The sequence below is a fragment of the Schistocerca cancellata genome, chromosome 1 (genome assembly GCF_023864275.1).
Source record: "Schistocerca cancellata isolate TAMUIC-IGC-003103 chromosome 1, iqSchCanc2.1, whole genome shotgun sequence".
Classification (NCBI taxonomy): domain Eukaryota; kingdom Metazoa; phylum Arthropoda; class Insecta; order Orthoptera; family Acrididae; genus Schistocerca; species Schistocerca cancellata.
In genome coordinates, this window is record NC_064626.1 from 332,097,660 (window position 1) to 332,169,748 (window position 72,089).

At 39.9% G+C, this 72,089-nt stretch overlaps 3 protein-coding genes and 1 long non-coding RNA gene across 4 annotated transcripts; 3 read left to right on the forward strand and 1 right to left on the reverse strand.

Moving 5' to 3' along the window:
- The first annotated feature begins 13,979 nt into the window (after positions 1 to 13,979).
- On the forward strand, positions 13,980 to 34,765 carry LOC126173305 (uncharacterized). The gene is made up of 3 exons (XM_049920946.1): positions 13,980 to 14,174; positions 34,159 to 34,253; positions 34,554 to 34,765. The coding sequence occupies exons 1-3, from the start codon at positions 14,130 to 14,132 to the stop codon at positions 34,723 to 34,725; spliced, it is 312 nt and encodes a 103-aa protein (XP_049776903.1). The 5' UTR covers positions 13,980 to 14,129; the 3' UTR covers positions 34,726 to 34,765.
- Positions 34,766 to 43,628: 8,863 nt separating this feature from the next.
- Positions 43,629 to 44,711, forward strand: LOC126161318 (uncharacterized). The gene is made up of 2 exons (XM_049917073.1): positions 43,629 to 43,990; positions 44,099 to 44,711. The coding sequence occupies exons 1-2, from the start codon at positions 43,693 to 43,695 to the stop codon at positions 44,440 to 44,442; spliced, it is 642 nt and encodes a 213-aa protein (XP_049773030.1). The 5' UTR covers positions 43,629 to 43,692; the 3' UTR covers positions 44,443 to 44,711.
- A 6,788-nt stretch (positions 44,712 to 51,499) lies between these two features.
- Positions 51,500 to 57,037, reverse strand: LOC126161326 (small nuclear ribonucleoprotein Sm D1). The gene is made up of 4 exons (XM_049917084.1): positions 56,782 to 57,037; positions 56,386 to 56,462; positions 51,922 to 52,119; positions 51,500 to 51,808 (listed from the first exon to the last, which is right to left on the reverse strand). Exons 1-4 carry the CDS (start codon positions 56,793 to 56,795, stop codon positions 51,738 to 51,740), a joined length of 360 nt encoding a protein of 119 aa, XP_049773041.1. The 5' UTR covers positions 56,796 to 57,037; the 3' UTR covers positions 51,500 to 51,737.
- Positions 55,968 to 56,444, forward strand: LOC126161332 (uncharacterized). Its single transcript, XR_007534897.1, has 2 exons — positions 55,968 to 56,132; positions 56,165 to 56,444. It is a non-coding gene; the product is annotated as an uncharacterized LOC126161332 (long non-coding RNA).
- Positions 57,038 to 72,089: the final 15,052 nt, after the last annotated feature.

Genomic DNA, 72,089 nt, shown 5'->3' on the forward strand with positions numbered 1-72,089 from the left:
ACATTTTTCGCCCATTATGCTTGTGTTTTGTAAGGCAGTCAAGCAACACAATTGCAGTGCACGTGAGTTCTACATCCTCGAGCGTCGACATTTTTCGATGAAGGTACAGTTCTGACGCTTTCCAGATAGAAATATGGCATACTATTACTGTGTCGTTCTTGTCCTTGCACTTCTGCCTCAGGAGGCCTTGCACTTACACAACAGAGATACCAGATTAACTTCGAACCAATCATAATTATTAGCACATGCATCCTTATCCAGATCGTTGTATTCCTTGTACTTTACTTTCAGCAAACGTGAGTGACTCCTAAATTTAAGAATGAACTGACACATACTAACCATTTTAGAGTTCGGTGTGCACATACAGATAAAGCCCGGTTCACACACACAACAAAAGTCTCGCCACAGCTGGTGGCGTACTGCAGTTGCATTGCAGTTACATTTGTGAAGTCACAGTTTTTAGTGGTGCAACTTAAGAGACACAAACTTTTGTTATGACACAAGAAGTTCAGCTTGGCTGTACTTAGTTGCGCATTTGCCTACCACCACTGCCGTCTGGCGGCAGCAATTCGAAACATGAGCATTCTGTCGCAGTTATCGTGAAGTAATTGCTGCTGTACTGCATTCGATTTCAGTGTTTTTTTAAAGTTATTTCTGAAAAAAAAGTGAAAACAATGTTCGGCGGTTACACTTTCGCAGCTTTTAGAACTACAATAACAGCAAAATGTGTTTGATTTTCTGCAGCAGTGTGTTGTGTGTGTGTTGTGAGTGTGTGTGTGTGGGGGGGGGGAGGGGGGTGCACACAATATTTACAAATCAACGACATAATTCACTGTCTTAAAAGATTTTTGAGTGAATAAAGAAACTTAAGATATGTAATTAGAAAAGCGAATTCTGTAAAATTTGTAATTTGTGAGACTAAGCATCATATAAACTGTGCATTATATACAGGAAATAGCTCCAAACTGTGATGTGGCAGCTGTTAAACTATAGATTAGTTATTCAATATGCCTATATCAGCGAATACAATAAGATTCTGAAATCTTGGAAGAGTGACTATCCTGCCAATGATATTTACATGCCGGCCGGAGTGGCCGAGCGGTTAAAGGCGCTGCAGTCTGGAACCGCACGACCACTACGGTCGCAGGTTCGAATCCTGCCTCAGGCATGGATGTGTGTGATGTCCTTAGGTTAGTTAGGTTTAAGTAGTTCTAAGTTCTAGGGGACTTATGACCACAGCAGTTGAGTCCCATAGTGCTCAGAGCCATTTGAACCATTTGATATTTACATGCCAACTGTTAGTTAGCTTGCCATTTCAAACAGCATTTTCCCCTCCTAGTGTTATTTCTTTTATAAATGTGTTTATTTCCCCTAATTTATCCCTGTGCAATATCTATTTTTGGATGCAACATTTGGGTTTCATCTTCCTTTATTTAAGAAGTCAGAAGACTTAAGCCAGTTTCACACAAGCAACAAAAATGTTACTACACCTAGTGGCATACTATCGTTGCATTGTAGTTGCATGTATGAACTCCCAGTTTTTAGTGGCGCAACTTAAGAGAAGCAACTTTTGTTACCACACATAAAGTTAAGTTTGCTTGTACTTTTCTTTGTTGCACCACTTTCCTATCATAACAGCTCCCTTGTGGCAGTATTTCTAAACAAGAGCATTCCATCACAGTTATCGTGATGCAACTGCTGCTTTACACCATTCGATTTCAGTGTCTTTTTTATTTTATTTCTAAAAAAGTGAAAACAGTGGTCGGCAGCTACATTTTTGCAGCTTCTACACAGGCTCATCCAAGAATTGCGCCCGGCGGACGCAGCGCGCAAGGCAGTGTAGCTCAGCATCCCTTCCGTGACCATGTGTTGCTAGTGTCGGTAAAGGAGCAAGAGAGACTGCTGCAGAGCGAGTGAGATCGCAACAGCACTGCTCTGCGTTGGACTGTACTGAGGTCAGATCCAATGTAAACAAAATAACAGAGCAAGTGCACCTCTGTAAAAGAGGTCATTGAGTGGTAAAAAAAGCAAACCATTTACTGTTTAGGCAACAACTGGTGTTCATTTGGCAGAATTACAACACAAAGCTTTAGAAAACAATATCCAAAACAAGAATCGAAGAACAACTTAGTAGTTTTCTGACCCACAGGTTGATTCTATTAGTACTGCACATGCACACTCGTCATATGTACAATAGGCGTTCTCTGAAAAATATATCAGTTTCTTAAATGAGCTATAGATAAATATTCTATTTTAGAAATAATTTTGTGTAAGGGATATAGAGTGTCATTCTTACTGTTAGCAGTTACAAGTAAATATTTTTTGCTATACTTCATGCTACAGCTTTTTGTATCCCTTTTCAGAGTTTAGAAGTTGGATCCTCAGCTTGCTGTTTTGTACATAATAATTTTAACTGACCAACGTTGAAAACTTATTAAAAATAGATTTAAGGTTATAATTCTTACAGTCAACATTGTTAAAGAAGACAATTAACATTTTACACTTTTTCCTTTTTCGAGGAAACGATTTTGTCTAGGTTTGGTACATTATTCCGTGAGCCTGATAACCTTAAAGAATCAGCCAAATTTTTATTGACAAGTAATAAACGGTTCTTAGTTTTAGCAAGCTTTAAAAGAGAGAAAAAGCGCTCACAAATATACATGGAACCAAACATTGAGAGAACTTCAGCCACGTGCTTATGCAAAAGAGGACATTTCTCTCATGGAAGACAGCTGTAAAAGTCATCCAAAGTTTTACACATAAGCAAGCGGTTCTCCAGGCGGACATCACACTGCAGGTTAATCAGCTCTAGTTGAAGCACTTGTGAGACGTCCGCTGCCCAAAGGGAAAACGGGCGAAGAAATATATATAATGCCATATGAAGCTCACTTATCTCCAAAAATCTGTTTTCATACTGTTTTTGTAATTTGCAAATGATTTGAACATAATCTGAAAAATCCACATCTTCTTTAATGCTGTCTAGTGCAGGAAACTGTCCACAATTCTTCTCACGCAACTGTTTTTCCAACAAAACAAGTTTTTTTTTAAATGCTTGAATCGTCTGCACTAAATCAACAACAGAGTGATTTTCGCCTTGGAGTGAAATGTTCAAAGTATTTAAATGACCAGTAAAGTCACTCAAAAAAGCCAAATTCGCCATCCACTTAGGATCACAGAGTAATTCTTCTGGACATCCTTTCATTTCCAAAAAGGTGTTTATTCCGCCCGTCAAGGACAAAAACTGATGAAGCACCTTTCCTCTGCTCAGCCATATTACTTTAGAGTTGTAGGGGATGTACTGGTATTCTGCTTCGATATCAGCCAGAAATTCTTTAAATTGGCGATGTGTGAGTACATGTGAGTGAAGATAATTAACCATTTGAAGAACTGTGTCCTTAACATTTTTTTATGTTGCCAATCTTCGCACAAACTGCCTCCTGGTGTATCAGACAATGGAGTGCCGTGAATAAGAATCAGCCGACTTCAGCCATTTCTGACCTGACGTAACCCAGGAATCCAGTGTGTATCACTCATAGCTAAGGGCCTCCATCCATTGTTATGCTGGTCAGGCGTTCCCATTTTAAACCAATTGACTTTAACACATTTCCCACGGCTAGAAAAATATCCAAACCCGTGGTTGTGTCTTTTAATGGTATAAGGTCGAGAAATTCTTCGGTGACACGCAGACTGTCGTCGACACCTCGAATGAATATGACGAGCTGAGATATGGCCACAACGTCAGCGGACTCGTCAAGACCGATAGGAAATGAAATTAAGTTTGCAGCTCTCTACATTAATTCCTGCTCCATACCTGAGGCCATATCTTCGACTCAGTGAGCAACAGTTTGATGTGAAAGAGCTATTTTTTCAAATTTTTCCGTGAGGTCTGCTGGACAAATACGAGTCGACCAGGCATTCCTTGATGAGATTCCCAGCCACAAAGGGTTTGCCTGCTTTCGCAACTCTCAGCGAGCATTTGTAACTTGCGCGCAAACTTTGCCCACCTGTTTCCTGCTGCTAACACAGCAAAAAAAGAACATACAATTAATTTTGTACAATCCTGTTTTTAAAACACTTTTATCACTTTAACAGTTAATTGTTCCATTCACTGAAACTCAAATAAAACACTAACAAAAAAAGATTGGTTTTAGGTTTGTTTTCCCCCCGTTCCTCTGGAAAGGACAGCGAAATGTGGTCGCAAAATAAATTTTTATCTGTTGGAATATTTGCGTTTTAATTAATTGAAAACATAGATCAAACTACAACATATGTTTTTCCATCCATAAAAACACAAAAACAAAGAATGACTCTTAACGACACTTTGCTGGCTGAGATAGTGTTTGTGACGGCTTTTCAGAAAGTGGCAAAAAATAAGGCACCTGAAACTTTTTATGTCTGTGCATCGTGATTTAATGCAACCCAAATATAAAAATTAACATAAAAGAAATGTTCCTTGTTGCTGACAAACTGATATTCGATAACTGGCACATTACTAAGTATATACTAAGATTGTATCTGTTCTTTGGACATGTCCGAAAGAACAGATACCATCTTAGTGTATACAGGGTGAGTCGCCTAACGTTACCGCTGAATATATTTCGTAAACCACATCAAATACTGACGAATCGATTCCACAGACCGAACGTGAGGAGAGGGGCTAGTGTAATTGTTTAATACAAACCATAAAAAAATGCACAGAAGTATGTTTTTTAACACAAATCTTGTTTTTTTTTTTAAATGGAACCATGTTAGTTTTGTTATCACATCTGAACATATAAACAAATACGTAATCAGTGCCGTTTGTTGCATTGTAAAAGGTTAATTACATCCGGAGATATTGTAACCTAAAGTTGGCACTTGAAACCTCCGACGTTCAGTTGCGTGTTGTAACAAACACGGACCACGGTCAGCGAGCAGCATCTGCAGGGACATGTTTACGATGACGACCGTGTTTACGAGCGTGGCTGTAGTGCACTGTTGTGGTTTGGTCTAGCTGTCACAGTGTCCGCATGTAGCGCTTGCTGCTATTGTTATTCTGCATTCGTCTCCGCACGCAGACCAACTGTAGTACACCGTGTTACCAGACGTCTGTGATAGTGTAGTGTTGTAGGAACTGTGACCATGGTGTATTCGAACTATGAAAAGGCGGAGATGATACTCATCTATGGCGAGTGTCGACGAAATGCAGCTGAAGCCTGCAGGGTGTATGCAGAACGGTACCCGGACAGAGAGCATCCAATGTGCCGCACATTGCAAAACATCTACCGCCAACTGTATGCAACAGGTATGGCCGTAGCACGCAAACGGGTCCGCAACAGGCCCGTCACAGGAGAAGCGGGTGCAGTTGGTGTGTTAGCTGCTGTTGCCATGAACCCACACATGAGTACACGAAACATTGCGAGAGCCGGTGGACTGAGTCGAGGTAGTGTCTCATGCGCATACTGCATCGTCACCGCTTTCACCCGTTTCATGTGTCGCTACATCAGCAATTACATGGTGATTACTTTAATCATCGAGTGCAATTCTGTCAATGGGCATTAACAGAGAATGCGTTGCAGTTCTACCTGTTTACCGATGAAGCGGGTTTCACAAACCACGGGGCAGTGAATCTACGGAACATGCATTACTGGTCCGTGGACCATCCTCGCTGGCACAGACAGGTAGAGCGACAGCGACCGTGGACTGTAAATGTATGGTGCGGAATCATTGGCGACCACCTCACTGGTCCTCACTTCATTGCAGGGGCCCAAACAGCTGCAACATACATCGCGTTTCTACAGAATGATCTGCCAACGTTGCTCGAAAATGTCCCACCGGAAACGCGTCGACGTATGTGGTATCAGCATGATGGTGTACCTGCACATTCCGCAATTAACACTAGGCTGACCCTTGACAGGATGTTCGACGGGCGTTTCATAGGACGTGGAGGACGCATAAATTGGCCAGCCCGTTCTCCTGATCTTACACCTCTGGACTTCTTTCTGTGGGGTACGTTAAAGGAGAATGTGTACCGTGATGTGCCTACAACCCCAGAGGATATGAAATAACGTATTGTGGCAGCCTGCGGCGACATTACACCAGATGTACTGCGGCGTGTACGACATTCATTACGCCAGAGATTGCAATTGTGTGCAGCAAATGATGGCCACCACATTGAACATCTATTGGCCTGACATGTCGGGACACACTCTATTCCACTCCGTAATTGAAAACGGAAACCACGTGTGTACGTGTACCTCACCCCTCATGGTAATGTACATGTGCGTCAGTGAAAAAGACCAATAAAAAGGTGTTAGCATGTAGACGTAATGTGCTGTTCCAGTCTCTTCTGTACCTAGGGTCCATCACCGTTCCCTTTGGATCCCTACGTAATTCGGTGCTCTCCGATACACACGATCGAACAGCGAAGGAGTGGTACTCAAGCGTCAACTTTAGGTTACAATATCTCCGGATGTAATTAACATTTTACAATGCAACAAACGGCACTGATTACGTATTTGTTTATATGTTCAGATGTGCTAACAAAACTAGCGGGGTTCCATTTAAAAAAACGTAGGTTTGTGTTAAAAAACATACTTCCGTGCATTTTTGTATGGTTTGTATTAACCAATTCACTAGCCCCTCTCCTCACGTTCGGTCTGTGGAATCGATTCGTCAGTATTTGATGTGGTTTACTAAATATATCCAGCGGTAATGTTAGGTGACTCGCCCTGTATATAGTTAACGCTCACCGGCCAGTTGACCATCTTCTTCTTCTGTGCGAGTGCACAAACAGAGCCCGAACTCTTACGGGAATCGGCAAAGCGCCGCGAGTAATGAGTATAATGGGTGGGGGCACTACGAATGTAGTGAGGGACAATACCTTGAGAATGTGGGTTTCGCGGGAGGCGTGCCAGAGATAAATCCCTGCAGTCGCGCTATCCTCTGTGTCTTCAGTGGCTCAGATGGATACAGCATCTGCCATGTAAGAAGGAGATACTGGGTTCGAGTCCCAGTCAGGGCACACATTTTCATCTGTCCCTGTTGACGTATGTCACGCTAAGGGTGTTCATTTCATTGTATTTACATTGCTAAGTAACATTATTAAGTAACAAGATTATAAAATATAGTTTTATTTATCATCTTTATAAATAATTAAGAGTCAAACGTTAGGAAACACTTACTTCACTGTAATACTGCTTGAAATTTTCTTTCAGTTCTTCAAGCTTTGACTGGCGTTCCTCTTGCAACAAATTTTCGAACTGATCTTTGTGGTAGGTATTAAAGTGCCATTCAGTCGAGAACCTTTTTAAATACATGAGGTTCCGATAACATACTAAACATTTGGCATGATTTTCGACAGCAGTACAAAGGACATTAATTTCCCAGTCGGGTTTAACTAGTGCGGACGCGCCGCTCCTCTTTCTTTTTGTCTGCTGCTGTTGAACATTCATCTCGATCCACTGTAGCCTTGTATCTGTTGACTAACAGCTTTGTGTCACTTTTGACCGCTGCTGGCGTGGCAGTCTGTCGTCTGTACGAAGCGCGCGTACAGCAGCATGGCGAGGCTTGGCCGGCGGTCCGCATGGCCATCTAAGCGACACTGCGGCAACATACGAATTCGCCGGGGGTGCTAGCCTCAGGCGCTCGCGGGCGCTAGCGCCCCAGGGGCACAGTTTGGACGAGCAACAGCAAACTGTGTTTGATTTTCTACAGCAGAGTGTGTGTGTATGTGTGTTTGTGTGTGTATGTGTGTGTGTGTGTGTGTGTGTGTGTGTATGTGTGTTTGTGTGTGTGTGTATGTGTGTGTGTGTGTATGTCCACGCCCACACAATATTTGCAAACCAGCGACATATTCCACAGTCTTAAAAGATTTTTGGATGAATAAAGAAACTTATTCCACAGTCTTAAAAGATTTTTGGATGAACAAAGAAACTTAATATATTTAACCAAAAAAGCGAGTCATAAAAACTTCATAATTTGTGAGATGAAGCATTGTATAAACTGTGTATTATACGCCAGAAAAAGTTCCCGAGTGTGATGTGGTAGCTATTAAACTAAAGCCCATTTTACAGGGGACATACAACATGAACAAGAAAGTCGTCATCTACTGCAGTGCTCCACACTACAGATGGTCCAACTAGGAAAAAACGTTTACACAGTGCTTGCCTATCTAGACGTCTGATCTATATGTGTACTGTTTTTGTTGTCGACTTCCAGCAAGAAAACCGATGGCTTAAATTTACTTTCCGTGAGTATCAAGTATTTTATGTCTTTTTGTAATGATTACTATATTTAATTGCATTTTAGAAGGACACTGTGCCGCTGTATTTAGTTGTTTAGGTGCAGTTTATGTGAAACTAAGTCTCTTACATGTATAAACGACCTCATTGTAAAAGCTGGACAAACCAATAGAAATGTTGCTTTTGTGTTGCCAATATTATTTTACTATATTAACTCACGTTTTTCCTTTCGTGAGAAGACACATTAAGGCTCATGTGTGAGTCAACAAGAATATATTTTTAAGAGCAGTTCCAGATAGATCCAGATCACTGATTTACATCCAGTTCCTCATACAAGCGTCTTATTGTTTACATTCCAGAGAATGCTAATAACGGATGTTCCATTCGTTAACTGTTTATGAGATGAACGAACCACAACATCTCATTGAGCAGGAGACACAATTCAAAATTAACTTCACTCTGTTTGTCAGTTGCGCTACCCCCTCTGTTGTCTGTGCATGTGTGAAGCAGTTTCATACATGTGAGAACAGAATCCATCCTATTCCATCTAAAGCCCGTTTTACATTAGACGTTCGACTCTCACAATAAAGACTTTGTCTGTGGCAGTGCTCTGTGCAGTAGAATGCCCAACTACAAAAAAGCGTTTATATGGCATCTGTCTGTCATGTCGTCTGCTTTACATGTTTGCTGTGTTTGTTGACAGCTTCCTGAACATGAATCGACGGCTTTGGTTCACTTTCGAGACTTTCGGTATTTTATGTCTTTTTCCAATGGCATTGGCCTACATTTATTTGTACTTTAAATGGTCAATATTATGCTGCATTTAATTGTTTTCACACAGTTTATATAAAACTGCAAGTCGCTCAAATGTGTAAACACCCTTGTTATAAAAGACGTTTAAATACTTTTAGACGCCAAGGCTCAGAAGGATGGAAAGAAAAAAATCGGAAGAAATACGCGGCAAAAATAGAAGCTGCTGGGTTCAGCCATGGCTTCAAAGCAGGGGCCAGGAAAAGGACTGTTATCCCTTATCAGTGTAAGAGTTGAGGCTGGAGGATCCACTACAGTTTAAAATTTTGTGAGAATGGATGCTGCTTGTTTCGAAAAGCTGTCATCCTTAAGGCAGTTCCTATTGCAAGGATCATTTTATACATTAGAAGAGTTCCTGAACTACAGTGTTTAACATCTCTTGTATTGTAAATTGCAAATGTATGCCCAAATTTGTATTTGTAATACCGAATATTTTTATTGTGAACATATATTTTGCAATATTTATTTCTTTGTAACACTTATTATTTTGTAATCTTTATCTCTCTCTAAAATGTATTTTTGAAGTGGGACCTAAGTTACTGTTCACTGTTTTTTGTTTTGTAATCTCTATCTATATCTAAAATGTATTTTTTTTGTAGTGGGACCTAAGTTACTGTTTACTGTTTTTGTTTTGTTTCATGTATTACCATAAATTCTGGCCAAAAGCTTGTAAAATTGACACGTTCCATATCCTGTGATACTGTCACAACATGGATCACCGGAACAAGAGATAAATACATAAATAAATAAATAAAATTTATTTTTTATTTTTTTTTAAATAAAAAATAAATGAGCCCAATATTCGCCTGAGAGAAGCAATTTTACAAAGCAGAAAGCACGACTTTAATTTTGTGTGTATATTCTTTCATGTGATTGTTTGTTCAATTATAATAGCTGAAAACTGTCATATTTTATTCCTATGGAGGTTAACAGTTACATAGCGATTTCTGGCGACTGACGAACCTTACAAAAGCTTGTCGTTTGCACATCGTGTTTCGTTTTGAGTCTGCCAAAACCGATAACAGATGTACCGTGTGAAATCCGGAACTCTTGGAGGGATAAGTATTTGAAAGTACTTGTTTCCTGTATTACTGAATAACAAAAGAAGTGAGAACTTTCACTTCTCTTCTACTTTCTTATGGGCTCCAACAACTGAACAGGAATAATGGCTTAGAATAACAGCAGATTTTGATAAATTCTATAACCGAGATAAAGCTTCAAATAATACTCACCGAAAATTGCAGATATTTCATGTGTTAACTTTTGTGAGATGAACAACCTGCTGTATTACGTTTCGCTCAGCAGGAGTAAGGTACGTAATTCACAAAGCACTTCGCCCCATTTGTCAGCTATGCTTCACACTCTGTCGTCTGCACATGCGTGAAGCACCTACATATGCGTGAGAATAGGATCCATCCTGTTCCGCCTCTAGCATTCGTAGGCATGAACGTGCATTGGGTTATCTTCCAAGCTCATACATCCTGTGCAAGGAACATAGAATAAGAAAGGTATGCCAGATTAGCTTAGTGCGCTCTCATTCGTCAGCGACTTGCTACGTCACCCAGCAGCAGCCTCCATTTGTAGAGTATGGGAGATTGCAAAATAATTGTTTTCACGTCTCTTCTCATATAACTTAAGTTTCGAGTTCACAGGGTTGAACACACTTCATGTTAATATTATATACAAGGTTTTCGAAAGAAGTGCGTTAAATATTAGTAGCAATGATGATATATCGCCACACAAAACTAGTGGCCGATGTTTGCATCCACATTCATGCTCGTGTTTTAGGCATCTGACTACGGTAGATGTTTTACAAATGGGTACTGCCTATTTTACACTTTTTTTTTGTAAATAAAAGATAATAATCTCCAAACTTACCTTACAAAGCTGATGCAGAAGCTACATCGAAGATGCTGAAGGCGACGCAGACCAGAGCTGATTCTTCCTTGCCAAATCTCGTTTCATTGGATCAATTTTGGCACTTTTGTTTAAATGCCTAATCCATATAAAAGTTCTTGTTCTGACATATAATTGAACTATTTTGCTATTAAGTTCAGGAAATTTCTGCTGATCTGCTTAGGTTGCCATCACTCTGCTACAATGAGAAATATTTGATCCATGAAAAGCAGCAAATATAATTTCTAACTCACGTATTTTAGTAAACCAGTCAGTAGAGGCAGAAAAGAGGCTCTCTTTTGAAATAATAGTAACCCAGTCTTGCTTCAGACTGAATTCTGTATCAACAACACACTGCTCTGCTGTATTTCCCAAAGAACTGTCAACGTTTTTGCTCTTGAATACTATGTATCCTGCTAGATATTTTAAAGCATCATCATTCACATCTTCACGGGTACACACTGAACCACTGAGCTCGAAATCTAAGAGCAAGTTTTCGTCATCTGTAGCGATGTCAAATGATTTATCAGTTACTCTGATACATAAACCACTCGAGAGAAAACGTGCAAAATCTCCCTCAGTTTCAACAGCAGGTGTCGGGTAGTTTTCAGAAGCAGAATTCTCATTTCTGTCATCTGAAGTCGAAGCACCAGAAGACAAAGGTATTTACTTGCACTACCAGTGAGTATCAATAAACGAATTCTGTTTTTCACCTCAAAAGGTGTGGGATTGTTGTAGAAAACACAAAGCCCACGAATTCTGAAAAAGAAATTTTCCAGACAATCTTGATTAAGTCTGGCTGTCAATATATAAGTAGCTCCAGAATTTTTCATATCATTGTAAAGTCCAAAAAGTGAATTTATTGATATAATGAATCCGTTCTGAAATGGGAGAAGACTGTTTCTTTTTCCTACTCGCATATTAGAACACATTTCAAGAAATCTTTTTAGAGAGTTTTCCTGACTTCTGATATTAAACCTCTAAGCACTTCTAAGGGGAGCTTTCTCATCTTGAGGGTATCTCGAGTTCAGCGCATTGGAAACATCGTTCACCAGCTCAATGAAGCTCCCTTCGCGATCTTTATGCAGAACATGTCTCACAGCTTCTGCGGTGCGACTTGGAAATAGCTGTGCAGTCCTTCAGACATTCTGACGATCACGTCCACTAACGTTAAGATGAACCTCCGATATGTGATAATTGTTCGAAAGATCGCCTTTCTGATGTCGAAGAAGATCATTTATAAACATTTTTGTAATCACAGTACCGCCAGGCAAAGTGATTCTGTCATCAAGAAAATGATGTCTTAATAATTTGAAGCAAATGTGGAACATGAAAAAAAACAGACTTTTCTGCTATGATCAACAGGGTTTGAAAAAAATGTCTTGGATGTAGACACACCAAGTTGCTTCCACACATTCCAAAACTGGTTTCAAAATACCTGGTTGGCACTTGAACTGTTTCGTCCATGTCTGGAGTGCTGACCTGCTGGGAAAAGGATAATTCTTCCTTCTCAGATACGCATATGCTTTAGGAGACAAAGCTCTCAATGTAAGAGCATTTGCAATGTCCTCTGAGCACCACTTTACTTGCTTCCTCTTCTTTAACAGACAGCGAATTTGTCCTTGTTTGAAACACTGAGAAAGTGTACTTCTCACATCCGAGCATACACATTTATGCTTATTAGTGTGAGGCAAATTACATTTTATAGGTGCAGCTTGCTTTATAATTTATTTCATGGATTCAATTATTTCTTCCAGTCGAACATTTTTAATCTTCGAACTAACCAATTCTCTCTTCAGTTCTTGAATTTCCTGGTCTTTAAGTGAAATTAGTGGATCAGTAAAAATGTCTGTGTTGCTGGATTTGTCCAGCTAACTTTTCTTCAGACATAAAGTTTTCAACATTGAGAGAGTTATTTATTTATTTTTACTGTTCTAGTGTCACAGGGACGTTCTCTCCCTGTTAGAACGCTACCGGTAACATTCGGGGTACTAGGACCTGGAACTTGGAATATATTTCCGTGACAGTTTGGTATTTTTTGAGACAGAACACCATTATCCTGTAGCAATTTCCGTGTAGGTAGACCTAACAATTCATTCTGCAAGTCTCGTTTGTAATCGCTTTCACAAAAGTGTTCAGAATATATTCTTGTATTATTAACATTAACTTTATCCTCTCGTTTACAACGAGCAATCCACTTACGCTGTAGTTCAACATTTTTTGGAAAAGATGGTAAATTATGCCTTCAGTCCTACGTCTGCTATTACTACATTCAGCAACTGCACAATACGACGTATTTGTAGACATAATTCCAAAAACGAAGCTACAAGACACACGAAACAAACTCCTTTCCAACTGAACACTCGGCAGGACAAGAAATACACACAAACGACACAGTTGTAAACAAACTGCAGTAGCTGCCAGATGACGTCACTGCTCGAGATTCATCATGACAGAGAAAAGAGTGGGAGGCCGCATTTGGCCATTTACACTCCCGTGGTCCCGCGTAGAACGGGCTTAACAGCGATCGTACGCGTTAAATTTGTGCAAGTGGCCCTGTCTACACGGCAGAGGCTGGCGGAACCGCTGCATCAAGGGCAAACTTGCAAGCTCAAACATCCCGTGTAGAACGGGCTTAAAAATTAGTTATTCGAAATGCCTGTTCAACGTATATAATAATATTCTGAAATCCTGGTTGGTTGGAAGAATGGCGTATCTGCCGATTATATTTACATGCTTGCTGTTGGTTAGTTTGCCATTGCAGACACCATTTTCGTCTCCTGGTATTATTCCTTTTATAAATGTATTTGTTTCCATGATTTATCCCTGTGCAAAATCTATTTTCGGATCCAACACCTGAGTTTCGTTTTCCTTATATTTAACTCTTGTCATAGTTCTAAGGCCGTGACCTGCACTATAACATTCATACCAGCCCATATGATTTCAAATTAAAGCTGTGAAACTATGTAGAGTTTGTGACGCCCTGTCTGAACGGTAGCTCACGATGCTACTACAGCAAGCCACAATCTGTGGCAGGAGAGACATAAACATATTGTGTTGTGTTTTATCTTTAGTAACGAAAGACACTGATTTTGCCACCTGTTACTGACAGATTTGAAAGTAAACTGAATTACTCAAAGATTGTGGCGCTCACAAGATAATGACATTAGAGTAAATATATGTACTTAGATAGCAGAGAAGATGGATATGGGAAATACTTCTGAACCGCGTTCCATTCTTTCTGGGGTAAAAATACATATGTTATTTTATTCGCTGTTACGTATAACGCTACAGTTCCCCGACAAAACGCTCATAGCTCTTGTACGTCGAAGTAGTGTAAATGTGAGAAGCCTCCACTGGTAACCATATAAATGGCCACAGTTACTTGTACAACTTGTAGACAATATCCGAATTGTCTTCTCTTTGTGGCGGAGGTTTACAGCCTTTTCCGTCTTCAGTAAGACCATATGTTTCTCGGTCGCCCTGAATCTCTCTCAGCTGATTATTTATGATTGGTCACTTGTTTAACTAACCTGCCTTCTCCCATTCTGTTCACATGTTTGTATTTTATGCATCCTAGCTCTGTTCTTTTTTTTTTTCGTTTATAAAGTGATATATGAAGTTCTCGTTCTGTATGTTTTGTTTATGATCTCTGAGGGCTCGTCCTACAGCTTTCACCAAAAAATTTATCTCAGGCGACTCTATGCTTTTTGTCGTCTTATTTAATGTCCAAGATAAGTTTCCATATGTTAGAATAGGAGTTAATTTTGTCTCCTACCATGTCTTGCCATCTAGTGTTCTGTGTATTGCAGCATGTAGCATTAGAAAGTCATGTAATTTAGGCGTGACATTTGCATATTCATAGCTAATATTAACAGTTTGCATATTAATTGTAACTGGTGATTGGCTGTTGTGTACTCTCCTTGTACTTTGTTGTAATTAGTTGAATACAGTACCTGGAAATCGTTAATAAATGAAGATGGTACACCTCAACATGAAAGACCCTTTTCTGACAAAATAGACAGTTATGGATTTTCCAGGGGCGTTGTCTATAAGACGCTGGCTGACAAGTTCTGGACGTTTAACTGCTGTATCACTTTTCTCCAATAAAAAATGCTTTACGTCTATATGTTTTGTGCAGTGATGGAATTTAGGATTCTGTGTGGGTCTCACTGTTCCTCTATTATCAACCTTGAGGGCAGGAACTACTGTCAGCTTTCACCACCCTTAAGTCTGCACAGTTAAATTATTGCCTTAACAATGCCTTTTGCAGTGACTTACTTTGCTTCAGAGGCAGCAGGAGATTCATTACCTGTCTTTGCCTGAACTGGGAGGTAGCTCCGCTATAAGTGTAATAAAGGATATCGGTTGTTGATCTTTTATGTTGCATCCTCCAAAGTCTCCATCACCGTGGGAATTTAATGTGTCATTGCATGAATCTTAACAATAATTCACATATGCATACAGTATACTGGAATACTCATTGTAGCCTCACTACATCTTCTTTTAATGGTGAGTCAAGTCTTCAAAACAAAAATCTCACACTATAATTCAAATCAGGTCTTGCTCCAAGCATCAGGCTAAAGAAAATCACACTTTCCTGCGTTCCTTGTTTTTGCTTGTGACGTATCTGTTTCCTTTGCAGTAGGTTGATACAGATTTTCACTCTTGAAAATTGAAATGCTCCAGAATCTTCCTTTTATAAGCTTGGTGATTTATCTTGACTGCACCATCATCAGATCAGTCCAAGGAAATACAGTATGATGCCAGACTACCATGAATTCAGTTTTCAACTCCGCAGTGAAATTTCTGGCATCCTGCTGATCTTTGCCATAACTAATTGACTGCCTGTCTCTCTGCCATCAGTGCACCCTTCTGGTTGTTGGATATACACTGAGGTGACGAATGCTTTGGCTGCGTTTACACCACATGGACTGTCAAATTTTAGAAAGTCTGCGCATTATAGAAATGTTTTGTACCCAAGATTGCATTCAGAACTGTTTTTTCGATTGTTATCTTCAGATCTGACTTCTTTGGTTGTACATGTTATTCCATTGTGTGTTCATTAATCTTGGGATGTTTTGCCAGGGTTTCGACTATCTATCATCATGCCCTGGAGTGAGGAATATCCTCCCCACACCATCCTCAGTGGTATTTCACTGCCTACCCAACCTACGCAATTCCTTGTTTGTACCTTCACCGTCCCTGTTCCCAGCTCCTTGCCTTATGACTCACATCCTTACAAATAGACCTAGATGTGAGACCTGGGTAATGTGGTATGAATAATGAGCACACAATAGAACATGATACAGAACCAAAACAGTTTCTAAAGATCCGGAGATGACAGTCTTACCTGTCAAATCCGGTACTAAACACCAGTTTTGAACTTGATCTGGGCTATAAAAAATTTCTTTAAAGTATGTAAATTAATCTGAGCTATTGACTGGACGTCTTGTAGCTCTGTTGTCAACCCACCATGTTGTATGTGCTTCAACTAAATAGACCTCTTCACAGACTGTTTTCAGAACAGTTTTAGCACCTTCATGACTATCATTGCTTCAGTTAAGACTACTACTTGTTTCCACTTTTTACAGTCTTTTTCTCATAGCCCTTTGTTTTACAATAATTGCAAATGTTGCTTTTTCTTGATTAACCCATAAAATGTTTGTTTTTGCCATCTTGTTTTTGCTTCATTGTGGTTACCATTAGCACTTCTGACATTTTTGTCACTGTTGGAATTCTTCATAAAATTCCTCTCAAACATACATAACTGGACTGTTAATTCATTGAATGTTCTCTTTTCATCCTTTGTTAGTAACATCCAAATTGATGGAAACATTTTGAAGTCTCTTGTCAAAATATGCAAACTAACATGAAATCGAAAAAAATATTTACAGTTTATCTGGAAGTCCATTGTTCAACTCATTAAACAAACTTTTTAGTTTTTCTATATGAATTGAAACATCTTCACCTTGTATGCAGCCAAAAGAGAAAAAGTTTGTACAAGTTACAAAGAAATTATCTTTGGATGTGGCTTCAAACTGCAGCTTTAAGGCATCCTGTGTATTACTAGCTGTTTGTTTATGGCCTTTTGATACATGTGATCACTAATTCCATTTGTTACTATACACTTTGCAAAACTAAATCAAACAATAGAAAGTCCAGGCTGGAATAAGTACAGTAAGTCCCTCTGCAAATATGTCAAGGGTCTTAGTGAGGCCTTCACAGGTTGAAATTACCATCCCAGTCTTGCCCAGAAACAGATCTCCCATGCCTTGCCTCACCAGTCATCCATTATTCCCCACATACTCACTGTCCAGCCACAAAGATGCACTTATTTTGTGACGTTCTCCACCAGAATTTCGACTATCTCTCAACCTACGCTGAAATGAACGCCCTTCTCATCCCACCCACAGTGGTATTATGGTGCCTACCCAATCTAAACAATATACTTTTTTCATTCCTACTCTCCCTCTGCTTCCACCCCTTGCCTCATACCTCATGCCTTGCAATAGACCCAGATGCAAGACCCTTCCTATACATCCACCCACTACCACGTACTCCAGTCCTGTCACTGGGATCTTCTTCCCATCAAGAGCAGGGCCACCTGTGATAGCAGCCTTATGGACTACCAACTTAGCTACAACCATTGTGCTGGATTCTACATGGACATGACAACTAGCAAGCTGTCTGTCCCCATGAATGGCCTTTGCCAGATGGTAGCCAAAGAGAGAGCTGGAACACCCAGTTGCTGAATGACCATCCAACATGCGGTGCTTCATTTTAATGACTGGTTTTACAGCCTGTGCCATCTGCGTTCTTCCCACCAACACCAGCTTTCCAGAACTGTGCCAGTGAGAACTCTCCGTACAACATATCCTTTGTTCCTGTAACACAACACCCCCCCCCCCCCCCCCCGCCCCCGTAATCCACGTTTCTCCCTGTCCTCCATCTGCTATACCCTCCTCTGCTGTCACTCCAGTACTACATATGTCTTCTATTCCAGCAACCCACCTACATAGTCCTTTCCTCTTCTTTATCTCCCATCTCCCTCCCCCCCCCTTTTTCCCTCCACCCCTCCCGATCCCAGATAGCCTCCTGATCTGTCCCTAGCAGTGCTACCCTGTCCCTGCCACATCCCTGTGTTCTCCCACAGGCAGCACATCATTGTCCCCCTCCCCACCCCACACATTTTCCTTAGCCACACAACTCACCTCGGCTAGATGGCTGCTTGGATTATATTAAATTAGATTAGACTCAGTTTTCGTTCCAAAGACTCAAAAATGAGATGATTCTTGTGAGTGTGGAACATGTCACACACAGTCTATCACAGTGCCAGGTGACAATGGCCTTCTGTGTGTCAGTCGTATGAACATGTATGGTTTTCCTACTTCTGAAGAAAGACTTCGTCCAAGAGGTGAAGTATTTCTAGTATTCTCTTTATTGTCTCTTTGTGTGAATCAATGACTTTGGACAACCATTTACCTTATTATACGAATCCAACTGTTTCTTATACTTTTTGACTTATGCTTATCTTCTTCCAGTGACTGGAGCTTCACTGATTTCTTGTCAGTGACATCCACAAAGTGCATTCTAGGTAATCCAAATAGTCTCTTTACTTTCCTATTCCATGCAGTGTAGTCAGTTTCTCCAATTAGCAATTTAAGTACAGTATTCTTTGGCATGTTCTTTTCTGCAGAATTTTATCTCAGTATATAGAGTGTGATGAAAATTTACCTGTTGAATACAAATCTATTAATCCAAAACTCAGCTGGCAATGTTTCTCACCCTAAAACTCAGAGGACTCTATTCTAAACTGAGTTAACAACACGTTAACCTCAACTTCCTAGTGTATCAAGTAGCATGCTTAAAATTTCTCTTTTCGACAGTTAATTACACTAAAACAGTTCAGAAGTAGATTCTCCAACAACAGTTAAGTGAAACTATGCTGTAACCCGTTAAATTTAATAGTGTGTAGATTAATTGAAGTTTGCAATTTCTTTTTTGCATGACCATTTTATTCTCAGTCATAGATTGTTTTGAAAACAATTAAATACAATACATGGAGATGCTTAATACATGGAGATCTTTTCTTAACAGTAAGTGTTTAACTTCCCAGTACTATTATCTAGCAGTGTCATTTAGATATATACTGAACATAGTAAGTGAAAGGCTACACCCTTTTTGTACTCCTCTGATGATCTTCATTGATATTGTCTTCTCTTTCCATGGATGTATTATAACTTCTGTGTGCTGATACAAACTCCATAGTAGACATACGTGTACTAAATGCCTTGGATGGGTTCATTTCTTCCCTTTTAATCCAAAGCTTGCTTCTGCTTATTCTATTGAAAGCCCCTTTCGTAATGTGTGAATGCGGTGAGAGTATCCAGATTGTATTATTTTTGTTTTTCAGCGAATTGGCATACAGTAGTTACACTATCGTTACAACATACTGCCTTTCTAAAGCCATTGCTCCATTAGGAGGGTGTCGACTATCTTTCTCATTCTGTTGTTAGTCATTCATGTGTAGAGTTTGTGAGAAGTAATTAAAAGGCTTATTCATTCCACAATAGTTATCACAGATAGTTTTTTGTTTTTTTTAGAGCAAAATCACCTCTCCAGAATATCCAGTTATAAATTTCAGAGTCAGTACAAAATATATTATGAGGAAAAATTTTAATTTAGTTTGTTGGAAGTTGTCAGCTTATGATTTTAGGAAATTCCAGTCTGATGCTTCTATGTGAAGACGACTACATTGTCAGTTGTAATGTTTTGTAATATCCAAGTCATTACATTTATTATTGCGAGAACTTGTGTAGTGTACACTGCACCAAATATTATCAGTAAATAAATGAACTCTGCTACCTTCTTTATCTGCTTAGAACTCTATGCGACACTAAATTTGTTTTTCTCTTCTAAGTTGATGAAAGCTGGTAAGAAAAATATAATTCAGTGTAGATCACATGTTTTTGAATATGCATCTTTAATTTTCTCATTTTTTCCAAATCATATTAAATTGGTATTTACTTGGTCAGCTCGTTGACATTGGACTGAAAAGTGCACTTTTTCAGGTTTCACCGGTACTTGTACACAAAAATTCCTTTACATCATTCACTTTTTGCACAGAAGAACAGGATGTGTGTGCACACTCAAGGAAAGAATATTAAATCGGGTTGAACACGGAGGGGGCAAGAAATTGGTTGTGAATTTTTCAATGGATCAACTCTGCAATTACCCGAAGAACTGTGATTTTGAAGACCGTTTCTCTCAAAATGGAGTCTACTCCCTAACACCATCTATAACACTGTGTATTTTGTTGAACTGCAGTGTCATATGGTACCAGGTGCCTTTTCTATGAGTCTTGAGGTGCATTGTCTTTAGTTTTTCAGCAGATAGTTGCAATTTTGTTCTTTCAGTGTGTTGCTGGAGTTAGCCCATAGAAATACTGCACATTAAGTCTCTCTTGTGACATCCAGTTTTGATGGAAAATGTCAGTTTCTTTCCCATTACGGAGAAAATGTTTTTTGAATTTTACATGACCATTTGATAGAGCTGTCCCAGATTTGTTTTATCAAATGTATTGGTTGTTGTCGCAATTGGCTCCTTTGAAAGATCCTGCGTCTTTGTCCTTTGCTGAAATGTGCTCACTTCTGTCCGTATATTTTCAAAAGCATACACATGTGGTAGTTTCTCGTGTTGCCTTTTATCGTTGTCAAAAACAACCGAATCAATCCTATCGCGCTTGGGCTGCTGAACTTCGTGGTCTCAGTTGAAAGTGTCAATTTGTTACTGACGTTAACAAAGAATCCTACGCTGATTCCATGGTACGGGATGCTATTATCCGGTTGGCGCCCGACAAAGACGTTAGGCAACGTGCCCTTCAGTTGGAAAATCTGACTGGATGAAGTCCTATCCATCGCTCAGTCTTTTGAAATTTCTTGTGCCGCTGGAGCGCAAATAGAGGCAGGGGGTGACATTGGGGACGTACAACCTCTTTGCACTGTTGACGAAGCTTGCGGCGTGTCCCCCATAAACCCATAAACAAACCTCTAAGAAACTGCAGCAAAACCCACGGCAACTTCCTTCATGTCCGCAGTGTTTAACGAAACATTCACGGGAGGATTGTCCCCAATGTTGGGCCATGTGTTATAAATGCAAAAAGAAGGGTCATGTGTCATCCATTTGCAAATCCGACCGCATACCTGACGTTTATGAATGTGACACTGGTTCTGCTTCTGTGTTGTGTCAATGGTACTTCTTCCCTTTCAGGGAAGTTATTCCTCATTGTCCAAATCCTTGGTCGGGATGTTTGCATGCAGGTGGATACTGGTTCTGCTGCCACTATCATCAATTCTCAGACGTATCTTCAGTTGGGTTCTCCAATCCTATCACCTGTCACTAGGCAATTACGGACGTACAATAAACAGAAGATTTCTCTCTAGGGACAATTTAATGCTGCGGTATCTTAAAAATCCTTCATTCGCACTGTTCCCATCTTTGTGGTCGACCATAGTAACCCAGAGAATCTTTTTGGTTTTGATGCTTTTTCTGTTTTTGGGTTCTCCATAGATGACTCTGTCAATATCATCTCTGATGCTATTCCTTATGCTCAATTGGATTCCTTGTTGACGACATTTTCGTCCCTTTTTTCTCCTGGGTTAGGCCATGCAAACGACTTTGAAGCTCATATCACGCTCAAACCCAGTGCTCGGCCTAAGTTTTTTCAGGCTTGGCCCATTCCTGTGGCCCTTCGTGATTGGGTCAAATGGGAGCTGGATCGTCTCACTGCTTCGGGGGTCTTGCTTCCTGTCACTTCCAGTGAGTGGTCCTCTCCTGTTGTCGTTGCTAAGCCCAATGGTGATATTCGTCTCTGTGGCGATTTCAAAGCCACTGTACAAGCTCAATGCCTCATCAACACTTACCCTATGCCCCGACCTGAAGAATTGTTCACTAAACTTGCTGGAGGCCAGTATTTTTCTAAACTTGACCTGTCAGAAGCTTCTCATAAACTTCCTCTCGACGCTGCTTCCCGGCAGTTCCTGGTCCTTAACACGCCTTTCGGCCTCTATCAATAGCAACAATTGCCATTCGAGGTTGCCAGCGCCCCTGCTCTCTTTCAGTGATTCTTGGAATAATTATTGCTCCCAGTCCCAGGGTGTATAAATTACATGGACGACATTGTTGTCACTGGCTCCACCACTGAAGAACATCTTTAGAATCTCCACACCCTATTTCACGTCTTAAAGACTGCTGGTCTTAAGTGTAATCTTCAGAAATCAAAATTTTTTCAGGCATCTTATCACGTGCTTGGGGTTTCAACTCTCTTGGGATGGTATTCGTCTGCTTCAGCAAACTGTCACTGCGATTGATGCCCTTCCTTGCCCTACATCTGTTAAGGAACTGCAGGCCTTCTTGGGGAAAATAGCATACTATCACAGGTTTTTACCATTTGCGGCTTCGGTGGCTCAGCTGTTGCATCGCCTGTTGCATAAAAACATGCCCTTTCACTGGTCTGCATCATGCGATGCAGCTTTCCAGAAATTGAAGACTATGCTGAAACAGGCCCCGTGCCTGGCTACTTATCGACCTGGCCAACATCTTGTTCTTGCCACAGATGCCTCTCAATACGGGGTTGGTGCAGTCCTTGCGCACAGTTTTTCTGATGGTTCTGAACAACCCATTGCTTATGCCTCCAAAACGCTCATGGATGCCCAACGAAAATATTCTCAAATTGAAAAAGAAGCTTTGGCCATTATTTATACTCTTCGTAAGTTTGGTGTTTTCTCTATGGATCCAAATTTCATCTTGTTACGGATAACAAACCACTTGTTTCCTTGTTTCATCCATCAACGACACTACCCGACAAGGCTGCACACCACCTCCAGCGTTGGGCTCTTTACTTGTCTCGTTTCAATTATGAGATTCATTTCTGGCCGACGGCTCAACATGCGAATGCTGATGCACTGTCTCTCCTTCCCATGGGTCCTTAACTGGCATTCGATAGGGACGAACTTTTGTGTTTTCACCTGGATGTTGCCGAGCAGCGGGTTGTGGACGGGTTCCCCATCACCAGGGACCGGCTGGCGGCTGCTTCAGGTTCTGATCCTACCCTCTCCCGGGTTTTACGCTATATTCAGAAGGGTTGGCCAGATCGTCCGTCCGCTAAGACTTCTGATCCTTTTCGGAACTACTACGCTTTGCATTACTGCCTCACGGCTAGAGATGGTGTTATCCTTCTTTCCACCGAAAACGTTTCGCCGCATGTTGTGGTACCTGCGTCTTTGCGTGCTTCGATCTTGCGCCTCCTTCACCGAGGGCACTGGGGTGTCTCTCGCACAAAATCTCTGGCACGCCATCATGTGTACTGGCCCAGCATCGACTCTGAAATCGCACACATGGTCGCTGCCTGCGGCCCTTGTGCGTCACAGGCCGCCGCCCCGAAGTCATCTTTGTCGCCGTGGCCTTCGCCTGAGAAGCCCTGGGAGCGTATTCATGCTGACTTTGCGGGACCTTTTTTAGGTACTTACTGGCTTCTCGTTATTGACGCCTACTCTAACTTTCCTTTCATTGTCCATTGCACGTCGCCTACCACCGCGGCAACCACCAATGCTCTGGCTCGCATTTTCTCTTTGGAAGGCCTTCCCTCTACTTTTGTTACTGATAATGGTCCGCAATTTGCTTCATCTGATTTTGCGGATTTTTGTGCCCGTCACGGCGTCATGCATGTCATGGCCCCTCCGTTCCATCCACAGTCAAACAGTGAGGCTGAACGACTGGTTTGCGCATTTAAGGCTCAGATGACGAAACTCCTGACTTCTTCTGCTGCTGATGATGCGCTTATCCAATTTCTGGCTTCTTACCGTTTCACCCCCATGGGCAAACACAGCCCGGCTGAGCTCTTACATGGCCGACAGCCCCGCCCACTACTTCCTCTTCTGCGGCCTTACACCTCACAGCCGTGGGTGCCTTCGCTTGGCCGGTTCACCACCGGCGACCTTGTATGGGTACGGGGATATGGCAGGCGGCCAAAATGGAGTCCTGGCCGCATCTTACAACACCGTGGCTGATGCCTGTATGAAATCCAGACAGACACGGGTGTTGCAGTGCATCATTCGGACCAGCTTCGGCCTCGTGTGCCGGCAATGCCTGTTCAGAAAGCCGCTACACCACCTTCAGCTCTACCTGACGCTCGGGATCTTGGAATCTCTCATTACTCACAACGCAGTCCTCTCGCCATCATCTTGGAGCCAGCACAAGAACTGACGCCACCAGGAGACGTGCCCATGCAGGAACCAGATGACCATCATCTGTCGGAGCAACTCTACTCGCCTACTTCTCCTAGGGATTCCGACACATCGCCCATGTCTTCTGTTGTAACAACCGGACTTCCCACAACGGGCAGATTGGGGCATGGGGCCCCAGCAGGTTCGACCCCCACGTCTCCTGTCATCTCGACCCGTTATCATCGGGGACACTTCCGTCTGTACGGGAAGCCTCCTCCTCGAGACTTTACGGCCAGTCAAACAACACCTATGGACGTTAGCAATCTACAGGCCACCTCCATCAAGACCAGTACAAAAAATTCAAAGGGGGGAAAAGTGTTGTGACTCGCCCGATCTTTCAAAGTGCCGCCGCACAGTTACGCACGTTGTCTACACGCGGCGCTGTCTGCCAGCCATGCAGCAGCCGCACCACCTAAGCGGCCAGCCAGCCAGCGGCCGCTAGTCTTGGACTCAGTGCTGATTTGACTGTTACAGTGTACACACGTCTTACTTTGTTTACTTGATCTGTGACTTACATGTATTGTGTCGTCCTTGAAATATATTTGTTAAACTAGATGTTATAACAAATTCATGTCAGTATTTTGCAGCTGTGATGTATTAATCTAATTTTGGTAATATTCACACCTGTCAGCTACTGCTTTCTTTGGAATTGGAATTACTACATTATTTTGGAAGTCTGAGTGTTGCTCCCCAGTCTCACATTTTGCACATGAAGTGGAATTATTTGGTTATGGCTGGTTGTGTTAAGAACATCAGTAATTCTGAGGGAATATCTACTACTCCAGGGGCCTTGTTTTGACTTGAGTTTTTCAGTGCTCTGTCAAATTCTTCTCGCAGCATCATATCTCCTGTCTCATCTTCATCTTTCCCTTGTGTAGACACATTATATACTCCTTTCATCTTTCAGCTTTTTCTCCTTTGCTTAGAACTTGTTTTCCACAAGGTCTCAGTATTCATATGGGTATTTGTCTTTTCTCCAAACCGAGCAAAGGGCTCAGTTTGTAGCACACTAGACCTGCATTTTGGAAGACAATAGTTCAAATCCATGTCCCACGATCCATTTCCCCGAATGACTCCAGGCAAATGGTAAGATGGTTTCTTTGAAAGGGCATGGCTAATTTCCTCCTTCAACCTTGAAACAATCGGAACTTGTGCTCTGTCTGTAATGACCTCAATGTTAATGAGGCATTTAACACTGATCTTCCCTCCTTTCCTCCAAAAGCCTCTTTCATTTTCCTGTGGGTGGTATCTGTCTTTTCACTTGTTATACAGGGTTTTTCTGTAGAAGCATGCAAAAATGTAACGAAACATAGAGGATGCTCCACTGAACAATTTGAGGTAGGGAACCTGGAGTTGGAGAAGCCAGATTAAGAAGATATTAGTAGAATCACATTATTGTGTACTTTTTTATTTACGTTTGTTACAGTTAACTGCAAATACCATCATTAATACAGTGAATGCACCATTTGAATTGTATCTTACAAAATGTACTGAAACTGGTGGCCATCAACCTCACTGCAAGAATGACATTGGCAAACAAGATTCTGACACACCTTGACAAATATCCATGGTGTGTTTCAAATCACGTAACAGGCAGCTGCAATTCCGGCAACTAATTCCACCTCCGTATCCACTGGGATCTAATACACAAGTGACTCGACATCCCCACAGTAAATAATCAAGGGCCTTCAGGTCAGGTGACCTAGCAGGCAATAGAATAGGACCTCCCCTTCCAATCCAACAACCAGGAAGTACCGCACTGAGATGGTTGTGGACACCCACACTGAAGTGAGGCATTGCACTGTAATATTGTATCCACTTCCTCTCAAGAATAGCCAAGGGTATGTTCTCAAACAGCTCAAGTAGAACTCTTTGTGCCAACCTCATGTAAAGTAAATAAAACCTTGCATCATGACTTCCTACTAATCAGGCTCATCCTCTTTGTTTCCTTGCAGGAAATAAAGAATATATATGTAAATAAACAGCACAGTACATGTAAATTTTTATGCATGTTATTGTAATCAAGCTGGAAAACAGTAATGCTAGACAAAGCCGTAGAAAAGTTTACTTCCTATCTCCTTAAGTTGGCTTCTCCAACCCCATGTTCCTTACCAAGATTGGTCAGTGGAGCATTCACTATATCCTGTTATATTTTTGCACGCTCTTATGGAAACACCCTGTACATGCTTCTGTAGGCTAGCATTTGTCCTCAACCATTGCTGTTCAGCTATTTTGCACTATCTGTTAATCTCATTTTTTAGATGTCTCTGTTCCTTTTCACCTGCTTAATTTGCTTTTTATGTTATGTCTTTTCATCAGTTGAATTCAGTATCTCCTGTGATATCCAAAGGTTTCTAATAGGCCTTATTTTTTTACCTTTGATTCTCTGCTGCCTTCACTGTTTTACCTTTTAATACTACTCATTTGTCTTTTGTATTCTCTTTTGATTTCAGTCACTTACCGGCTAATGTGCTCTTTGAAACTCTCAACAACCTCTGGGTCTTTCAACTTATCCATGCACCATTTCCTCAATTTACCACCTTTTTGCCATTTCTTCAGTTTTGATCTACATTTCATAAACAATAAATTGTGGTCAGAATCCATATCTGTCACTGGAAATATCTTACAGTGTATAATCTCCATCTTACCATTATATAATCAGTCTGAAAACTTTCAGTATCTCCAGGTCACTTCCGCATATACAACCTTGTTTCGTTATTCATAATCTAAGTGTGAGCAATGAATAAATTATGCTCTGTACCAAATTCTACCAGTTGGCTTTTTATTTCATTTCCCCCAGTCCATATTTTCCTACTGTTTTTCCTTCTCTTCCTTTTCATGCTATCAGATTCCAGTCCACCATTACAATTAAATTTTCGTATCCTGAATAATTTCTTTTATCTCGTCACACATTCTTTCAATCTCTTCATCAACTGCTGAGCTAGCTGGCATATAAACTTGTACTGCTGTGGTGGGTGATGGCTTTTGTCTGTCTTGGCTGTGATGACTGCATTCACTATGCTGTCCATTGTAGCTGACCTCCATTCCCATTTTTTAGTCATTATTAGAGGTACTCCTACATTATCCCTATTTAATTTTGTGTTTATAAGTTATCCATAAAATCCTGTTCATCCGGCCACCAAACTGTAGAAATTTGCATTATATCTAACTTCAAATTATCCATTTCCCTTTTTAAATTTTCTAACCTAAATATGTGATAAAGGGATCTAACATTCCACACTTCACCCCCAAACAATGCCGGTCTTGAAACTTCCTGGCAGGTTAAAACTGTGTGCTGGACTGAGATTCGAACTCAGGACCTTTGCCTTTCGCGGGCAAGTGCTCTACCATCTGAGCTACCGAAGCACGAGTCATGCCCTGTCCTCACAGCTGTACTTCTGCCAGTATCTCTTCTCCTACCTTCCAAGCTTTACAGAAGCTCTCCTGCGAACCTTGCAGAACTAGCACTCCTGAAAGAAAGGATATTGCGGAGACATGGCTTAGCCACAGCCTGGGGGATATTTCCAGAATGAGATTTTCACTTCAGAGTGAAAATCTCAGATGGTAGAGCACTTGCAAAGGTCCCAAGTTCGAGTCTCGGTTCGGCACACAGTTTTAACCTGCCAGCAAGTTTCGTATGAGTGCACACTCTGCTGCAGAGTGAAAATCTCATAATGCCAGTCTTATTTTTCCTCGTGACAACATCTTCCTGAGTTGTTCCCACCTGGGGTTCCGAATGGGGGACTATTTTACCTCCGGAATATTATACCCAAAGGGATTCCAACATCATTAAATCATACAGGAGAGCTGCTTGCCTTCAGAAAGAGTAACAGCTATAGTTTCCCCTTGCTTTCAGCCAGTCGCAGTACAGCACAGCACTGCCATTTAGCTGATATTATAAGGCCAGATCAGTTAATAACCCAGACTGTTGCCCCTGAAACTATTGAAAAGGCTACTGTTGTTTCTCTTTAGGAACCACATGTTTGTATGGCCTCTCCACAAATACCCCTCCATTGTGGTTCCACCTAATGCCTACCTGTATTGTTAGGCATGCAAATCATCCCACCTTGGCAAGGTCCTATGTTCACAGGGGACACGCATTTATATGGTATGAGTAACTTAACATAATAAACCAATTATGTAAACAATAATGTTAGAGTTACGTTGGGACTTGGTTCTCTCTAAACTCTTAACAAACCTACACCACCTTTCCAAGCCTTTCTGCATTCACAAAACTTCACTATCCATTCTTTGTTAGGCTCTCTTCATTAAGTTACTGGAAGTATAATTGGATCTAAAATGCGAAAGAGAAAAACAACAAAAACATTCTGGTGGAAACATACACAATAAAAACAGTACCCTATTATCTGTTTATACATGGCATGTGGCACTTGTAGCAGTGGAGGGTATATGAAGCGTGTCGGGGGATGCAGAAAAATGTGTGGTTGTAATCCGGAAACATAGAAATTTATCTGAAGATCAAAAGGGCATGATCATTGGGCTTTCGGGCCAAGGTTGGAAGCATTTTCGAAATGGTTAAATTTGTAAAATGTTCACATGCTGCCATGGTTAAAGTGTACCATGCATGCCAAAATGGTGTTATCCAGAACTGGCGTCAAGGCAACTGTTGTGCACCATTAGCCATTGATGAAGCTGAACGAAGGCTGCAGAGGTATGTACGGGCAAACAGACATGCAACTGTTGAGCAAATGACTGTCCAGATGAACAAAAGGGCTGCAAACAGTGTATTCTCAATGACTGTTCAGTGAACATTGCTGCATAGGGGTCTCTGTTGCAGGCTCCTGGTTCATGCATCCATGCTGATTTCTGTTCACTGACAACAAAGGCTGGAATTTGTACGCCAGTACAGCAACAGGACATCCACCAAGTAACGACAGGGAGCCTTTTCTGATGAATCTCTTTTTATGCTCCATTGCACAGATGGCCATTGGCGTGTATCTCATGAAATGATTGGAAGCAAACATCATCCAAGAATCATTGGAAGGGTCTAGGCTGGAGGAGGGAGTATTAGGGTCTGGGAAATGTTTCTGTGGCAGCCCCTGGATGATCTCATCATTCTGGAAGGCATAATGATCAACACAAGTATGCACATATCCTTGGGAATTGTGTCCACTCCCACACACAGTTTGTTTTTCAACATGATAGCATACACCAGCAGGACAGTGCACCGTGTCACACAGCTCACAGTGTGTGTGCATGGACCAAAGAGCACCAGGATGAGTTTAGGACCCGAAGAGCACCAAGGTGAGTTTAGGACCACACTGATAGGGCTGTTTACTCCATGGATCTTCAGCTGAGAAACCCAGTGCAATTGGCCACAGCACTGGAATCAGTGCGGTTCCACATCCCTGTCGGTACCTTCCAGAACCTCATTGTCTCTCTACCTGCATGCTCATAGCAGTCTGTGCTGCAAAAGGTAATTATTCAGGCTTTTGTCCAGTGGTCACATTTGTGTGACTGGACTGTGTAATTGCATTCTGTTAATATCTTGAACAATTAGCAGTTCTTTGAGACAATATACAAACCTGAAGGGCAAAAGCTTTTCTTATGTGTATCTATGTTTCCAATTGAGTTCCTCTCCTTGATGTAAGCTGCAATAAAAAGTATGATTTCAACATGGATCACAGATCTTTAAATATGAATACTTATTTTTGTCTCATTTTTCCAAATCAAGTAATTTGTATTTACATGGTCAACTTATTGGTATTGGACTATGAATGTGTCCTTTCGCAGGCTTCAGCAATAGTTCTACCTAAAGCTATATATCACTGATTTTTCACTAATTTCATCTGACAACATGATTTTAGCTGTCTTGTGATCTTAATGTAAATACTTCAAAAGTAAAGGGGGCCACTCACTGAAAAGCAGAAGTGCTGAATCATTGACAGACACAAAAAAAAAAAAAAAACACACATGCTAGCTTTCAGAGCAATCCAGACACAGAATGCTATGTGGTCAACTATTTTCTTGGAAACAGTTTGGCAGTGGCCATTCATCCTGGTCAGCAGCTGGTTGGTAGCCGTACTGACTTAAAAAGCTGTACTCTGTTTGCAGCAGAGTTGGTATACAACGTGTCTGCTTTCACAGGTGGCCCTGCCTCTTAAGGGGTATGATAAGCTTGTGACAGGACTGGAATAGGAAGTACTGAGGAGGTGGATTTGGCAGGTCTTGCACCTTGGTCTACAGCAGATTGAGAGTAAGAGTGGCATAGGGATAGATAAGATGTTGTATTAGTTGGGAGGGTGATGGAACCCCACATCAGGAGGGGTATGGTGGATGTTTTGTAGGATGTTTCTCATTTCAGGGCATGGTGAGAGTTTTTCCAGTCAAGGAAGATACTGGGCGATGAGGAGGATGCTCCTTTTGTAGCTGATTCTTGGGGGTTGGTGGAAGGATTCAGGGTGTGTGAGGATATGGCACGGAAAACCTGTCTATGAAGGCCGTCATAAGTCCTCCAGCATACCGGACAAGAGAGTTCTTGTCCCAGCAGATATGTAATCACATTGCCCACAGGTGGCCAGGCTGTATAGGATGAATTTTCAGGTGTGGTACATATGACAGCTGTCGAAATGTAGTAATGTTGGTGCTTATTGAGTTCGATGTGAACGAAGGTGTGGAGGTCAACATCTAAGATAGTGGATTGTTGACTTTTGAGGTGGACTAGGTGAAGCAGATGGGAGACAAAGTGTTGAGGTTGTGAAGAAATGAGAATAGGGTGGCTTGGCCTTAAGTCCAGATCATGAAGGTGTCATCAATGAACCTGAATCAGACTAGAGGTTGGGAGTTTTGGGAGGGTAGGAAGGTTTCCTCTAGAAGGCCCATAAAAAAGTTGGTATAGTAGGGCACCATACATGTGCCCATGACTGTCCACGGATATATTTGTATACGTTCCCTTCAAAGAAAAAGTAGTTGTGTGTCAGGATATAGTTGGCAAAGTGTGTAACGAATGAGGTAGTGGGTTTCGAACCTGAAGAGCATGTTGAAGGTGGGTGTGCTGTGAGGCATTGTTGAGAGGGTTCACTGTGGATAGGCTAGGTGTTGATGGATAGTGGTGTCCCAAGATGAGAGTAGGATGTCAACAGGTTGGATGATTTATGGAGGTGATATCTGGAAAGCTCTACAGGTGTTGGAGTACAAGGGTTTCAGTTTCGGAGATGTAAACCAGCTTGTCAATCCCTCATAGTGCCCAGAAACTGCCTAACCGACCTTTTTAATTTATAACATCCTCCAAACTTCTATTCCAACAGTCCACAAAATCCAGAGCCCAGTCAAACCCAAAACACTGTTGGTAATCTTTCAAACACAAAGCTCGGTCCCACAGAAGTTTCAGTCCACTCTAAAGGCCTCACCTTCAGCCCCCACCCATAGTTTAACCACGTTGATTTTGTTAAAGACTTACTCTCCTCCTCCTGTAACTTACAGTAGAAACACTTCTTTGCCACCAGTCCTTCCAACCAAAGCCAGCCTAATTCCAAGATTGAACCTTGCCTCTCTCAGTATGTAGCACCATCCAACTGTGACCCTCGTCCCTCTCCCACCTAGCCACCCTCTGGTCATCTTGCAGGATTTCCTTACCTTCAACTTAGTCAAACCATTCTTCCCAATATCCCTTCCTAAGAGCACTAACCTTTCAGCACAAGAAAGGCCAGCCATACACAACATTTAAACACCATGACCTAATCATCCTACCTTCAGGCAAAGGCTCCATCAGTGTCATGATGTCATAGTGACTACCTGGTAGAATGCCTCTGCCAATAGTCTGATGTCTCCGCCTAAATCCTTTGTCATAGTGATCCCATCACAGAAGTCCACCATAACCTAAAATCCCTACTGAAATCTGTAGGCCCTTCCTAGAACCTCTCCCCAGATCCCATCTCCCTCCTCATCCCAATGACACCCTGAATACCCAGCTCCTATGTGTTCCACAAAATCCTGGATGCCCTGTCGCAGCTGGCTATTGTACTACCACTGAAATAACTTCTCCTCTTGTTGACAAACACCTCCAACCAGTTGCCCAAAACTAGCCTCCCACATTCGTTTACCGACTTAACAGCATCCCAACCCCTTTACCTCCTGGATCCCTGATCTTCTCTTTTGATTCCATCTCCATATACCGAAACATCCCTCATGCCAATGGCTTTGTTACTATCAAACACTATCTCTCCCAATGTGCTTCAGACTCCAAACCTACTACCTCATTCCTTACGCAACTCACCAGCTATATCATTACACATAACTACTTTTCCTGTGAAGGGAAGATATACAAACAAATCTTCAGCACAGGCGCCTCTATGCCAATCTGTTTGCAAGCAATCTAAAGGAAACCTCCCTAACCTCCAAAAACTCCCAATGTATAGTCTGGTTCAGGTTCATTGATGATATCTTCACGATCAGGCCTCGGAGCCCAGACAGCCTATTTCCATTCCTTCACACTCTCAACACCATCTCTCCCATCCACTGCACCTGGTATGTCTCAACCAATGTTCCACTATCCTAGAAGTTGAGCTCCACCTCTGTGATGGCTCCTTCAGTATCTCTGTCCACATCGAACCCACTAAACACCAATAGTACCTACCTTTCGACAGCTGCCATCTCTACACCAAAATCCCTCCTATATAGCCTGGCCACTTGTGGACAATGTATCTGGAGTGACGAGAAATTCCTTGCCCAGTATGCTGAAGGTCTCATGAAGGCCTTCTCAGATAGGTACTGTTCCACAGACCAACTCCGCACACAGATTTTCCAAGCCATATCCTCACATGTCAATCCTCCAACCACCACCAAGAAACATCTACAAAAGGAGCACCCCTTCATCATCCAGTATCGTCCTGGACTGGAACAACTGAACCATATCCATCAGGACTTTGATTATCTCTATTCATGTCCTGAAATATGGGACATCTTACCAAATACCGTTCCTGAAGTGGTATTCCATTGCCTGCCCAACATACACATCATCCTAATCCATCCCACTACCACTCCCTCTCCCAACCTGTTGCGACGAGGATCCCTGTACAAGACCAAGGTCCAAGACCTGCCCAATCCTCCTATCCAACACCTTGCACTCACTCCCATGCTGTCAAAACGCTTATCCTTCCCCATCAGATGAAACCAGCCATATGATATACCAACTCTGCACTGTACAGCTATCTATGTTAGTATGGCTACTAACCAGCTGCTGACCAGGATGAATGGTCACCGCCAAGCTGTTTCCAAGGAAAAAGTTGACCACCCAGTAGCACAAAATGTGGCCCCCCCATCTCATATTTGTAGTTGGCAAATCAACAGCTTTTAAACAAAGGTATTACTTTTGAATACTTAACACTTTTGAGAAACACTTCTTCACTGAATGATATTTTAATATTGCCCTTCAAGTGCATTTGTGTATGTGGAGCAGTTGCAATTACAGTTGATTCTAAGTGTTTGATTTGTACATACTGAGATTATGGATATGTATCCTAATACCTTTAACACCTCATGTCAGTTTGTTGGAACTGTTTTAATGTTAATAGTAAGCTTTAACATTTAAAATTTTCTTATTTAAGTTCAAATATAAAATGTGTGATGCATTTTAATAGTAATTATTTACATAACTTGGCAACTCTTTGTCTTCAACAGTCCTACTTAAGTTTTTATACCTTTGACTATTATTTTTTGATCTTTGCATCTAATCGCAGCTTCAAATTTTACTATTCTCAATACCGAACTGAACTTTTTGCCAAACTGTTATGGTAAGCACTTTTTCCTTCACTCTTTCCTTTCAGTAGCCCTTGCTGTAACCTATAAATACAGGATATGTGAATGTTACCCTTCGAGAACTGTACATTTTCAAAGGACAACAAGAATTTTCAATTCCTTTGATGTATTTCCTTGTATATTTTAATGTGAGTTCCGTTCTAAAGTCTATATATAATCTTTTACAGATCAAAAGTGCAGAAGACTCTATAAAGTATGGTTTTTACAGAATAGAAGCTCTGGAAAGGAACCTCAGAAGCAGGCATCTTTCATCTGATGAAAGGTACTTGGTTTTTACATTTTGCTTAGTTGGCATACAATGATATGAATGGTGTTGTTTTTCAAATTCTCATAGTTCATATGTTTGCATGTTTCTAGATAGTAGTATGTTTCTTAAGAATACTTTGACGCAAAGGCCATGTTTTTATAGTTTTGCTGCACTCTGGTTACTTTTTCAGGTTATCTGTTCTACATATTACCTCCCGTGTATCTTTCTACTGTGATTTTGTGACAAAATACAATTAATGCCAGTGTGTTTCCATAATATTATCTACTCATAACAAGTGAAACCCTTTTGTTGCAGGCAGCGTATTGAAGGAGAGCTTGAAGAAGTGAAAGAAGAACTAAAAAGGAATCAGCATGAATTAAAGCATCTTCAGAAAGAAAATACCAAATCATTTGCTATGGCTGCAATTTTAATGTTCCTTTGTTTCTTAGTATTTGGTGTATACAAAATATTACAGAATAAGCAATAGATAACACACCATTGTTCAAGAATAGAATTTTCAGTTTTAATATTTTTATTACTGATCGCAAATCCTGTAATGTATAAACTAATATTTCAGACAGTGATATTTACTTATTCATTATGTTCTTGTACGTGATGGTGACAAAATTTATCATCTTATATTATGGAGCATCAAATTAAGAAACCAGTCTCAAAATACACCATACCTGACTTGGAAGAACACAGTTCAAATCTATAGCTACATTCATACTCCTGAAACGACTGCTTAAATGCCTGTAGGTGCACAGTAATTTTTCTAACCATGTCTTTGCAAACCCTATGGCAGTGATATGTAGGGTGCAGTATAGTAGTAGTAGTAGTAGTAGTAGTAGTAGTAGTAGTACATTCCTAGATTCTCACTGAAACTGGTTCTTGAAATTTTATTAAGTAGGCTCTTGGCACTCATCTCAGGTCTTAGGCCAACTGATTTTTGGAGGTTTTTTTGACTTTTCATAACTTTGAGTGGCTAGCATTGTCAAAGATTACCCTCCATTGCTGGTGCTGCTAAACAACTGGAATCCCAGGTTGGTGATTCTTCTGAAAAATGTGGAATTCTCAGTGAATTATATTTTACCTCGAAAAATTTCAGGAATTTCATAAAATCTCAGGGAAATCTGTTTTAACCTAGCATTGAAATATAATTTTATTGAGTTTTATAAATCACAAATTTCAAAATACTTGATATTTCAAAATGTGCTAACTATATGAATATTATTCCATTTAAGTCACTGGTGTTTCAAAACTGCAGTTGAACTGCTGCTTATGGCTAGTACATCTCAGCTGCGAGGAAAGAATAGTTACTATTAAGGCATGCCCCTCCCCTCTCCACTCACAATTAATTTATCATGAGTTTCTTGACATCAACTTCCTCCTGACACCTGGAATTCTCAGAGTATTATTATTTATTTTTTTTCCAATTTGAGTAACCATCTGAATCCTTAGGCGGGCGGGCACCAACAAAAAGCACGACAAGAAGTGGTCATGGAGACCTCGGCAATTTCATTTATAAGTTGGCTTCTGTGGGATAATTGGTGTCTGACTGTCAGTTCAGGTTTTCCAGCACTTTAGTGAGACACTCATATGGATCAAAGAAACCTGTTGCTATTCATGATGCCTTTTGTTGTAGACATTGAGTATCCCCTATTAGACCTGTTTGGTATGGGTTCCACATGCCTGAGCAGTGTTCTAATATTGGTTGCATGAGTCTCGTAAACAGTCTCATTTGTGAACTGAATGGATTTTCTCAGCATAATTCCAATAAACTCAGGTTTACCAACTGCTTTACCTACGACTGATCTCATAAGAATCATTGTTCTATGCCCGCCACTAATCGTTACACCCAGGTATTTCACACATCCTTCCTAATTTTTTTGTAGGTCTTATATTGGTTCCTAAAACAGTTAACATAATTTCCGAAATTGTTAGATAAAAACTGGACATGGCTTGTTCCCTTTGTCATCCTTTTTTTTTTTATCAAAGCTTGTATTTAATGAAATCATATTAATTTGGGCATAAACCTTAGTCTTCCTTTTGATGAGCACAGCAACAAAGAGTGGCTAGTGTTGTAAATGGCTAATCATTCTTGTGAGTGTAGTATATGATAAATTAGAATTTGTTGTATTTGGCCATACCACTAAATAAGATGCCTGCATGCAGAGCACTTTTCATACTCCCTTAATTTGTTTGTGCAAATTTTACTTACTTTTGTACACATTTGTTTCCTGTTTGTCAACATGCACGGCTTTTACTAATTTATAGTTAAACAAGCAGGGAACAAAGGTAGCCCACAAAACCTGAATGAGCTAGGCTGGCATGAGTGAACGGACTTGGTGGTGGAAGAATACCAGGAAGTCTTGTAAGTCCTTGCAAAGTCATTATCAGTGCAGTGATTAATAGCCCATATACCAACCTGTAGGCCAATGCAGAGAGATCTACCAGGTTCCAGTACCGTGCCACAAGGATTATGCTAACAGTCTTCATTCAGTGACCGATTTGTCAGTGGAGGTCCTGGCTGCTGCTCATAAAGGCATTTTGATCTCTTAACGGTGAGTTGCCACAAGTGCCATTTCTCACAACATCTTTGACTCAATAACATCGATATCTTATGGTGAGATACAAGACATATCTTTATTTTGTTCTCCTCCTGTGAAGACGACACACTCTCAGACAACAGTACACAATGTAAACAATTACTATGAATCTCAGTACCCTATGTTTTCTGGCAATGTTTGTTGTTAGAAATACTGAGTTCACTATGGTCTGAAGTCCATGTTACTCTGTAGCTCCCTCTATAACATGCTGGGTAAGTCATTTCGTAAGTCAAGGGAAGGCAACAGTGTATGACCAATGGGACCCTACATAGTAAAGCACTGTAGTGTTCAAACCAGTCTTTGGATTGATGATAAATTTACCTGTTGTTTACCCCATACTTATGCAGACAAATATCCATAGACAACATTAGAATTTTGTGAGAAAGTTTGTAGTAGGGCTATTTTTCGTCAGTTGAGGTCTGCTACTAAAGATAGTCAGGGTCTTCCAGCAGAATTTAGCAAATATACATAACACGTAGTTAGTGATTCACTCTTTTGGTATTGTAGGGGAAAGGAACAAAGTGAAAGAAAAAATTTGAATTTTTAACCAACAGAAAATTCATTCAAAAAAGGACATAAACCTTTCAGCAACAGATGTAGTGGAACAGTGAACAAGTGTGTAGAAAATCTTATGCACCAAAGACAGAAACCATTTAACCTGTTAACCTCTGTGACTTGTCTCTGTGCCTGCAGTGCTTTCCTCCATTTTTTCCCTTTTAGTATAGATATGGATGAAACATAATGTAGTCCAAAGTTTCCATATTTTATTGCTACATGGTACAAAAAACTAAAACATCACTTTATGTATAGTCTTCCACCCTGTTTACATTTTATGTCCAAGGAGATAGAAGCTATTTTATTCCAGTGTAACAATAACAGAATAGGAAAGTGTGTGACCAATTTCGCAAATTGTATATGATTATTGAAACATTTCTTTGCATCATTTATTAAGGATATTGATTTGCACAGCTTGTTCTGTACTTGCCTACAACAGCCTAAATGAACACACATTTTCCTTCTGTTGAAAGTCAGTGGCAGTGTATTTCAAAACGTAAGATCTTTTCGGCTTAATACAAACTATAGCAGAACATATATCAAGAATTTTTTTAACAAAATTAAACCAAGATAAAATGTTACAGCTATGCCCAAATGTAATGTACATATAAGCCTTCATCAGTTATTAATATAACCTTAAACTTTACTGCCACCTTACTCTCTGACAGCATCTGTAAAATTCTAGTTGCATAACCCTTTTTACAATTTTTTTGAAAATATAATGTAACTGTACAGATAAGAAAATCTACTCACCATGTGGTGGCAGGAGAATACACATATAAAAGGTATTAAAATATGCAAGCTTTTGGAGCCAGTGGCGTGTTCTGGCAGAAGGGGGAGGAAGAAGGGTGAAGGAAAATGACCAGGTTTAGGAAACGGGTTAGAGTTCAGAAAAGTTGCCCACAACCCCAGATCTGCAGAGACTTACTGAACAGAATGAGACTGGAATTTCTAATTCCCAACTGAAACCATATAGTTGTGCAGAATTCAATACAACTTTAGTCTCCATGCCTGATGTGAATTGCCAGTTTAGTTTAATGATACATAGAACAAACAAAATTTAAAAGCAATTCTGTGTGGTATGGATTCAACAAATCCTTGGTACAATTCTAAAGGTATGTGGCAAAAGATGTCTACACACAGATCATGCAGTTGCCATAAATTATTGGCTGGTGGTTTGTAGGTGCAAAGTTAGCGCCCAATACACTACCGGATGTGCTCCGTAGTGTTCAGATCAGGAATTGTGGTGAACAAGACATCAATGTGAGTTCACTACCATGCTCCACAAATCACTGTAGTACAATTCAAGCTTCAGAAGCATATGGTTACCGTATGGGAATATGCCATAATCATTGGACATCAAACATGAAAGGATGCAGGTTATCTGCAATAATGTTCATGTTCCACAGTTGTCATTGTGCTTTCAACAACTACCACATGTCCCATGAAGGCCAGGTGAATGTCCCTCAGAGTAATGCTGGCCCCCACCCGCCTGAACCTATGGCGCAGTGCATGTCTCAAGCAGCTGTTCACCTAGGCAATGGAGAATCCAGACACACATGTCAACTTTCAAGAAACGTTACTATGTGCCCTGTTTCCACAGATCAATCTTGATGATACTGTGCCCACTGCAATCATAATGTGTGATGTCAACAGGTTGACATGGTAACAAGTAGGGATTGTTTCTGTGGGGCCTCACATTCCACAGTGTGTACTGAAGTTTGCTGTGAAAACACTTGTACCATCACCAGCGCTGTACTCTGTCGTATCTGCCACAGGGCACCGCCTACCCCGCTCTTCACAGTAGGCAAGCCTCAGATGCCTATGTTCTCAGGTGCAGTTTGGACATCCAACAACTTCTTACCTACAGTAGTTTCACCATTCTCCAATGCCAAAGTGGCAAGCCCTCCTCATCACCAGAATGATTCCAAATTTATTGCTGTTCCAATAACATACTTTCCTCACCATGTCACGTGCCCACAGTGTTACCAGATATCTTTCAATTGCAGGGTGAGCAATGGTCGTAGGGTTTGGCTCGTCAGTGCAATTGCATTCAAAAAGATTACAAGATCAGACCATTGGATTGGAAAAGATGCACCAGTCAACATACCACCTCCAACTTCTTTCATAGTCACTAGATTAACACGTTAACTGCTTTGCTGCTCGTAGACATTGTAGAGCCCCGACATCTGACACCTTGTGCACAATGGTGGCACCAAGTTCCACTCTTGTTTGTCCTTGGATGGTGTGTTTGTAACATGTAATCCATTCAGTCACCTATGCCTTGCTGATCGAACATACTGAAGATGAATGTCGCCTATATGTGCAATCTTGGATTGGCGAGGTATTGTCAGTTACACCCTCGTGGCAGTTGTAATTTCTTAGTTCATCTTGCTGTATTTTACATTAATTTTTATTTATTGTTGAGTTGACACCAGTGTAGAGTGAGCTTGTACACAGTATAAAGTTGACTGCTAATTATGTTTTGTTTGAACAGTTAGTTTTGCTTTGTTATATAGTATAAGCATAAATGGTTTTAGCTCAAACCAGTCAGATGTCAGGATACTGTAAACATCAATAGAGGAATGGTTTCACAGATGAATTACTGAGGATATTGAAAGAATCACATTTTGATACAGATGATTCAGAATTATCAGAATTTTCTGATGAATAAGATGCACCTGCAGATACAATTGATAGCAAATGTATAGAGCAACAGATATCGAAACACTGAATTAGGCGAGTTTGGCGGTCATGAGGGCAACGTGTGAAGCTTTCAGCGACTACTGTAGCAAAATTTCATCAAAGAAACACACAAAACCCAAAGAAATTCTGTTTATATGTAAAAGTACCTAAGCTGGTGCCAAAACAGTAATGGATGGGACAGGGATTGAGACAGGTTAGTAAAGCAAAAGCAGAAACAATGAGTTCAGTTTCCAAATGGTGCTCTAGAAATTAAAATCCAGGGGTATTGCAACAATTTAATTCTGGCACCACTGCAAAGATGAGTGATGTGGAGTTTAGTGGTGATGAGAAACAGCAGAAATTGCTAAAACAAAACAAAGCTGCAGGACCAATGTGTATGAGATTTGATACTGGGATTTGTGACGGAGTTAGCCCCTCTTAACTGTAATCTGTTGCAGATTCCTGAAACAAAAAACTGTACCTAGTAATTGGAAGAATCACTGTCTGAAAAAAGGCACAAATATTCAGTCAGATCTTGATAAGATTTCAAAGTGGTGCACTTCACAAAATGAAAAATATAGTATCCTAAACAAGATTATCGAGTCACAGATGGAATGGGTGAAAGCATACAAATACCTGGATGTAACACTTTGTAAGTGTGACACTGAACGATGACAGACTCAGTTGTAGATAAAGCAGGTGGCAGACTTCTGTTTATCAGTTAAATACTAGGGAAAGGCAATCAGTCTGGTAAGGAGACTGCTTATCAATCACTTACGCAACCCATCCTAGAATGTTGCTCAAATACCAAACAGGACTCACAGGGTACACTGAACATATACAGAAAAGTACAGTGTGAATGGTCACAGTTTTGTTCGACTCGTGGGAGTGTCAGAGATGCTGAAGAAACTGAACTGGCAGACACTTGAAGATAGTTGCAAAATATCCCAAGAAGGAATACTTACAAAATTTCAAGAACATACTTTAAGTGATGACTCTGGGCGTAAACTACAACCCCCTACCTGTCACTCTCAAAGGGATCATGTGGAGAAGATTAGGTTAAAAATTCTTCTTATGCTTCTTGTACGAATGGAACAAGAAGCAGCCCTAGCAACTGGTACAATGGGAAGTAACCTCTGCCATGCACTTTACAGTCGCTACCAGAGTATGGACATAGATGATGATATCACCAGTTTTGCTAGTATTGGTGATGGCAATGGGCCATAAGAATCAAGTAAAGCAAATGCGTTTCCTTCGAATTTCGAAGCTAAAACTTCAGAATTTATGAATAAAATGTGAAGCAAGAGCTTTTGCTTGCAGGAACAAAAAGAACAATGAAAGCTTTTGCTTTCCCCTTGAGCTCTTGCTTCGGTATTAGATGAACTGTAAGAATAAAGAGAAGCTCTGACTTCATTCTGGAAGCAATTGCTTGTGAAACTTGAAGACTGGTCAGTAGCAGGCTCACGTTTGCAGAGTGCAGATATGGCTCAAATACCAGCACGTTTACGCCGCAAAAAATGCTACAGACCACATCGATGTCAACCTGGAGAGCACTGTAAAACTCTTATATCGTTTCAACGAAGAAAATGTTAAGTGAATTGCAAAGCATTTTCTGTCAGACGGGGGAAAGAAGAGGTGGAGCACTATCGTCGGGACAGAAGGTGAAGATTTTCCTTCAGTTTGTAGCTGACCCAGGATTCCAGTCTGGAATAGCAGCAGAAGAAATAGGAATTAATCAAACTACAGTCAGTAAAACAGTGAGTAGTGTTTCTACACTACTGGCCATTAAAATTGCTACACAATAAATATGACGTGCTACAGACACGAAATTTAACCGACAGGAAGAAGATGCTGTGATATGCAAATGTTAGCTTTTCAGAGCATTCACACAAGGTTGGCGCCGGTGGCAACACCTACAATGTGCTGACATGAGGAAAGTTTCCAACCGATTTCTCATACACAGACAGCAATTGACCGGCGTTGCCTGGTGAAACGTCGTGATGCCTCGTGTAAGGAGGAGAAATGCGTACCATCACATTTCCGACTTTGATAAAGGTCGGATTGTAGCCTATCGTGATTGCGGTTTATCGTATCGCGACATTGCTGTTCGCGTTGGTCGAGATCCAATGACTGTTAGCCGAATATGGAATCGGTGGGATCAGGAAGGTAATACGGAATGCCGTGCTGGATCCCAACAGCCTAGTATCACTAGCACTCGAGATGACAGGCATCTTATCCGCATGGCTGTAATGGATTGTGCAGCCACATCTCGATCCCTGAGTCAACAGATTGGGACGTTTGCAAGACAACTATCTGCACGAACAGTTTGACAACGTTTGCAGCAGCACGGATTATCAGCTTGGAGACCATGGCTGCAGTTACCCTTGACGCTGCATCACAGACAGCAGCGCCTGCGATGGTGTACTCAACGGCGAACCTGGGTGCACGAATGGCAAAACATAATTTTTTCGGATGAGTCCAGGTTCTATTTACAGCATCATGATGGTCGCATCCGTGTTTGGTGACATCGCAGTGAATGTACATTGGAAGCATGTATTCGTCATCGCCATACTAGCGTATCACCCGGTGTGATGGTATGGGGTGCCATTGGTTACACGTTTCGGCCGCCTCTTGTTCGCACTGACGGCACTTTGAAGAGTGGACGTTACATTTCAGATGTGTTACGACCCCTGGCTCTACCCTTCATTCGATCCCTGGATACAGAAAATGTTCGACTGCTGCCCTGACCAACACATTCTCCAGATCTCTCACAAACTGAAAACGTCTGGTCAATGGTGGCCGAGCAACTGACTCGTCACAATACGCCAGTCACTACTCTTGATGAACTGTGGTATCGTGTTGAAGCTGCACGGGCAGCTGTACCCGTATATGCCATCCAAGCTCTGTTTGACTCAATGCCCAGGCGTATCAAGGCCATTCTTATGGCCAGAGGTGGTTGTTCTGGGTACTGATTGCTCGGGATCTATGCACCCAAATTGCATGAAAATGTAATCACACGTTAGTTCTAGTATAATATATTTGGCCAATGAATACACGTTTATCATCTGCATTTCTTCTAGGTGTAGCATTTTTAATGGCCAGTAGTGTAAAAAGATAATTGAAAAAGGTCATTTGTGGATCAAGTTTCCGTCGCCAACGCATAATGTTACTGCGGCTAAAAATAAGTGGCTACAAAAATACAAATTTCCAAGTGCTATTAGTGTAATTGACTGAACACATGTGATAATTCCAAAAACCTGTGCAATTTGGTGACAAATATATCAACATAAAGGGTTTTGCTAGTATAAATGTGCAGGCTGCATGCAACGTGAAGGAACAGTTCACTAGTGTTTAGGCTAGCTGGCCCTGGCCATTACATGACAATCAGATATGGAGAAATTGAAGTTTCTGGAAAGTGCTTAGTGAATGTAAGAACACTGTTCTTTTGGGTGATGAAGGGTATGGCCTAGAGCCCTGGTTGATGACCCCGTTTTGTAATCCAACTGAGGACAGTCACAAGTTATTCAATAACCTTTAAAAAAAAAGGAGTTGTGATAGAGCATTGCTTTGGTCAGCTGAAGAGGCGGTTTCCTATTTTGCAGTATATGTGTAGAGTTGCCTTACCAAATGCCCCAACAATAATAGCTTGCTGCTTTATACTGCATAATGTTGCGAAACATCTACAAGGTGAAGATTTTGAAGACACGGCACAGGATTTACATGAAGATGGTGATAACGAGGAGGAGGAGCCTTTAACTGAAGCGGATATTCTTCGGAGAGGACATCAAAGAAGACAAGAAATTGCAGCTCTAATACAAAATGCAGGATTTAGAATTTTTTATTTACGAAAAGATACAAAACTACTAATTGTCTACAACAAAAGGACTAACAGTCTACAGAACGGTATATAAATTAAAACTATTTTCATTCTCCTCATGTCGCAAATTTTTTTACATTATTCATCTTTATATTAAGGAAGTTCATTAACGTAACTTCTTTTTCCATTTGCAGTCGTGAGCTTCAGTTGCTCCAGCAGCACCAGCCAATGTAATTCTGCGTTACTGAGCATATTTGTCTCGTCTGTTTCTGGCAATGCTCCTTCCTTCAAGGGTGGTGGCCTGGCATATGGACTTGCTCTAGACGAAGAGGATGGTGGGCCAGCACGAGGTGTGACATTTGTTCTTAGAAACATATGTATGCCAGAGATGTATACAACAGTAGAACTTAATGCGTGTTTGCATTTTTATGAAGATTTACTTTACATAGATAAGAGCGGAAACTTTCCTTCGCAAAGGGTTACGAAATGTTGGTGGCCCACATTAACTCTAGCCATGGCACTTAATGAAACAAAATAGCAAACATGGCTCTTACATATCAAATTACTGCTAGCATCACTAATAATAGTAATAGTAGTAGTACTTATGATACAGTAATAAGAACATTTAGCTACTCTCACAAAAAACAAATTTCCACTAGTATCTTTATAAATAGCAATAATTAATTTTGTTTGACCAACTAGAACTGAATCTTACCAGATGAGTTAAGAGTGCTCTACTGGCGATTGTGTAGAATGGACGGTGCAAACCCCTAGTGTCACTGCCCCTGAAAGTTAACGATTTGGGGGGGAAAAAAAAAAAACAAAACCCAAACCTCTTACAGACTGTGTGTAATTTTTTAACCAAATGAAAATAAAAAAATATTAACAACACACGAGCTTATAATTTATCTTACCTGGTATCTGGTTCATTGTAGGATTCCCATCTCCTTGTAGCAAGCAGTAAAACTTTTTCTCCCAAACATTTAAAACAATCGGTTCCCTTTCTGTTCTTATCCGTTTTCCCTTTGTCTCATTTGCATGTTACTGACTTTCTTTAGCAACTGTTTCCTGTCAATTTGATATCAGTTTCAAATGAATGTATAACATTTAGGATTGCTTCTTCTTTCTTTTTCCTTCTGGAAGTTGTGACTTCTCTAATAACTCAGGATGATTTTCTAAAGCCGTGATTAAAAACACTGTACTTTCTGCACATATCGAGCTTTCATCTCAATCTGACAGCTTCAGTCGATAAGTGACAGTACTTACTGAAAATAAATGAAGTGAAACGCAGTCGCACGGCAAAGGGAACAGCGATGAAGCCTGCTCTTGCTCAACAATGGTTTGCTGACAATGCGTACCAAGCAGGCGGTTAGGAGCTTTTGCAACTGTGTTAGAAGTCAAAGGTAGAGATTAAAAGAAAAAGGTTATTCTTACAATCAGAAGCTAATGCTTCTGCTTTTACCTTTTGCTTCCAAGTGAATGCTCTTACTTCTACCTTTTGCTCCAAGCTTGTGCTTCAGTTTTATTCATATGGCCCAATGAGTGGTCTTGTTTCAAAATGTCAGTCAGTCTTCAGCCACTGCACTTACAGATGAAGAGAAATAAATAATAATTCCTCGGGCAAGTACAGAAAGGGCAACAGCCTCAAAGGGTGCAGGGCAAAGTCAGGAAATGTGGGGACCAAGCAGCAATCAGTATTGTAATTGTAAACTATCGAGGCTGCGTTGGTAAAGTACCAGAACTTCAAGTGCTGATAGAAAGCACTGAAGCTGAAATCATTATAGGTATGGAAAGCTGGCAGAAGCCAGAGATAAATTCTACTGAAATTTTTACAAAGGCACAGACGGTGTTTAGAAAGGATAGATTGCATGCAACTGGTGGTGGTGTGTTTGTCGCTGTTAGTAGTAGTTTATCCTGTAGTGAAATAGAGGTGGATAGTTCCTGTGAATTATTATGGGTGAAGGTTATACTCAACAACCAGCTAGGTTAATAATTGGCTCCTTTTACCAACCTCTCGACTCGGCAGCATTAATGGCATAACAACTGAGAGAAAATCTAGAATACATTTCACATAAATTTCCTCAGCATGTTATAGTCTTAGGTGGAGATTTTAATTTACCAGATATAGACTGGGACACTCAAATGTTTAGGACGGGGTGGTAGATACAGAGCATCGCGTGACATTATACTGAGTGCTCTATCCAAAAATTACCTCGAGCAATTAAACAGAGAACAGACTCGTGGAGATAACGTCTAGGACCTACTGATAACAAACAGACCTGAACTTTTCGACTCTGCGCAGAACAGGGAGCCAGTGATCATAAGGCCGTTGCAGCGTCCCTGAATATGGAAGTAAATAGGAATATAAAAAAAGGGAGGAATGTTTATCTGCTTAGCAACAGTAATAGGAGGCAGATTTCAGACTACCAAACAGATCAAAACGAAAATTTCTGTTCCGACACTGACAATGTTGAGTGTTTATGGAAAAAGTTCAAGGCAATCATAAAATGCATTTTAGACAGGTATGTGCCAAGTAAAACTGTGAGGGACGGGAAAAACCCACCGAGGTTCAACAACAAAGTTAGGAAACTACTGCGAAAGCAGAGAGCTTCACTGCAAATTTAAACGCAGCCAAAATCTCTCAGACAAACGAAAGCTAAACGATGTCAAAGGTAGCGTAAGGAGGGCTATGCGTGAAGCTTTCAGTGAATTCGAAAGTAAAATTCTATGTACCGACTTGACATAAAATCCTAGGAAGTTCTGGTCTTACGTTAAATCAGTAAGTGGATCGAAACAGCATATCCAGACAATCTGGGATGATAATGGCATTGAAACAGGGGATGACATGCCTAAAGCTGAAATACTAAACACCTTTTACCAAAGCTGTTTCACAGAGGAAGACCGCACTGCAGTTCCTTCTCTAAATCCTCGCAAGAACGAAAAAATGGCTGACATCGAAGTAGGTGTCCAAGGAATAGAAAAGCAACTGAAATCACTCAGAGGAAAGTCCACTGGACCTGACGGGATACCAATTCGATTCTACACAGAGTATGCGAAAGAGCTTGCCCCCCTTCTAACAGCCATGTACTGCAAGTCTCTAGAGGAACGGAAGGTTCCAAGTGATTGGAAAAGAGCACAGTTAGTTCCAGTTTTCAAGAAGGGTCATCGACCAGATGTGCAAAACTATAGGCCTATATCTCTGACATCTATCTGTTATAGACTTTTAGAACATGTTTTTTGCTCACGTATCATGTCATTTCTGGAAACCCAGAATCTACTATGTAGGAATCAACATTGATTTCGTAAACAGCAATGGTGTGAGACTCAGCTCGGTTTATTTGTTCATGAGACCCAGAAAATATTAGATACAGGCTCCCAGGTAGATGCCATTTTCCTTGACTTCAGGAAGGCGTTCGATACAGTTCCACACTGTCGCCTGATAAACCAAGTAAGAGCCTACGGAATATTAGACCAGCTGTGTGGCTGGATTGAAGAGTTTTTAGCAAACAGAACACAGCATGTTGTTATCAATGGAGAGATGTCTACAGACATTAAAGTAACCTCTCGCATGCCACAGGGGAGTGTTATGGGACCATTGCATATATATATATCTAAAAAGAAAGATGATGAGACTTACCAAACAAAAGTGCTGGCAGGTTGATAGACACACAAACAAACACAAACATACACACAAAATTCGATCTTTCACAACCCCTGGTTGCTTCGTCAGGAAAGAGGGAAGGAGAGGGAAAGATGAAAGGATGTGGGTTTTTAGGGAGAGGGTAAGGAGTCATTCCAATCCCGGGAGTGGAAAGACTTACCTTAGGGGGAAAAAAAGACAGGTATACACTCGCACACACACACACACACACACATATATATAACCTAGTAGATAGTGTCCGAAGTCCCATGCGGCTTTTCACGGATGATGCTGTAGTATACAGAGAAGTTGCAGCATTAGAAAATTGCAGCGAAATGCAGGAAGATCTGCAGCAGATAGGCACTTGGTGCAACTGACCCTTAACATAGACAAATGTAATGTATTGCGAATACATAGAAAGAAGGATCTTTATTGTATGATTATATGATAGCGGAACAAATACTGGAAGCAATTACTTCTGTAAAATATCTGGGAGTATGCGCACAGAACGATTTGAAGTGGAATTATCATATAAAATTAATTGTTGGTAAGGCAGGTGCCAGGTTGAGATTCATTGGGAGAGTCCTTAGAAAATTTAGTCCATCAACAAAGGAGGTGGCTTACAAAACACTCATTCGGCGTACACTTGAGTACTGTTCATCAGTGTGGGATCCGTACCAGGTCGGGTTGACAGAGGAAATAGAGAAGATCCTAAGAAGAGTGGCGCGCTTCGTCACAGGGTTGTTTCGTAAGCGTGATAGCGTTATGGAGATGTTTAGCAAACTCAAGTGGCAGACTCTGCAAGAGAGGCGCTCTGCATCGCAGTGTAGCTTGCTGACCAGGTTTCGAGGGGGTGCGTTTCTGGATGAGGTATCGAATATATTGCTTCCCCCTACTTATACCTCCCGAGGAGATCACGAATATAAAATTAGAGAGATTCGAGCGCACACAGAGGCTATCCGGCAGTCATTCTTCACGCGAACCATACGCGACGAACAGGAAAGGGAGGTAATGACAGTGGCACATAAAGCGCCCTCTCCGCCACACACCGTTGGGTGGCTTGCGGAGTATAAATGTGGATGTATACTACAAATAGGAATACTTTGAAACTACATGTATTTTTTGACAAGAAAGTGATTAATTTGATTGTAACTGAATCCAACTGAAATGCTGCGCAGATTTTAAATACCAAATTTGTAAGAAAAATGCACGGATGGAGTGTTGGAAAGAAATGAATCGAGAAGGTATACACAAATTTTTTGGCATTATTATGTACAATGGACCGATAATGCCTCTAACAATAGAGAATTATTGCAGTACAAATCCTGTGTTCAAGAATGACATTTTGCCTAAAATAATCAGCAGAAATTTCTTTCAGGTTATCCTCAACTGCATCCATTTCACTATTAAATCAGCCAAAGAAGGTGTTAAAACTCAGAAGTTAACAGAGATAGAGGATGTGTTGCAAAGAAAGTTTTGTTGCCATAGATGAAACCATGGTATCCACTTAGAGGACACTTTTCATTTTTACTGTATATTCAGTAATAAATGTGGTATTCAGGTTTTCAAATTGTACAAATGTGTTGATATATTCAACATGTCTTGACTTAAATAAGACACAAACTTCGTAAAAAGTATAATGCTATAGCTTTTAAAAAACTATTTTGGAGGGCCGAACAGTTGTTACAGATGTTTCCCTAACAAAACAACTTGAAAAAAAGAAAACACGTTACGTTGCAGATAGGCACAATTAAGACACAAAATGCTTTCAGCCACAGTCTTGATCAGCAAAAGAGAAACCCTACCATTAATACACACCTAGTATACATAACTGCCAACTCTGGCCAGAATGCAAGTATCATGTGGGATGGATGCAGTAACATGGAGGGGGCGGGGAAACAATAGTAGTGAATGAGTGGAATGAGACTTAGCTGCAATGTTGGGAATAAAAAAATAATGACCTGGGAATAGTCTAAAGCACACCGACAAATTTCAATCACTCATGAAGATTTCAGCAATGACGTGCATTCTGTGTGTGTCTATTATATATCTAGTGATATAGATGCTGATATGAACACAACTCAGCAGAAGTTGAGTATTTGTCAGCCTTGAGTTATATTGTAAAACTGCCAACATCTATAGGGCATTTTTTTCCTGAAAGAAAGAGGGGGGGGGAGGAATAGTTTAAAGTAACCAGGGATTCCACTGGCATTAGAGAAAGGTAATTCCTTGCATCTTTGCACAGTAAAGGTACATAGAAGTAGGCGGCATTGTTAAGCAAAGTGCATGGAACAATGTGCTTACAAGAAAATTTAAAGGATGGTAATGCACTTGTTGAATGTGCTAGTCAAGTGACTAAGAACATAAACATAATTTTTATACCTAAGGAAGAAACAAATGATCAGAACTGTGGTAAATGAAAGATGGAAACCTCAGAAGTCTGTTCAGGTAACAATCTATACTGAGAACAAGTTCTTCACTGTGATAACAATGACTGGTAATGACCAGAATGAAGCAGACAGAACTATGGGTGCACCAGATTTATTTAAAGATAACATTGACTGTGGTGACTTCATTGATATTCTGCTAACAAGCAGCAATGGCAAAGAGAAACAGTTCTCAGATCAAGGCCATGTAAAATGATTCATTTCACCTGAAAGACCTGAAAAGACTTGGAAAAGCAGATACATATTCAGATGTGTTATCCTGAAAGTTGCAGCATTAAGCAATACCTCAATTAAAAGAACGAAGAGTTCTGAACAATTCCCAACACATGACTTTCAAATAAAATGTAAAAGGAGACACTTTCAAAGTCACTGAAAATGAACTTCCACTGTTCTGAAAGTAACTTTTTGCATGTGACACACATAACCATTAACTAAAAATAAATATATCATATAATTTTATTATTACTGGTAACAGTTGAAAGCACCATAGGAGATGACACCCCAAGTAAACTTAGAAAAATAATAAATTCCTTAGAATGAAAGGATTCACAGAAATCGAGCACTTAATTTGACGGGTAAAAAAATCATACTATTCCTGTGACCACATTAAACTAATTTTAATATTGTTATTTACAAAGCTATGGAAAACTTAGGCAAGTAGATACGCAACTATCACTGCAATATTCCCAAATCAGTAAAACAAAAAGCTGTTGGTATATAAGAATTATTCTGAATATTTATCCTTTATGTCATACCTGTAAAAAAGGGATAAGCATTAGTCCATTCCAGTATCTCTCACGTAACAGGAAGAATTTGTGGTATAAAAGCTCATAGACTACGAAGTTCAGGATTCAACATGCTTTGAGTGCCCAATACAGTGTGACTCATTACATGTTCACACACCCTTGCAAGAGGTACACTTACCTTCACAATGCGTGTCAATTCCTTCTATATCAAAGAAATCAGTGTGAAAATGTTTCCATGAGTACTTCTGTACGAAGACTTCTAGTTTTTCGTAACTCGGGGCTCTTCCAGAGCAAACTTTGGTCTTGCCAATCTTTTTTACACTGGAAAACAATTTCATCTTTTCTTACAACTGACAAAATTCAAGTAATTAGATTCCAAGCTTTATCTGTCCCCTGTGTGAACATCCACAAAACAGAGCTGGCAGCATGAGCTCAAATCTAGTTCCCAGAAACAGCTAATTTAGGTTTGCCTATAATTTTTCTCGTATCGTCGTCCTGTTCCACGTAACACGTCATACTGTCTGAGGAAGTGTGACAGTTTTCAAAGGAATAATGGCAAAAATAAACCTTCCAACTACCGTCAGTGGAGGCAAAACACAGTTACTATGTTTCCATGTGAAATTAAGTTTCATTTGAGATCGAGTGATTGTAGGACTGAAACACAAATCTATCCACTGAAACAGAACAGTCAAGCCTCCTCTTAAAATAAATCCTTGCACTGCATAGCAGCAATTTAGTGACACACACAAATGTGCAATGTGATTACACTTCCTTATAGATCTTTATTACATATTACAAATAAAAATGCTTGACATACAAATTCACAGTAAATGAAATTTATGCATATTAAGGAAAGAACACAACCACACTCCTCACACCAATGGTGTGAATACAGTCACGCACAAACACACAAGGATTCATATCTAACTGAAGTGTCACAATGCTCAAGTCTGTGAGATTGATCAGAACACATACGGAACAATTTCTTTCTTGGTAACACTTATCTTCTTCCTCTGCCCCTTCCACGCCCACGTCCCCTTGCTCTGCCGCGTCCTCGGCCTCTGCTGGCACCTATATAGAGAGAATAAGTTACAGCTGTACATATTTTTCACTTCTCTTCAAGCAGTGTAATATAATCTGCCATGCCACAAAAGAATGATTATAACTAAAACAGAATATATTACCTCTTGCAGCTTCCTTCTTTTTTGCTTTGGCTTTAGGCGTATCATCTATTAACAGTGTTTCAAGAGGTAGTGAGTCTGGCAAAATATAATATCGAATATTATTTCCACGTATGCTCAGTGTCTCCAACTGCACTGGGTCTCTGTTTTTTATTGTCATCTTCACAGCCTTTAAGTGAGTGTTCATAGCAACATCGACACCTTCAAGCAAAAAAGTAAATGTGTATGTAAAATATAAATTACTACAAAGGAAGAACACATTTTATAATTTAGTGAGAAGTTGTAACTTAAACCCTAAACCAAATTAATTAAAAATCTTACCTTGTGAACATCATCTACGCAGACTGTAGGATGATACACTTAGTAATCATTACAAACCATCCACATAAACAAATGGATACAGGAGGGGGAGGGGGGGTAAAAACACCAGTAAGTAATCATCATCTGCCGCAACCAGATTTTGCATACAATAATGTGCAAGAAAGCACATTTACTCTGCAACCGTTCATTATTTCATGTGTAAGTCAATCTTTTATTAAAATATGGAAAACGGCAATATTACCGAAAGGACAGAATGCAACTCACCATATATGCTGGAATGTTGAGTTGCGGACGGGTAGAACAAAAAGACTGCTTTAAGTTTAACTTTTTGGCCAAGAGCCCTTCTTTCGAAATAGAAGACGCACACATTCACAATTCTGACATGACCATTGTCTCCGGTTACCGGTGCTGGGCTGCAACTGCATTGTCGTGTGGGTAAGAATGTGGCACAGGTTGGGGAGGGATAGCTTGGGAGGGGGGGAAGGTATAGTGCTGCTTGCGAGAGCATGCAGTGACATGGTGGGGACTGTGTAGGACTTCTAGGTGCAGCCAGAAAGTTTTTGGTTGTGGCAGAGGGAGTGGGGGGGAGAGGAGTGAGAAGCAGAGTGGGAAAGAAGACTAGTGGGTTTGTTGGAATACAAGACTGTATAGTGCTGGAGTGGAAGCAGCAAAGGGGGTAGCAAAGACTGCGGTCAGGGGGGTTACAGGGATGTAGGATATATTGCAGGTTGTTAAGCAATCTAAGCAGTCACTGAAGTAAAGCACACGATGTTGGGCAGCATGTTCAGCACCTTGGTGGTCCAGCTGCCTTGGCCACAGTTTGGCAGTGTCTACCAAGCAGACAGGCAACTTCTTACTTGTCATGCCCATGTAGAAAGCAGCACAGTGGTTGCAGTCTTTCCTTTTCGTAATATATTTTTTCATATAAATGATTACTGTGTTTCTCAAGATCACCCCGTCCTCCGCAAACCATCTCATCAGAATACTAAATTTAACAGTACTCCATTCTCTTCCTAGCCCCTTCATACACAAATTCATTCTTATCCCTTCATGGTGATCTGGGGTTTCACACACACCATTCAACATATTTCTTAATGTTGTCATGAAATGGCACATAATTTCTAGTTTGACATTTTGGTAGCTTACTTTTATAAGCTATAGATGAGACTGTGCTTAACATCACTATAGCTTCATTTGTGGAGAAAGACAGACAAATTTTAATGGCAGTTCACAAAACCCCACCACAGTAGTGGTGCCTGTTTTCACAGATATGAAAAGTTGAAATTATAATACAAAATGTGTTATAGGTGATCTATGAGTTCATTGTAACTTAGTTATTCAATAAGTACTTTCAACTGCAAATGTCTTGGTAAAGTTGAAACTTCCCTGGTGTACAGATTTTTTTTCCCCATCTGAATCTGAAAAGGAAATATTGACACTAATTCCAATGAATCTGCACCTAAAGAATCGTCATAACAAAGGAAGTGCTTCAACAGGGTGTATACAGGGACAAGGAAAAAAAATTCCCGGATTTCTCCCGGATATCCTGTTTAAAAAATACGCTTTTTCCCGGGCGACCTACTGTCACTTAGCACAGAAAAAGTTCCCTCGGAACTGTAAAACTTATCAATCCTTTGAATGGTTAACGTTTTATATAGTCGCGTAGAACTTCCCAGAAAAAAAAAAAGAAAAGCCGGAGCAGAGAAGTTTTGGAAAGACCTTTGATTTGCAGCAACATATACGCTGCATATTTTCGTATTACGAAAGTATACATTCGAATTGCACCAAACACAGCTTGTTAGTTTCCGGAGCGTTGCAACCGAGGTTGTGATGTCCTTTTGTAAGCGAGTCATATCTCAAGCCACGAGATCTCGCCAGCCGATGACAGCAGCTATTCAGAGCATAGGGCACGTGTTATAGTCAGCCACTAGCAAGATTACTGGTTACATAGCGCGAACACACAAGAGGAAAAGTTAACGGTTTACATTAATGTACACAGTACCGTATATCTACAAGGAAAGCTAAGCTTTCACGTGTAATATTGGTCTTTTTTTGGTGTGATATACTTTAAGATACATCACACAAATGTGCCAGTAAATTTAAAATTGTGACATAAATGCCTCGGCTCGAAATTCTTGAAGTGGCTGGTCCTCAAACTGTTCAGTTTCGAACGCTCTGTGATTTAGATATCCATCCCACTTTCACACACGTAACATAATTCATCTTGCGTAAAAAGAAATTTACTTTGAAAGTAACGCTTTTCTAATCACCGTTCGCAATACTGTTAGTTATAGGTTCGATTTACCAGTTGCCAGAGAGCGCCAAAAACGAATTATTGTGCGTGTGCCACTGCAGTGGTGTAGGAAGCCCGCATGTTCGTGTGTATAAAGCACTAAGAGAGCTTACACTACACCATAAAAGAAACAGGGCATCAGAGGATACTCCAAAAGGCATCAAAATTTCGTGAATCATACTAAAATGCATAATTCGGCTTGAAGTGCACATTGGTTTTTTCCAGATTCACAATGAAGTAGGTCCCATCTGATATTAAGCTTTTCAGTGTGGTTTTTGGGATGTAAATTTTCTTGGAGTACCAGTACTCTACGATCTCATGTTTGGTTCTTTATTATGGCATAATGCCATACATGGCAGAAGATGATAATGTGCACTTGAAATTCACCGAACAGTTGGAAGTACCCAAAATTGTTAAATGAAACACTTCGTTTCAAATAAAATGATTGCCTCAGCGGAATTTCTTTAGCAAACTTGCAAAAATAACTTCATTCTTCTGCAAGGCGATTAATGCTTGACTGCTACAAACTTGGAAAGAAAATAAAATCAGAAACTGAAATTAATAATATATTTTTGCCCTCTGTAATTATGTGAATGCATTTTAATTCACTTGATAGCTCCCGGCCACAGACATCCGTTTTGTTTTCATTTGACGTGGGAGCTGTACACGAAGAGAAGCAGCGAAATCACTTAACGTAAACACGGGTCACGTGGAGACTAACCCCCTCCCCACTACAACTCAGACAACTCTGTGCAAGCGCGAATCTGGCAGCTAGGGCGCGCGAGAAAAATTTTTCTCGTTTGCATCTGGCTGCTTGCTGCTACTACCGATGCAGCTAACAGCCAAACTTCAAGAAGCGGGAAGCGAGAGAAGGTACTGCTTATACGCGAGTCAAATGCGCATGCGCAACAGACCGCTGGCAACTGGTCAAACGAACCTAATGTGAACAGTTGTGACGTCATGCTCATAGCAAGCAGTTTATTGTTACGAAGAATTACAGTCTGCGCCCTACGGCCTTTAACATATTTTTGCTATCTGTAGACGCTTGTGCGTGCACGGTGTTTTGTTGTCGTAAAATGCACATTTCCTTTGCCACTACAGTTTTATTTTTTTCCCTCGTTTATATTTTATTGCTGCAGTATGATTCTCCAGTAGCAGGATACAATAACATTCTTTGCTAGAGAATCAATTCTGCAGTCAAAACTACAAAAATGTAACTGAAAGCTAAAACAATGAAAAATTCCCGGAATTCCGAAAAATTCCCGGGTTTTTCCCGGAATTCCCGGGTCGTATACACCCTGTTCAAGTGTGTTAATATCAATGTTTTACATACAGGCAGCTAAACCCCCCCCCCCCCACACACACACACAGAGCACACTGATAACTGTTTCAGCAATGAATGAACAGTTTGTTTCAAATACTACATCTAAGGGAACTAAACATACCCAAAATTAGGACAGTACTATTTCTCTAATTTCTGACAATGTGAGCATTATGACTAAAAATTACGAAACGTTACTTCACAACAGGATATTAAATAAGGTGTTACATAAATCTCACTATACCAATTATGTTAAATCCGTTGAGAACAGTAACGAAGGTTTGTTAAATCCGTTGAGAACAGTAACGAAGGTTAACTGTTCAATTCACAGCTCAACCAATCCCACGCTACGGAATATAAATACGCCACAACAAAATTCGAAGTGGTGGAACAGTATTTTATACAGCATAAGGTAAATTTCGTAACGGTTCTTCTTTGAGCGAGTGAGAAATACAATAAAACATTTGATGGCGCACATTGCAATCAACTACAGCTGAAGACACTCATTACATTTATGTAACACGAAACTTACCAGTAATAGTACCATGCACTTGGGTCCCATTCTTGAGCTCGATGGTAACCGTTTCATGGCTAAGTTTCATCAAAAACCTACACAAATGATAATTACGATAAAACATACAAATCCATCGTTAATCAACAAACAAACATTGGAAGACGATTAACACACACCTCTCAAAAATTAATAGCTTACAGTTCAAGTTAAAAAAAAAAATAGGAAAAAAAACAATTCAAATAAGAACAAAGAAACTTCCATTACAAACGAGCTACATTTACAACGAAAATTGTACATACAACACTGAAGTATAATACACTATTTGAAGTTCACTTTAAAATTCAGGTTATACTATTTACTAAACAGAGAAGAAATAGTATATGAACATTGCTTTTGTATTAACTATTTACTTACCTCACTAATTTCATGACTGCTGTGAGACCACGACTGCCGGTCAAATATTTACACACACGTGCTATTAGCTATGTATCAAGAGCAATCTATTACGCACTCGTTTCACAGCATAAGCGTGTTACATATACAGCACAAAATTAATTTGAAACCTTGATACCCTTTCCACTAAGCTTCTACCGCTCCTATAATTCGCTATACACAACAACGCCACTTCCATTCAAAGATATTTAATAGTACATATGGCGGTTTTCCCAAAGCTAAACACAGCCAAAGATCGTGTATGTAGTTCATAGGGTACGGCAGGGCTTACATACGCATCTATCGTGGCGCCACAGCTTGTTGCTTCCTGTAGTGACATCGTGAGCTACTGTACACAGGACGTCACAAATTCTACGTAGTTGCACAGCTTTCAAGATGGCGTCAATCGAAATCACATAAGCGTGTATGAATAAAATAGTGCAGTTACGGGCTTAGCGCTGTGACAAGAGTTAAATACGAGGAATGCGAAACCCAAATGCTGGACCAAAAAATAAATTTCACACAGGGAAATAAACACATATATAAAAGAAATAACAATGAGAGACAAAAATGCTGTCTACAACGGCAGCCTAATCGACAGCTGCCATGTAAATATCATTTGCAGTCACGCCAATCTTTCAAGATTTTAGAATCTTGTTACATTCGTCGATACAGGCATTTTGAATAACTACATTTTAGTTTAACAACTGCCATATTACACTCTGGAGCTATTTCCTGCATATAATAGGCAATTTATACAATGCTTGGTCTCACAAATTATAAACTTCATACGACTCGTTTTTTTCGTTACATAGATTATGTTTATTAATTTTTTCCGTCATGGGATATGTCATTGGTTTACACACACACACACACACACACAAACTGCTGCAGAATCCAAACATAGGTTGTTGTTATTGTAGGTTTAGAAGCTGCGAAAATGTATCGGTAGACCATTGTTTTCATTTTTTCAGGAATAAAATAAAAACAAACTGAAATCGAACAGAGTACAGCAGCAATTACTGCATGATAACTGCGACAGACTGCTCGTGTTTCGAAATACTGTCGCCAGGGAGCAGTGGTGGTAGGAAAGAGGCGCAACAAAGTACAACCAAGATGAACTTCTTGTGGCGTCACAAAAGTTGAGTCTCTTAACTTGCGCCACTAAAACTGGCAGTTCACACATGCTAGTGCATTGCAGCTACAGTATGCCACTAGATGTGAAGACACTTTTGATGCTTGTGTTAACCCAACTTAAGGATTTCTAGGTTCGTTTGAGCGATTGGTAGAGAGCGCCAGAAAGCAGCCTTGAACGTGAATGATCTGCTAGGATGACACAGGAAGTCTGTGCTCATATGTTCTGCTCGTATTCTTTTTATTGCATTTCTTTTTGGAAATTAGGGTAGCATGTGACTATGTGCAGCACTGCAGCAAGTTATTCAGAGGGGATGTACGGAATTATTGTACTTAAGGAAATTTTTTATCACATCCTTTCTGGACTGGAATGCAAAATAAGGAAGCAGTTCTTGGCATAATATTCTTCACTACTCACAGTTTGCGTATGAACAGACTGAGTGAACAGAAATTTGCCAGTGACTGTATATACTTATTAAGCTCTAAATGAGAAGTAAACACTGTATGCACAATAGCACTTCCATAATAAGATCAGGGAAACATGTAAAAGGGCCCATACAATTTGTACATGGGCACTCAGCTCATTTACAAAATACTGACTTTAAATTGAAAGGAAGATTGGGTTTAATGTCCCATGACATTGAGGTCATTAAAGATGGATCTAATTTGAGACATGAAATAACGTACCCAAAAGCTGACCAAAATAATTGTGAAAGCGAAAATCTTGAGCAGTTGCTATGTGAGGCAAAATCTGAACTAGGGTTTCAATGGATGAATACTGAACTTCTTTCTTCCTTCCACAAAAATATACAGTCAATATGGAAACGGTTGCCTGGTTCTGTGTGTCAATGAGCACTGGTTCATAAAAGATGAAAGTCAATTGTACATTCCTGATGGCTAGAAAATAACATCTGCTTTTTTTTAGATTCAATATGAGTGAAGGATATTTATCAGATCTTATGTAAAACTTAAGGTTAGTGTAATAGATATTAAGCATTTAATTCAAGAAGGAAAATTTGTAGCTGTTGGTGTTGAGTTCCTTGAACGTTTGGTTATTGTGATTTCCATAGACTTCGCTCCCAATACTGACTCAAAAGTTACAGAGGACCATGTAGAGAGATTGTTAATTTTTTTACTTAGATTAGATTAGATTAGATTAGATTTACTTTCATTCCAATTGATCTGTAGTGAGGAGGTCCTCCAGGATGTGGAACATGTCAGAAAAACAACAATACATGACAAATATTTACAACTAAAATAAATAAGCTAATGTACCATTCCACAGGTCCCAAGTGGAATGATCGTCATTTTTTAATGAACACTAAGAGTCATTTTACAAATACTAATGCACTGAATTTAAAATAAAAAAGTTTTTTATTTATTTATAAGGTAATAAACATGTAATAAAACTACTGTAATACTTATTTACAATAAACACATTACTGCACTGAAATGGTGCAGAAGTTAGATTATACTTACACACACACACACACACACACACACACACACACACACACACACAAATTTTCAGTGAACACATTACTGCACTGAAATTGTGCAGAAGTTATGTTGTACTTATATACAAATCAGTTGGTTTACTAAGAAATTCATCAATGGAGTAGAAGGAGTTGGCCACCAATAAATCCTTTAGGCTTCTCTTAAACTGAATTTCATTGCTTGTTAAGCTTTTTATGGCTGCTGGCAAGTTATTGAAAATGTGTGTTCCTGAATAATGCACACCTTTTTGTACAAGACTAAGTGACTTTAAATCCTTGTGAAGATTATTCTTATTTCTAGTATTGATTCCATGAATTGAGCTGTTGGTTTGAAAAAGTGATATATTTTTAATGACAAATTTCATTAAGGAATAAATATATTGGGAAGCTGTAGTTAGTATCCCTAGTTCCCTAAACAGGCTTCTGCAGGATGTTCTTGAGTTCACACCACATATAATTCTTACTGCACGTTTTTGTGCCCGGAAAACTTTAGCTTGGCTTGATGAATTACCCCAAAAAATAATCCCATATGACATTATGGAATGAAAGTAAGCATAGTATGCCAGCTTTTTCATTTTTATATCCCCTATGTCTGACAAAATTCTCATTGCAAACAGAGATTTGTTAAGACGCTTCAGCAGTTCTGTGGTGTGCTCCTCCCAGTTGAATTTATTATCAAGCTGTAATCCCAAGAATTTACCACTGTCCACTTCTATCTTCTTGTCTTCGTATGTTAGACATATACTCTTGGGACACCCCTTACAAGTTCTGAACTGCATGTAGTGTGTTTTTTCAAAGTTTAGTGACAAAGAGAGAGGAGATATAACATTCTTATCTTTGGTGATAGTAATATAGTTGGGGATGTACATAATTTTAAAATCAACCTTCTGTTAGATACTTTGAGATCATATAATGTCAGCATCTGAATGTTTCCTACATGCTATTGTAAATACGTTTAAAGAGTGTTGTCCACTCAAAACAAAATCGAATTGATTTCATACCAACAAGAAGAAAAAAGTTCCAACAATTTGTATATACCTTATCTCCATAGATTAAGAATATGTTGTGAAAAATCCTGTGTACATATTCACTCTACACCTGCTAATAACAAACTAAAAAGTTATATACAGAAAAGAGCTGATTCTTCCTCGGAGAAAGGCCAAACATGATTACTTTTTTAATTCCAGCAACAAATTTAAAGTAACTTGGAATCTAATTAAAACAGAAACTAGGTCCACTACAGAAAAAGCGCCCATTCCCTTAAGTGTAGGTGAGTTTAATAATTCCTTCATAAATGTTGGATAATTTAATACGACAGATGAAGTCAAGACAAGCAGTAATTACGGAAGCACAGACAGACTGTTCAGTTCTTGGAACGAAGGAGCTAACGTCAATTTAGAAACATTTCAGTGGAAGACAGTCTACACAAAGTATATTAGATGTGGTCTTCAGAGTGAGCGTATCTAGAATAGAGAATATCTATGGTTTGTCTAACTTTATCCTTAATATAATAGTGATTACAATCAATCAGCCCCAGAGCATCCTTATAGGTCTAACGTAAAAAAATAATTCATTTTCAGGCAACTTGAAGTTAACCAACATCTTAACTCTCCATAAAAGAGGAGACAGAAACTCACCGGAAAACTATAGCCCTGTTGCAGTAGTACCAATACCAAAAAATCGTTGAAGCCATAGTAAAAACCAAACTGAATGATTCTTTCAAAGTAAAAACCTCTTAAACAAGTCTCTGTATGGGTTTCGAAATGACTGTCTACAACTAAGACAGTTCAAGCTGTTGTGTTCTGTGTCTTACATATCTACGAAAATAGGTAACACGCCCATGTCACTCAAGTGGATTTCTACAATACCTCAATGAAAAAAAAAAACAGAACATTACTGAATAAATTACAATGAACTAGTGCTTTTGAAATCACACTTATCTGACAGAAAACAAATAGTGATAATAAATCCAAGCAAAAAATCTTATTTTCTGAAAGTAAGTTATGGAGTTCCACAAGGCTCTGTGGTATGACCTTTCCTGTTTGTGATATGACTTGTCGAATCTTATACTGTTTAAACCAGTGATGTATGTAGAGAACATCACCTTCATCACATGTCATACAGATGAAAAGGTCACACTGTAAATGACTGAGCTCTCAATGAATGAAGCAAATTAATGTCTCAGTGATAATAGATTGAAGCTAAACCACAATAAAACAGAACAGATACTTTTCTTCTGCAGGTGTCGTGATACTGACAGGAAAAATCTCAAGTAAAAGTCAATAAAACTGTTAGACATACATGTCAACAATACATTATCTTGTAATACTCAAATAGAAAAGTTTGTAATACTTTATCTAGCGTTTTACACTTGAGAAGAAAATTAAAAAGCTGTGTCAGTCAAGACTACCTCTTGATAGCCTATTATGCACTTTGCATCCATACTTGAACTATGGGTTGATACTCTGGGGAAACTCTGATGGAGATAAGAATGGCATCATCTGTCAGGAGAAAGTAATAAGATGTATTTTTGGTCTACAAAACAATTTGAAGCAAAAAAATACTTCACACTTACTGTTCCCAGTTTGTACATACTCCAAGTTCTTGTTTATGCCAAAGACAATCCATATACATAAAAAACTAGGGCTAATGTCCATACTTACAAAACCAGGAACAGAAATCAGATAAATATACACTGGACTATCCTTTCCGAAATTAAAAACGATTTTGCACATAGTGGCGTGGTGTTTCTGAACAGAATACCACAAAGTGTTAAGGCAGTATAACACAATAAATGTGACTGAACATTTTCACAATGAACCTCTGGTTTAAATGCTTCATATGATTTCAACAAACGATATCTCAGATGATAGCATTGCACTACAGCCAATTTCTGAAAGCTACATATATGTATCTATTTTATTTCTTGATTTATTACATTTTTTATATCTTTTCATTGTGCAAATGCTTGACAGAAAAGCGCATTCTCTGCAATAACACATCAATTGAATGTAGCATGAATACCTAATATTTTTTCATACTTGTGTATTAACTTAATGAATATATAACTATTTTTACCAAATATTTCTTTAGCTATTGATTGGAACTGGGAATACATCATGATAATTTAAGAAGTTAATTTTTCGAACAATATTTAGCGACAATCTGTTGTCATTTAGAGTGAGTGCACTTGCATAAGAATACTAGTTTATTTATTAATGAACAAACCATTATTTGTAATTTATTGAAAATGATTTGAGTATGAATGAACATTTACAACATTTCTTTTATCTAAATATTGTTGGAATATATTACTTTACCCCAGGAAGTGGTCAGGTTGTGTGAGATCATACCTGTAGAATGTCGTATTTTTGTTGGGGACAGCCTTCAGCTACAGAAAAGCAGACAGTAGCAGAACACTATGGGAACCAAGTGGAAACTGGGATTTTTTGAGTAGAAGAGATCAAGAAAGCGATTCTAGACATTTCAAATGAAGATCTGGTGGAAGGCAGACCAGCATGTGGTGATGTGTGATATTAAATTGTGTTGGTGATAGACTTTGGGCAGTGAAAAGCCTCTACTATTCTCTCACTTTTGAAGGGATTCTAACTCACATGACGTCTGAATATGTAGAAACGTTAAGTTTTTAGGATTGCATTATGGAATTGAGAACAGACAGGGTATTAGTTACTACTCCTTGTATTTCGTGAGATTTGTGAATCGCAATACTGAACTCTGAATTATTTGAACTGGCGAATACTTCGTATATTGTGATCATGCAGTGGACAAAGTTTTTGCGTATCTTTGATGACTATTTAATTTAGGGATTTTGTTTCCATTCTTGTAACGCTCTCAACGTAAATTTACTGCATTTTAGAAGAACGCAGAAGTCTGTATTACACTTTATTATCGTAGGACCAGTTTCTGTTTATTTGAACTTCACTTTCTTGTTTAAACATTATTCAGTAAAATTCTCTGTTGTTTACAGCAATTACAGACGCTAGAATAGGGCCTTTTCTATTAAATTATTCATTTATCTTCTAGCATAGGCTACTTGACCATAGTGTCACAGCTAAAGCTTATTATTTGCAGCGAGTTAGCTGCTGAGTATGAAAGCAGATATGCACAGCAAAACCCTTTTCTTTTTAAACAGAGCTATCCATAACCCAGGTATTTAAGGTACGAGTAACATCAGGTAATTTCTCAATTGGTTTGCTCATATGGAGCAGCAATTAGAGAGCAACTATACAGCAGCAGATAACTGTAAGGTACCATCACAATATAAATGTGCACTTTAAGCTGGATTATGCATTAGGGTCCAGTTTACGAAATTCCAATGCTCTTGGAGTATTCTCTAATGTTCTGTTTCTCTTATGACATAATACAAGATCTCTTAGTTCTGTATATGAAATAATATACTTAAATATTCATATGAAGAAGACTAATAAGGCAAATTTGGTCAGTAGTACTGAATAAAAAGTTTGTTTCAAATCTATTGACATGTTTAGCAGAATTTTACAAATCTACCTTTCGCGAAACACAATGTTTTTTGAGACCAAGACATGTCAAATAGTTCCCAGAATGAGATTTTCACTCTGCAGCGGAATGTGAGCTGATATGAAACTTCCTGGCAGATTAAAACTGTGCGCCGGACCGAGACTCGAACTCGGGACCTTCGCCTTTCGTGGGCAAGTGCTCTACCAACTGAGCTACCCAAGCACGACTCACGCCCCGTCCTCACATCTTTACGTTTGCCAGTACCGCATCTCCTACCTTCCAAACTTTACAGAAGCTCTCCTGCGGACCTAGAAGAACTAGCACTCCTGAAATAAAGGATTCTATATACAAATAGCCCAGACATTATATCCACCACAGACAGCTTGCCCCACGGAATCATATAGAAAATGCTGAATGCACATGTGTGTGTTACCTGCAACTGGAATCTTAAAGGAAACGAAAGAACTGATTAAGACAATAGAAATAAATCACAAAACTCCTCTGATATTACAGTATGTATTTAAATTACATGGAAAAATTTACAAACTAGTCATTATTATGTTGGTACAGACACAGGTACTCCATTCTGTTTGGCTAAATTGTTATTACTCATCCTGCTTATTAAAGGTCATAATTTTTATTGTATGAAATCTTTAACTGAGCAAAAACAGTATTTTAGTAAGTGTACTTTAAGATATGTTTTAAATTTACACCGTCTGTTCACGTTTGCAAACCCTTTTTGCAATTTATTATATGGTGTGTCTCCTTGCCAAAACATAATGGCTTGAGTCCGACTTGATTCTTTCTCTCCAAGTCATGTAACCACTCCATCTGGTTTAGTGATTATATATGAAGTTATTTTTCTCTTTAAGTTCTGTAGTTAAACGTATTCACATGGAACTCCCAAAATGTCCTTTTTTTCAAATAACTCAATGCAGTGGGCCTTTCTGTGCATCTCGTTCATTTTTCTGATGACCCATTTTGTAGTGTGGACACATTTTCCATAGTCTGAGCATTTGCATCCAATAGTATTATGCCATAACTGATGATAGAAATTATGTATGAAAATATGTTGTTCTTAGGCATGAGCTATTACACACTGTGGTTAGAATTCATAAGGCATAGCATGTTGTGCTAATTCTTTTTCCAAGTACTCTGATATGTTCAACCTATTTTGAATGCTTATCAACATGAATTAAAATAATTTGAGCTACCTACACCCTCTATCGTCTTATAATATTCTTTAAGTTTTCTTGAAATAGGTTTTTTACTTATGTAGTAGTTCATGTTATTAGTCTTTTTTATATTAAGAGCTACCTGATTATTTGTTGACCAGATGCTGACTGCCATGAGCGCCTTGCCAGCTTTTAGTTCTAATATTTCTGGTATCTTATCTGTAATTTTTATATTGTTGTCATCAGCAGACAACTCTGTTTCACCTTGTCTGACCCACAATGGGCAGTCATTAATGTAAATGAGGAACAGTGTTGGACCCAACACACTATCTTGAGGGACTCCAAGGTTGAAATATTCTGAATCTGAAAGATGTATTCCCACATATGTTGAGCCACCAAAATGGTCTGACATACCAAGGTTTTTAACAGCTACCTCACAATATTTTTGGTTGACATCTGTGTTCAATAATTGAAACTGAGTGTTTGGCTATTCTTGTTGTACTTGTTACCCACTGTGAGATACCGCAACTTACAGTATATTCAAGAAACCGTTGCTGACTGCATCCATTTTCATCAAATTGGTATTTAAATATCCACACATTAGACCATGTTCTTTATCAGTAGACATCCTGTCTAGCATTTGCATTAATTTAGGGAAAAAGATACTGACATTTTCATTAAGAGATATATATAAAAAAGTATAATCAGTTTTCAAGTCTTTCATCTTCTTTTATCTCCATCCTCACTCAAAGAAATCATATCACTTTTAACTATGAATTGAAGTCCTCCTATAATAAAAATACACTCCTGGAAATCGAAAAAAGAACACATTGACACCGGTGTGTCAGACCCACCATACTTGCTCCGGACACTGCGAGAGGGCTGTACAAGCAATGATCACACGCACGGCACAGCAGACACACCAGGAACCGCGGTGTTGGCCGTCGAATGGCGCTAGCTGCGCAACATTTGTGCACCGCCGCCGTCAGTGTCAGCCAGTTTGCCGTGGCATACGGAGCTCCATCGCAGTCTTTAACACTGGTAGCATGCTGCGACAGCGTGGACGTGAACCGTATGTGCAGTTGACGGACTTTGAGCGAGGGCGTATAGTGGGCATGCGGGAGGCCGGGTGGACGTACCGCCGAATTGCTCAACACGTGGGGCGTGAGGTCTCCACAGTACATCGATGTTGTCGCCAGTGGTCGGCGGAAGGTGCACGTGCCCGTCGACCTGGGACCGGACCGCAGCGACGCACGGATGCACGTCAAGACCGTAGGATCCTACGCAGTGCCGTAGGGGACCGCACCGCCAATTCCCAGCAAATTAGGGACACTGTTGCTCCTGGGGTATCGGCGAGGACCATTCGCAACCGTCTCCATGAAGCTGGGCTACGGTCCCGCACACCGTTAGGCCGTCTTCCGCTCACGCCCCAACATCATGCAGCCCGCCTCCAGTGGTGTCGCGACAGGCGTGAATGGAGGGACGAATGGAGACGTGTCGTCTTCAGCGATGAGAGTCGCTTCTGCCTTGGTGCCAATGATGGTCGTATGCGTGTTTGGCGCCGTGCAGGTGAGCGCCACAATCAGGACTGCATACGACCAAGGCACACAAGGCCAACACCCGGCTTCATGGTGTGGGGAGCGATCTCCTACACTGGCCGCAAGATCTCCGGATCTGTCCCCCATTGAGCATGTTTGGGACTGGATGAAGCGTCGTCTCACGCGGTCTGCACGTCCAGCACGAACCCTGGTCCAACTGAGGCGCCAGGTGGAAATGGCATGGCAAGCCGTTCCACAGGACTACATCCAGCATGTCTACGATCGCCTCCATGGGAGAATAGCAGCCTGCATTGCTGCGAAAGGTGGATATACACTGTACTAGTGCCGACATTGTGCATGCTCTGTTGCCTGTGTCTATGTGCCTGTGGTTCTGTCAGTGTGATCATGTGATGTATCTGACCCCAGGAATGTGTCAATAAAGTTTCCCCTTCCTGGGACAATGAATTCACGGTGTTCTTATTTCAATTTCCAGGAGTGTATACAAGCCTCTGTCTCTCTTTAAAAACGTGCTGATGTAATACGCTAACTGATAAGAAAGTGAAACTATGTACTCAATTTCAGTTCCTTTACACCAGTATTCAGTAATGTAACAAAGCTTGTAACAGTTTCCAGTTCAATTTCTAATTGTTGCACTTAGTTTATTAGTGAGTGGACTTTCTAGTGAGACACTGCTAAAAAAGTTATTTATCCCGGGCACTTCTTCTTCCTTCCGTTTCTTAAAAAATCCTTCAGATGAGCAGGAGGCACTGTCCTCCTTTTACTCTGCATTCTATTTCTTCTGCTGTTGTTGGTGCTACTGCTAACATAACTGCTGTTGTAGCTGTCGACTCTTCCTCTGGGTGCAGTAATACTGCTGCTTCCATTACATTGTTTCTGCTGTTTCATTGATAATGTGATATGTATGCACTACTCTCCTTTTGTCCACTTCACCACATCTTGAGTCTTCTGTTGCTATTGAGTTCATATTCTTTGTTGTTATTGCTGTTGTAGTAGGTGTTGATGCTGCTGAGCAATATATACTTCAATATGTCCACAAGCATCAAAATCTACATACTCATATTAAAAAAGTAGACTGTCCACAGAACTTGTTATGATATTGTATCTGTAGACAGATTTGCACAGGGAAACTTTGAACTGTTATTGAAGCATCTTCATTATTAGTTATCTGTTAAATAAAAAACAGCCAATAATGGTGTGTGGTGATTTCTCAGTAAATATTCTAAGTCATGTAGAAAAGAAAACTAATCAAGAATAATTATTTGCATCATAAAATTATATTTAACTAATAAATTTTCCATCAAACTTGAATAAAGATAGAAGAAATTAGCTTATTCACATGACATACATTTTCACTTGTACATACATTTTTCCATCATCGACCTTGGAGGCCACCAAATGTTTCCACAGATATGATCAGAATTCCTACTGGCAACTGTTTCAAGATGGCAGTATCTGAAATACTTCATATGGACATGAATGTAGCTTCTGAAATTTTTAGAGCAAGATCTCACACAGACATTAACAAAAAGGAAATTGTCCCACAAATATTGGGCATTGTACTGCATTTTCTTAAAAAATGATTTGAGATGATGGGAACAACACCCTTTTAAAGGTACTGCCAACAGAGAACATAGTGTCCTTTGAAAATCTTTTTCATTCGATTGAAACTAACTTTGAATTTCCTTTGAGCTACATTTCTTCTCTATGAGGAACTCAAATACACATTGATGACATGGCAGTTCTGTTAAGTTATAAATAACCCCAAGATACCTGGTGTCTGCAGATATTATATTGTAAGTATAATATGCTTACTGAATCCTAAAGAGCGATTTCTAATTTTTAGTGAAATTCTGTCTGCTGCTTACAATATCCTGATAGTACATGATAAAGAAAAGGCTCTTATATTAATAGCTCTACTTTGTTTTCATGTTTAGAATTATATGGGATTATATTTTGGCCAAGAGTAGCTTCAAATCTCATAAGGCATAAATAACTGTAATATTTATGTCCGCCCCCGTTTGCTGAGTGGTCAGCATGGTGGAATGCCACACTAAGGGGTTCAGGTGCGATTCCGGCTGGGGCAGGAGATTTTCTCCGCTCAGGGACTGGGTGTTGTGTTGTCATCATCATCATTTCATCCCTATCTCCGACACCAAAGTCGCCCAATGTAGCGTTGAATGAAATAAGGAATTGCCCTTGGCAGCCGAACTTCCCCGAATGGAGGACTCCTGGCCCACAATGTAATATTTATTATCAGTGACTAACACAAAAACTAATATCATTATATTGACATCAAAATATTTTTACAATATTATCAGTTCTGCAGCAATGTGAAACTTACAGAGACTGTACCATCAGATACAACACTTTTGGGACATACTGCATTACTGCAGATGATGTGATTTTTTTATTATCGTTTAATTCTCACATGTGGGAGTGGGCTGGCAGAAGCAATGAGCTGTTCTTCAGCTTACAGTTTGTAAAACATAAAATTTACATTAAAACACATAATGGTGAGAGAAGGATGGTATTAAACAACAAAATGATTTGATGTGATAAACTCGATGTAGTATGGCGAGCTGCTTGGAGGCGATGAGTTGAAGAAGATGATACTGATGTCATTTATTGTTTCACGTGTCGCTCCTGTTAAGGCGTAATTGTGAATAGATCTTGGTGGGCAGTAGATGGAGGATGGGGATAAGGAGTGAACTTTCAGCCCAGATCACGTAAGAAACAGATTGACCGATTGCTTGGTCTAGCAGGCAACCCTTATTAGGGAACAGCCACCAGGTGGCAACAGCGTCACACCTTTACTTGTGGCACCAACCACTAGATGACACTCTGTCCTGTGAAATATGTGGCAACATCGTTCGAATGCATGCAGATTTCCACCATTTGCCGTCTGTGAAGTACAGCTGTTTCTGACGTACTGGTGGTAGTGCATCGAGTCGTCATGCCGAGGGCCTGCAAGTATGTCAACTGTTGAAGGAGTAGACGGACAAATCCTGAACTAAAAATGTTCAGATTTCTCGTCAAAGATAAAGAAAGGTTACGGGAGTGGATTTTAAATTCAGGTAAATCAATAAATTAGTTACGAGTAAGAATTAATAAAGAGCCCTAAGCATTCGATCCTATATAAATTTTGTCGATCTTATATTCTGATATAACGTGGCAGCCCTTCCTGTACAAGAATCATATCATAAAATTTTTAAATGAAATCTTTGCTGCGATATGGACTTTATTCACTTTACTATCGTAATTTTGGCTGAAGAGGCAGTTTTGTGTGCAATGTGAAAACTGAAACCAATATAAGATATGGATAACAAAATGCAAAGCATAGTGTGGTAACATTTGGTAAACAATTTAAGAAGCATTACCTTACAAGACCTTTCCCTTGGTACTAGAAAATGGCTTTAGAGCTGAGATCGCAACAGTGAAATAAAAATGACAGCCGTCATCTCACTGCTAGGTCATCGGTCCCTCTAAATCCTGGTATATACTAGGGCGAACGAAGCGAACGAGTGTAAAACTTCGTTTACACTGCTGCAAACGAGCATTCATAGATAATTCGCCAATGTTCACTGCTATTCGTTTATATTTGTGAACAAGCGTTTATACTGGAATGAAAGGAGGAGAATCGAAGAGAACGAGCATAACACGCTAACTATAGACAGTGCCTATTTTAATTTTTTTTATCTGTACGCTAATAATCCTCACACAGATTTCATTCGAAAACAACAGTACTTACAGTAACAGGTCTGCGCGAGTGCGGATATCCCCAGCAATAACTGTGTGGCAGATAAAAGGGTACATCTGTTGCAAATATTTGCGGGTTATCTTTAAACTGTACAAAGTAAATTTTTAACATAATAATGGTTTGCCGTCTGTGGCTCTTCAAAGTTGCTCGAAAAACACGTTTTCACTTGTATATTACCGTGTTTGCAGCCGCCTTTCAACAACAATCCAAAATTCACCGTTTGTGCCACTCTTATATCATTTACGATAAGTTACATGCAAAGTAAAAGAATTTAAATTTGTCACTGAAATATGTCCAGCCTTAATTCGCATCATAACCGAGTGCAGACTTTGAAAACTTTCTAGTGTTAACCTGCACGTGGAGATCTTTTTTACCACCATAATCCGTATCAGAAGAGCTGTATAGCAAAGAGGAAATAGACGGCATGGAAGGCGAGTGTAAAAACTATGCTACTGCAATACAGTCTGCATTTAAATAGCAACTCTCGAGAAATGTTTGTGTATTACTTTCCATTTATTTCATTTCGTATATGATTGTGAGAAATAAACTTGGTTTGTAGAATTACAGGAGGTAATCTACATTATTAGATTGAAAACTCGGGAAAAACCACAGCCGATCATAAGCTACAGTCAGCAGTGTGAAGAATGCATTTCACGCACAGCGCTCTAGCCGAACGAAAATCAGCGTCATTCACGTCACCGAAGATACAGTGTAACCTCCCCACAAAATAATTCACCGCAACCTCTCAACAGAAAATATTAACATAAATAATATTCACGTTTAGTGTAACCTCAAAACAGAAAAATTCCTAAACCTCTCAACAGGAAAAAAATTATAATTATGTCGTTCACATTCAGTGTAATGTCCCAACAAAAAAAATAAATTCAGTAACCTGGTGATAATGCAATGTAACTAACCTCTCAATTAAATTGTCACTCACTTATAACTTTTCAATAATTGACTGTAAATTTAACCTGGTAAATTTTGGACGTCAGCAGTGCTGTGTCATGGCCCTGAAAGTTCATTCTGAATAAAAAAGAGAAAAATTGTTACCTCAATGAAGTCGCCGGATAACGCATATATATCTGCTCTTAAAATAATGTTTTCTGGCACAGCCCTGTGCAATGCTGGCCAATAGATTTGTCATTTGTGAAAGGAAGCAACTGATTTTTCTTTTGCAACAATCGGGATGATCATGGATGGGAGAAATTAGTAAATTCTTTAAATTGAAATGAATGGTTGTTAAAAGTTACTTTATATGAGAAGGATTATTATTGCGAGATTTTTAAAACATTTACATGGGACTTGAGATGACATTACTACATATGCGCGGGGCTGCTTTTTACCTTATACAATAATACTCAGGCTCCGGCATCGCTGCACCGCGACCGGCCCAGCCAACACGATACACCAGACCAGACCAGAGCAGACTGCAGACTAGCAACAACTTACTGCTACAGCTACACAGTTCGTACTGCAGTCAACACTGCTCTATGGTCAGAGATTCTCTTATACCTTGCATATCACAGTCAGCGCATGAGCAATACATCACAATTACATCTGCTCGGACCTCTTACAACAGCGTTGCCAATTCCGCGACATGGACAGGTCAGTTAGCATTGTAGCGTCGCTTGCGACATCTGTTGATCGACGGGAACATAATTTTTACGGT

Bases quoted from the DNA above. Each gene is read 5' to 3' on its own strand.
- LOC126173305 (XM_049920946.1), top strand. From the start codon at position 14,130: ATGGATATGGGAAATACTTCTGAACCGCGTTCCATTCTTTCTGGG. The intron at 14,175-34,158 runs GTAAAAATACAT...AATCTTTTACAG, and splicing joins CGCGTTCCATTCTTTCTGGG to ATCAAAAGTGCAGAAGACTC. The intron at 34,254-34,553 runs GTACTTGGTTTT...CTTTTGTTGCAG, and splicing joins CATCTTTCATCTGATGAAAG to GCAGCGTATTGAAGGAGAGC.
- LOC126161318 (XM_049917073.1), top strand. From the start codon at position 43,693: ATGTGTAGAGTTGCCTTACCAAATGCCCCAACAATAATAGCTTGCTGC. The intron at 43,991-44,098 runs GTATATAAATTA...TTCCATTTGCAG, and splicing joins GACTAACAGTCTACAGAACG to TCGTGAGCTTCAGTTGCTCC.
- LOC126161326 (XM_049917084.1), bottom strand. The intron at 52,120-56,385 runs GTAAGTTTCGTG...TTTTGCTTGAAG, and splicing joins AGTGCATGGTACTATTACTG to GTGTCGATGTTGCTATGAAC. The intron at 51,809-51,921 runs GTAATATATTCT...CTCTCTATATAG, and splicing joins AAAGAAGGAAGCTGCAAGAG to GTGCCAGCAGAGGCCGAGGA.